This window comes from Meles meles, chromosome 3 (genome assembly GCF_922984935.1).
Source record: "Meles meles chromosome 3, mMelMel3.1 paternal haplotype, whole genome shotgun sequence".
Classification (NCBI taxonomy): Eukaryota; Metazoa; Chordata; class Mammalia; order Carnivora; family Mustelidae; genus Meles; species Meles meles.
In genome coordinates, this window is record NC_060068.1 from 33,349,154 (window position 1) to 33,421,242 (window position 72,089).

General features: G+C 40.0%; 2 protein-coding genes across 4 annotated transcripts in view; one reads left to right on the forward strand and one right to left on the reverse strand.

Annotated features, from left to right (window-relative positions):
- The first annotated feature begins 7,153 nt into the window (after positions 1 to 7,153).
- Positions 7,154 to 30,049, forward strand: LOC123938984 (T-cell-specific guanine nucleotide triphosphate-binding protein 2-like). 2 transcript variants are annotated; one of them, XM_046000814.1, is made up of 3 exons: positions 7,154 to 7,339; positions 22,517 to 22,606; positions 28,424 to 30,049. In XM_046000814.1, the coding sequence occupies exons 2-3, from the start codon at positions 22,567 to 22,569 to the stop codon at positions 29,701 to 29,703; spliced, it is 1,320 nt and encodes a 439-aa protein (XP_045856770.1). In that variant the 5' UTR covers positions 7,154 to 7,339; positions 22,517 to 22,566; the 3' UTR covers positions 29,704 to 30,049. The 2 variants fall into 2 exon arrangements, with proteins under 2 accessions (XP_045856770.1, XP_045856771.1); XM_046000815.1 differs by lacking the exon at positions 22,517 to 22,606.
- Positions 30,050 to 65,861: 35,812 nt separating this feature from the next.
- LOC123939079 (T-cell-specific guanine nucleotide triphosphate-binding protein 2-like) overlaps positions 65,862 to 72,089 on the reverse strand; it is a 9,259-nt gene continuing 3,031 nt past the window's right edge. Inside the window, exons 2-3 of one of the 2 annotated variants that reach the window (XM_046000965.1) lie at positions 68,871 to 68,925; positions 65,862 to 67,583 (exon numbers count right to left, since the gene is read on the reverse strand). In XM_046000965.1, coding sequence (XP_045856921.1) covers positions 66,247 to 67,563 — 1,317 coding nt within the window. In that variant the 5' untranslated portion in view covers positions 67,564 to 67,583; positions 68,871 to 68,925 and the 3' untranslated portion in view covers positions 65,862 to 66,246. The remainder of the gene's footprint in view (positions 67,584 to 68,870; positions 68,926 to 72,089) is intronic. The other variant, XM_046000966.1, reaches the window with a different exon arrangement.

Below are 72,089 nucleotides of genomic sequence, written 5' to 3' on the forward strand. Positions count from 1 at the left end.
AGTGGGGAATCTTGTAGTGTTCCTGATTTGAAAGGGGAGGCTGCCAGCTTTTCCCCATTGAGGATGACATTCGCTGGGGATTTTTCATTGTTAGATTTTATGAAGTTGAGGAATGTTCCCTCTATCCCTATACTTTGAATCGTTTTAATCAGGAACAGATGCTGTATCTTGTCAAATACTTTTCTTTGCATCAGTTAAGAGACCATGTGGTTCTTCTCTCTTCTCTTATTGATTTGTTCTATCACATTGATTGATTTGCAAATGTTGAACCATCCTTGCAACCCAGTGATAAATCCCACCTGGTCATAGTGGATAATCTTTTTAATGTACTGTTAGATCCTATTAACTAGGATCTTGTTGAGAATCTTAGCATCCATATTCATCAGGGATGAAATTCTCCTTTTTGGTAGGGTCTTTGCCTGGTTTGGGGATCAGGGTAATGCAGGCTTCATAAAAAGAGTCTGGAAGCTTTCCTTCTGCTTCAATTTTTTGAAACAGCATCAGGATAATAGGTATTATTTCCTCTTTGAATGTTTGGTAGAATTCCCCAGGGAATCCATCAGGTCCCAGGCTCTTGTTTTTTGGGAGGGTTTTGATCACTGCTTCAATCTCGTTATTAGATACCAGTCTACTCAGGTTGTCAATTTCTTCCTGATTCAGTTTTAGAAGTTTATAGTTTTCCAGGAATGCATCCATTTCATCTAGGTTGCTTAGCTTATTGGCATATAACTGTTGGTAATAATTTCTGATGATTGTTCCTGTTGATAGTTGTCAACTATCATTCAACTATCATTCATAATTTTGTTAATTTTGGTCTTCTCTTTTCTTTTGGGTTAGTTTGGCTAATGCTTTATTGATCTTATTGATTCTTTCAAAATACCAGCTTCTTGTTTCATTGATGAGTTTTACTGAATCTCTAGTTTCTATCTCATTGATCTCTGCTCTAGTCTTGATTATTTCCCTTCCTGTGTGTGGGGTTGTTGATTCTCAGTTCTCTAAGGTGTAGAGATAGCTGGTATATTCTGGATTTTTCAATTTTTTTGACGGAGGCTTGGATGGCTATGTATTTCCCCCTTAGGACTGCCTTTGCTGTATCCCATAGGATTTGGACCGAAGTGTCTTCATTCTCATTGGTTTCCCTGAATTGTTTAAGTTCTTTGATCTCCTGGTTGAGCCAAGCATTCTTAAGCATGGTGGTCTTTGGCTTCCAGGAGTTTGAATTCCTTCTGAACTTTTTCTTGTTGTTGAGTTCCAGTTTCAAAGCATTGTGATCTGAGAATATGCAGAGAATAATCTCAGTCTTTTGGTATCAGCTGAGTCCTTATTTGTGACCAAAGATGTGGTCTATTCTGGAGAAGGCTCCATGTGCACTCAAGAAGAATGAGTATTCTGTTGTTTTAGGGTGGAATGTTCTGTATATATCTATGAGGTCCATCTGGTCCAATGTGTCATTCAATGCTCTTGCTTCTTTATTGATTTTCTGTTTGGATGGTCTGTCTATTACTGAGAAAGGCGTTTTAAGATCTCCTACTATTAATGTATTCACATCAATATGACTCTTAATCTTGATTAATAGTTTTCTTATGTAATTAGCTGCTCCCCTATTGGAGGTGTAGATATTTACAATTGTTAGATCATCTTGGTGGATAGACCCTTTATGTAGTGTCCTTCTTTATCTCTGATTACAGTCTTTAGCTTAAAATCGAATTTATCTGATATGAGAATCGCTATCCCAGCTTTCTTTTGAGGCCCACTTGCATGAAAGATGGTTCTCTATCTCTTCACTTTCAGTATGGATGAATCTTTAGGTTCCTCATGGGTCTCTTGTAGATAGCATATGGATGGGTCATTACACCCACTCTGCAACCCTGTGTCATTTTATGGGAGTGTTTAGACCATTCACATTGAGAGTGATTATTGAAAGATACGTTTTTATTGATATCATGTTGCCTGTGAAGTACTTGTTTCTACAGATTGTCTGTAAATTTCTATTCTATGTCACTCTTGGGTTCTTTCTTCTTTTATAGAACCCCCCTTAATATTTCTTGGAGTGCCGGCTTGGTGGTTATATACTCTTTTAAACCTTGCCAGTCTTGGTAGGTCTTTATGTCACCATCCATTCTGAATGCCAACCTTCCTGGATAAAATATCTTGGATGCATGTTTTTCTCATTTAGTGCCCTGAATATGTCTCGCCAGCCCTTTCTGTCTTGCAGAAAGGTTTCTGTGGACAGGTCTGGCCTTATTCTGATGGACCTTACTCTGTACATAATGAATCTCTTCCCCCTAGCCACCCTCAGGAGCTCTTTTCTAAAATTATGATTCATCATTCTCACAATCAAGTGTCTCAACGTCTTTCTAGATTCATTGATTTTTGGGGGGTGGTCTTTCTACCTCTAGGACATGAATGCTGGTTCCATTCCCCAGATTGGGAATTTTCTCATCACAAATATGTTCAACTATACCTTCTAGTTTTCTTTCTTTCTCCTTCCCCTCAGGTATCCCAATAATTCTGACATTGGAATGTTTCATGGTGTCATATATTTCCCTAATTCTGTTTTCATGTTTTCTAAGCTGATTGCTCCATGCCTCCTCCTGATCCTTTTTCTCTATCAGTTTGTCCTCTAGATCACTCATTCTATCTTCTGCCTTAGCTTCCCTAGCTGCTAGAGAATTTAGATTAGATAGCACATTGTTAACATCTTCCCTGGTGGCTTTCACTTCTGCCCTAATCAATACCATTTTGTCATTTGTGGTTTTCTCCAACCTAGCCATTGCCTGGATAATTGTTAGCTTGAATTCCCTTTCCAACATACTGCTTATGTCCATATCCAATAGCTCTGATGGAGAGGGCACAGTCTTTGAATTTTTCCTTTGTTGGGCATTCCTCCTCCTGGTCATTTTGGTGAGAGATGGCTGAGGGGATCTGTAGCTGAATGTATCAACCATGGTCCAGGCAAGTTGAACCCTGGAATGCTTCTGAGAAATCGAGGGTCCCCACCAAAAAGAGAAAAAAAAAAGAGAGAGAGAGAGAGAGAGAGAGAGGATCCAGCACGAATGTGTCCCAAATGTAAGATTTATAAAGTATACAAAGAAAAACAGACAAAAAAAAAGACTGACAAAAATAAATGACAATAAAAAAAGAACCAGCCAAAGTGAACCCCAAGTATAAGTATAAGATTTATATACTACCAGAACAGGGGCATCTGGGTGACTCAGAGGGTTAAAACCTCTGCCTTTGGCTCAGGTCATGATCCCAGGGTCCTGGGATCAAGCCCCACATTGGGCTCTCTGCTCCGCAGGGAGCCTGCTTCCTCCCCCCCCCCCCTCTGCCTCTCTGCCTACTTGTGATATCTGTCTGTCAAATAAATAAATAAAATCTTTTAAAAAAAGATTTATATACTACCAGAACAAAAATAAATACACAGAAACACTGACAGAAGAAAAAGATGGGAGGGTGGTTATAAATTCTCAGTGTAGGCAAGGAAGGTTATTTTGATTTTCCTGGGTGTATCTTGATATCTTTGTTAAAGGACTCAACTTTCCTAAGATAAAGGGGGATTAAAACTGGTTTATAGTGGGGGTAATATTGACTGGGGAAAGAGGATTACCTTGAAACTTATCTCTATATGAATATTTAAAAAATAGAAAAGAAAAAAAAAAACACGTATATGTATCCAAAAAGTTCAAATTAAAAGATTTTTATGGAATTTGTTGTTGAACCTCTCATTGTGATGGTAAATAGCCTAAAATATTATAAAAAAATAAAAAGAACAAGAATACTAGGGATTAATTAAAAATAAAAGTTGTATCTATGAAGTATATAGGTTTTAGGGCAATACCAGGAGCTTAATATCTTCTTTTCCCCTGATTTTGGGGTTTTACAGTTTTATGGGGATCCTGTGGTGGTTGTCCTCTTTTTTGTTGTTGTTTTTTTGTTTTTGTTTTTGTTTTTTGGTCTGGATTTCTAGGGGAGGGGCCTGCTGCATGGTTTTTCAGGCAGTCTTGCTAGAGTTGAATCCTCCTGCCCCCTATCAAGGGGCTAGGCTCTGAGGAAACCAGTTATTCAGGCTTTTGTTTACTGGAGGGTTTTTTTTTTTCTCCCTTTGCTGGTTTTTGGTGGTTTTTCCAAGGTTTAGAGGAAATCAAACTGCATCCAGACCTCTGTCTCAGAGAGAAGCCTCAGTCTGTTCCCCTCTGGAAGCTCCAGATCACATAAACTCCCCCTCTGCCTCCAGCAGAGCACATCCCCAGTCACAGTCTCAGGGGTCACAAGAGCTCCCCCTGATACCCCCATGTTGCCAAAACCACAAGAAGTATTAGTCCAGAGAGCTGGCTTCCAGCGGCTGCCTCTCCTGAGGCTGTCTGGGCAGGTCCAGACCTCTGGAGAGATCCCAACCAGAGATAGGGCACTGAGATTTCCTGTCATCAGGGGCTGGGGGTGCTCAGACTCTCCCTGGTCCTAGAGAGCACCAGCTAGTGCCTGCACGGACCTCTCTCAGGAGAGGGTGTGGAGCATGACTCAGACCTGTGTTGTGCAGTGTGCGTGCAGAGTGGAAAAGGCGTGGTTCTAGAAAGCGCTGGCTGGCAACCACACCAGGACTCTCTCACATGCACTGCCATCCAGACTCACATGCGCGGGTGGCTCAGGGACCAAGACCTTGATGCTTCACTGCACGCTCTCGGGCAGGGCGCTGGCGGAGGTCATCCAGGGTCTATGGGCTTAAGCCCGTGCCCGTAACTGCCCGATTCCACCAATTTCTGCTTAAGATCTTTTGTTCTTTTTGAGTGCTTTTAACCAGACTCCAAGTTAATGCTGGTTCCCAATCACAGGGCACTCTTGTCTTGAGGTATTGCTTTCCAGTGGGTTGCTTCTGGCGTCTTCCTCCCCCTTTTGTTTACCTTCCAATATCAGTCCAACATTCCCACTCCACTTTATCTGTCCACTGGTGTCCTCTGCCCCTGTAGAGATCCAGAAGTGTATAATCCTAGGGGGAGACAAGATGGCGGGAAAGTAGGAGGAGGTGCCGTTTCAACCTGTACCCTAAAGTGAGCTGATTACCTATCAAAGAACTCTGATCACCCATGAAATCAGCCTGAGATTAGAATTATACACTTCTGGATCTTTATGGGGGCAGAAGACGCCACTGGGCAGGTAAAGCAGAGTGGGAACGTCGGACTGATATCCGAAGATAAACAAATGGGGGAGGGAGCCACCGGAGCGACTGACTGGAAAGTAATACCCCAATACAAGAGTGCCCTGCATCTGAGGACCAGCATGAGCTTGGAGTCTGGTTGAAAGCACTCAAAAAGAGCAAAGGATTATAGGGGAAAATTGTGGGAATTGGGGCTGTTAGGGTCAGGGGCTTAAGTCCCCAGACCCAGGACAGCCACCCCTGGCACTGAGCCAGAGAGTGCGTCGTCGGAGAAACCAGGTCTTGGTCCCTGAGCCAGGAGCGCGTCTGAGAGTGCATGGAGTTTGGCTCCCGTGAGGGGCTGGGAGCCTCACCAGCTGGCAGAAGCACAACCTTTTTGCAGTCCACACTGCGCTATCAGAGCCTGAGTAGCACCCCACACTCTCCCCTGAGAGAGGTGCGCACAGGTGCCAGACCGGTGCTCTCTGACCTGAAAGTCTAGGCACTCCCAGCCTAGGCCAGTGGGAAAATCTCAGTGTGAGATCGCTGCTTGGAACCTCTCTGGCAGTCTGGAGCTGCCCAGACAGCCGCCGCTGCCGTGGTTTGGGGTACAAGCAGGAGTTCCTGTGTCCCCAGGGACTGCGTCTTGGTATGGGCTCTGCAGCGGCCAAGGGGATCTTATGTGCTCCGCAGCACCCAGAGGGAAACAGACTGAGGATTCTCTCTTAGAGGGAGGTCTGAGTGCAGTTTGCTTTCCTCTAAACCTCCAAAAACCATCAAAAGCTGTCAAGGCAAGAGAAAACAAAGGAACAAACAAACTTAAAAACCTCCAGAGAACAAAAGTCTGAAAAACCGGTTTCCTCAGAGCCCACCCCCTTGAGCAGGGCAGGAGGACTTAACTCAGGGAACACTGACTGAAAACCCATGCAGTAGGCCCCTCTCCCAGAAAGCCAACCAGAAAACAAAACAAAACAAAACGACAACAAGAGAACAACCACCACTACTTCATAGATACAACTTTTATTTTTAATTCGTTCCCACTATTCTGGTTCATTTTTTTTATAGATCATTTTTTAACCTATTTACCATCACAGTGAGATGTCCAGTACATCAAATTCCATAATAACATTTTAACCTGAACTTTTGATACAGAAGTGTATAATCCTACATCTCAGGCTGATTTCATGTATGTTCAGAGTGATCTGGTAGATAATCAGCTCACTTCAGGGGCCCAGTTGAAACAGGGTCCCCTACTTCTCCACCATCTTGTCCCACTCCTGGATGTAACTTTAGAGTCAAAATGATTCTCTTGTAAACAGCTTATGGGTAGATCCTGTCTTTTTATCCCATCTGCAACCCTGTGCCATTTCATTGGAGCATTTAGGCTGTTCTCATTGAGAGTGATTATTGGAAGATATGATTTTATTGCCATCATGTTGCCTGTGAAGTCCTTCTTTCTATAGATTGTCACTGTAATTTCTGGTCTATATTACTCTTGGTGTTTTTCTTTTTTTATAGAACCCCCTTAATATTTTTTGCAGGGCTGGCTTGGTGGTCACATATTCTTTTAGTTTCTGCCAGTCTTGGAAATTCCTTATCTCTCTAGCCATTTTGAATGACAGCCTTGCTAGATAAAGTATCCTTGGCTGCATGTTCTTCTCATTTAGTATCCTGAATGTGTCTTTCCGCTGTTTCTGGCTTGCCAGGTCTCTGTGGACAGGTGTGACATTATTCTTATATTCCTCCCTCTGTGTATAAGCCGGGGATCCTGTGCTCTCTTCTCACTCACAATGCCAAAAATACACAATAACAATAAGCATGGTGGCTTTCACTTTCCATTCTCAGATATGGCTCTGTTTCTCAGAAAAGGAGCCCTCAGAACTTAAGTTTCATTTTCTGTTCTTGGAAATGCAGAGCTCTACACTGATGGCTGCTTCTCAACTACTGGCCAGATTCCTTTGAGGGTGGAGCAGTGGACAGAGATTATTTAAATCCTGCCTGTTCCTCACGGGCATTGTACATATTTAATCTCTGCAGTGACCACAGCAGCACACAGGGCCTGTTCCAGTGCAAGGCCAGTCTGTGCAACAGAGTGTTTCTGTTGTGGGCTACAGGGAGCACTTCAACCAGGCTCAGCACTTCGTGTGTTGTCAGGGGACACACTCAGAGCTCAACTCTGACACTGGAAGTCTCCTTCAGGAGCTGGTAAGCAAGAAACCACTGTGGATTGAGTACAGATCAAAAAATAGAATTACAGATCTATAGGTCTGAGGTTAGGATAGTCTGCAAAATTGATTTGGGGTGCTGTGGACATGGAATTCTGAGGGGCAGGATGTTTGGTAGATGCCTGTAAGTCAGAGTTTTTAACTACTTGGGACATTTTCAGAGGGTGGTTGGAGAACAAACCTTATTACTGTGAACTGCAGAAGGATCATGTGAATGTCTGGGGTGTCAATGGAAAGGGCTTTTCCCCCAAGAACTTCTAGATCAGACACCCCCCATCTCATACCTAAATACTTTCCCTGGGGAGACAATGCATGCATTATCTGTTAAAACAAAGTTCAAGTGAACAAATTTTAAAGAGCTATTGGATTTATTAAATGATTCATGAATCTAGCAAATAAGAAGGAGGTTCACTGAGCTGTAGGAATGGAAATGTTTTTAAAGGAAAAGAAGAAGGAAAAAGAAAGAAATTATTAACTAAGAATCACTTGTTTTAGTCGAGATTGCCCTCCTAAGGGGAAGGGGAAGGGTCTATCAGCAAATTTCCCATCGTTGATCAGGAAATTTGTACACTGACTGGTTAAATTATACATGCCCAGGGGAGTGAAACTGTAGTTAGGTTAGGTATTTGGTCTTGGTTTAATGAGTCCAGGCCTTAACTTAAGTGGCTTCTATGGCCCTGTGACTATGTGGCCCCTGTGGAACTTCTTTTTCACAATTTCCCTACTTTGATCAGATGCTCAGCTTAACTTAGAGATTGGTGCCAACTTGAGCTACTGTTCATTTGTTCTCACAGCTGTTGTTGATTCTCTCCATGGTATTCACATGTCGTGATGTTCTTCCTTAATCTCCACAAAATTCACTGGTGATGACTTTCAGGTACACAGTTTTGGTATCAGTCATCCCCTACATTCATTTTCTGAAGTTCCAGTCTCAGGGAGATTACTTGCTTGGTGGTTAGCATGTCTGAACATGCATTTAAAAATTTTTAAGAACACAAATGGTACCTGGCAGATTATTATTATTTTTATCAACAGATAGTTTTCAAAGGTTGGAGTGTACTTTGAAGCCATGGTACCCAGGACCCAAACACTCAAAACTGAATAATTCAAAGAAAGACTCCACTGAAGAATCATCTTTTCAAGCTAAGTGGCTTGTTCAGTGCTCATATGTAGTTGTGTTTCAATTTCCCCAAAAGTGTTAATCCGGATGCAGCAGGTGGTGTTGGTCACAGTATAGACAATTCTTACTCAGTTAAAAGATAATCAGAGTCTGTCTTATTGTCAATAAAATCTTTGGCTAGAGAGTCTAAGGATCTTTGCTGGGTAGCTATGCTCTTAGCAATGAATTCTGTATTATATTTGGGAGTTAAGGACAGGTTCCTAATCAAATTGTCCTGTAAATTTAATTGTTAACCAGGAAGCATAGCTCTGTCAAGGGAAGCAAATCCTGGGTCAAGAATGTGTCCTGGTTAGTCTTTTTTAACTCAGTGATGTAAATCCAAGGGAGCCAACCAATGTGATGTCATATTTCACTTGAGAAAATTTAGGGACATGATTAGATTTTTCTCTTAGCCTAAAATAAAAGGTTGTTTTACATTCTTCAGTTTATTCCCCCTTCTGAGCAACTGGCTCAGACATATAGCTAAGGGCATTATTTCTCCAAGACTATGTCAGAGTAAAGAAAAGGAGAAAAAGGAGAAAGGGATTCACATTTAGTTAAAATATGAGGACTTGATCTGCTTTCTCGGGTGAAGGCTGTCTACTTCAATATTGGCTATTTATCTTCCTCAGTTTGACTTAGAGGTCCCTAGCATCTGTGAAGGACAATATGTCAGGTAAAGCCTTCTTTAGCAGTGAAATGCATACCCATGATTCAACACCTTCTAGTTTTGTAGTAATTTCAGTGGTTGGGAGCACTTGGTAAGATTCCTTTTGATCAAGTTCAAAAGCTGTATTTTTTTTGATGAGAGTTCCAGAATACCCAGTCACCAGACTCTAGACAATGACCAACAGTATCCTTTGAATTGAGATCTTGGAAGACATCTTTAACCTATTGATGACAGGCTAGATGGTAAAACACTAAATATTTTCCCATAGTTGGTCATACTAGCACGAGACAACAAGGGATCTCCAGAAGATTGTGTACCAGTAGACATTGGTCTGCCAGTGACTATGTTGTGTGAGGTGAGTTTACATTGTCCAAAGAGGGTACCTCAGAGTGTCAGCAAGTCCAAAGGCAATACCTTAGGGCACGGATGTCTGGTATTTTTTGCTAGTTTAAAAATTTTAAGTTTGAGGATCCCATTAGATCTCACAAAGTTGCCTGACGATTGAGGGTGATAGGGCCAGTGATGATTCCAAGAAGTTTGCAAGGTTTTTGTTAAAGGTGGTATAATTTGTCCAATGAAATGGCTGCCTCAATCACTAGAGATTATGGAAGGTATACCCATCTGGGAAATACGTTCTCTATCAGTTTCTGTGCCACTGTGAAGACATCAGCTTTGTAGCAGGGGAAATTTTCAGCCTAAATGAAAAATACACATATTGATAACCTGAACTAGGTGGCAATTAGATAAAGTTGAACTTCAGGTGTTCAAAAATACCAAAAGAGGAGGTATGAGGCCTCTGGGTTTTCAGGGAAACTGATAGGCAGCAATAAACACTGATGGAAATGCATTTACTTTACACCCAATAAAACACGATTCCTGACTTGGGATTATATTATAAAGCTGCAATGATCAAGATAATTCAATACTTATGGCACTCTCCTTAGATAAATTGTTCAAGCCATATTGTACTGCACAGTAACAGTGAAGGATGTAGATATTGGGGGGGGGGGTGAAGGAACAGGGCCGGCTTTGTCATATTGTCAAGTGATTGACCTTATAAGAGCAAGGGAGTTAGAAGGACTGGGGAACAGGGTGTCAGGGGTATTATCAGATTTGGTAACCCAAACCTGGATGTCAGATCCACACCCAACTCCCTGCAAAGGCATTTAGATCACAAACAGCAAGCCTCTGCAAAAATGTTTGATACTTTGTCAAAAATTTAAATAGAAAATGAAAAATCCTATCATCTATAACATGGGTGTACCATGAAAGCATTATGCTAAGTAAAATAAATCAGACAGACAAATACTGCATGATCTAACTGATGTGTGGAATCTAAAAATAATAAAATAAAATAAGTTCATCGAAAAAAAGACCAGACTTGTGGAGAGGTGGAAGCACAAGTTAAGAAGGAGGAAATTGGAGGAAGTGATCAAAGATACAAGATTTCAGTTATAAGAGAAGTACTAGGGAGGTAATATATAACCTGATGACTATAGATAATGTCCCCATTTGATTTATCAGAACATTGTTAAGGCAATATATCTTAAGAGTTCTCATCACAAGAAGAACTGTTCTCTTTTTTCTTCTCTCTTTTCCTCTTATTGAGATGATGGGTGTTAGCTGAACCTATTGTTGTAACCGCACAGTATACTTCACAGTATATATAAATCAGATCATCATGCTATATGTCTTAAACTCATACAATGATATATACCCATTCTTCTTCAATAAAACTAATAAAACAATTTAAACAGAGTTACCCAATGACCCAGCAATTCCATTGCTAGGTATATACCCAAGAGTGGTGAAAACATACATCTAGGTAAAACCTGCATGCAAATGTTCACAGCAGCATTATTACAATAACCCCTCAGATGGAATTAACACAGTTGTCCACCCACTGTTCAATAGATAAAGAAAAGTGGTCTATCCATATAAGAGATCATTATTGGGCAAGGTAAAAAAATAAAAATAAAGTACAAATAAAAAATTTTAAAAAAAAGTACTGATACCTGCCACAACATGGATGAACCCCAAAACATTATGCTCAGTGAAAGCAGACAGCCCATTGGACTATGCATTCTGTGATTCCATTCATAGGAAATGTCCAGAAAAGGCAAATCCTTGGCTACAGAAAATATATTGCGGGTTTCCTAGATCTGAAGAGCAAATGGTATGAGGGAAAGAGAGATGGCAGTCAAGAGGTACAACATATCTTTTGAAGCACTGGGCGTTATAAACAAACAATGAGTCATGGAACACCATATCAAAAACTAATGATGTACTGTATGGTGACTAAAATAACACAATTTTTAAAAGGATATCTTTTGCATAAGGAAAATACTCTAAATTTGATTATGATGTGTGTACAACTTTGTGAATATATTCAAAGCTACTGAAAACTTTAAAGGCATGAATCATAGAATGTGTAAATTATGTTTCAATATTCATTGAAAAGAAAACCAGTAGAGGTGCTCATTTAGGAGATGTGCACATGCTAGGGGTTCAGAGGAGACCACTGAGGAATGTTCTGCAGCTGTTTTGCCAGTAGTCTGCTCCTAAGCAAGTTATAGACAGAGGGGACTTGAACAAAAGAACATCATGAGGGTCATTCAGTCAGGAGCCAGGCAGGTATAGGTACTTCTCCACCCAGACTGTTAAGTAGGATGTCCCACTGGGGAAGTCTGTAGGGTAGAAGTAAGCCTTTGCCAACTTTCCGTACCCTTCAATCCTGAGGACCCACATATCCTCACTGCATATATCTTCAAGAATAATTTATTTTTAACAACAGTGAAAATTGCATTTTCTACTGCATGAGGGCTTCCCTTCCAGACCTATCAGTGGGTTCTCCTGATGTTGCTGGAGATCGACCTCACATCCAACTCCTCAGATTTCGGCCTCAGAAGGACCTCAGTCCAGTGGTGCAGCTTCTTGATCATCTCCACCTACCCCCGCCTGCTTGTCTTTCCACAGCTGGGTCCTGATTGTATCACTGTCCCCCAGACTATGATGCTTTCATCCAACATGAGCCCTGAATTCACACACAATGAGGAAACTGCCAAGACTCCCAACTGAGTTTGCAGACAACTCAGCCCCAGGGCATTGTGAACATTTTCACATTGGAAACCGAGTCCCAGTGTTTTATCCTGTGAAGCAGGGAAGCTAGGCTACCACTTCACAGGACTTTACTGAAAGTTTTATTGTATGGTCCAGGTGAAGCTCTGGGCAGGCCCACCAGCAACCCCTTGGTGAATTCTCTCTGGTCTTCATAGGACCTCTGAGGAAGACTTTCCTCTCATTCTTCTTACTCCCTCCAACTCTTACCACAGTGCATGAAGATTCTGATCTGTGAGTCTGTCTGGGCTGGATCTTCTGCACGCCTGTTCTTGATTAATCTTCCTCAAGCTCTATTAGTTAAGCATTATTATTTCTGGTTACAAATGAAGACATAGTCTCACAGACAAGAAACAAGCTTTGAATTACAAAGCAATGATGGTAGATGATGGAGATCCAAGCAATGATGGAGATCCAAGACTTAAACCCACAGTTTGATTCTCTGTTTCTATCTAGACAGGAGGGGACAAGGGATCCTAGTTAATGCTGAATCTCCAGCCCCAGTGATGACTGGATGCTGATGCTACTTCTGGGGACCTGCGTCTACTTATAGTTATCAACTACCATTTACCCCTCCCTAGATGCACCCCAAATTAGTAAATTTTGGGAAAGAATGGAAATCACAGTACCATCTCTGTTCCCACGCTCACTCCACATTAAAGAAAATACACTGATTGGCAAGTGTGAGGGAAAATCCTACGAAGTGTCCCCACTTCTCAGGACTTTTTCAGGGAACTTGACCCTTCCTTGGGAGATAGAGATGCCTAAAGAAATGATCAGAGGATGCAGGGATTTCAGAGGGAAAGAAGCTCATGAAATATGATGTAATCACATCTCATCTGCTTTGAGACCAGAATCCACTGAGGCCTTTGCCCACAAAGACTGAAGTGTTCTCCACCAGGATCCCCTGTGACAAACTTGAAGTCCAATAGGTCAGCAAGAATGGTGTCTCCTCCTGCATGGAGTGGAGGTGCCCTGAGCCCAGTGAGGGAGTGAATGACATGGTGGTGAGGAAGAACATGTACGGATAATGCTGAATAAAAGATAAAAGATGGAGTCCTAGCCTGGGTTAGGCTGGAGGAATATTCTGGAATAAGAATACTTAAGAGTAGCCCTCCCTTATCCTTGTGCTCAAAGCTTTCTTTATGACCTCTCTTGACCATTCTTAGTAATACCCTGGGTTCTTGTTTATGGGGTACATAGAGTTTCTAGGAGACCTGAACTGCCATCATGACTCTACGGAGACAATCTCCTGGATGAGTTCCAGGCTCACTGATTTGGTTGTATGAAGGGGTTTCTTCTGTCCCTGAGCATACTGTGTATTCTTTTTTTTTATTCCTTTATTTGTTTATTTACAGCATAACAGTGTTCATTGTTTTGGCATCACACCCAGTGCTCCATGCAGTACGTGCCCTCCCTATTACCCACCACCTGGTTCCTCAACCTCCCACCCCACCCCACCCCACCCCACCCCACCCCCACCGCCCCTTCAAAACCCTCTGGTTGTTTTTCAGAGTCCATAGTCTCCCATGGTTCATCTCCCCTTCCAGTTTCCCTCAACTCCCTCTCCTCTCCATCTCCCCATGTCCTCCATGTTATTTGTTATGCTCCACAAATAAGTGAGACCATATGATACTTGACTCTCTCTGCTTGACTTATTTCGCTCAGCATAATTTCTTCCAGTCCCGTCCATGTTGCTACAAAAGTTGGGTATTCATCCTTTCTAATGGAGGCATAATACTCCATGGTGTATATGGACCACATCTTCCTTATCCATTCATCTGTTGAAGGGCATCTTGGTTCTTTCCACAGTTTGGCGACCGTGGCCATTGCTGCTATAAACATTGGGGTACAGATGGCCCTTCTTTTCACTACATCTGTATCTTTGGGGTAAATACCCAGCAGTGCAATTGCAGGGTCATAGGGAAGCTCTATTCTTAATTTCTTGAGGAGTCTCCACACTGTTCTCCAAAGTGGCTGCACTAACTTGCAATCCCAACAGTGGAAGAGGGTTCCCCTTTCTCCACATCCTCTCCAACACACGTTGTTTCCTGTCTTGCTAATTTTGGCCATTCTAATTGGTGTCAGGTGGTATCTCAATGTTGTTTTAATTTGAATCTCCCTGATAGCTAGTGATGATGAACATTTTTTCATGTGTCTGACAGCCATTTGTATGTCTTCATTGGAGAAGTGTCTGTTCATATCTTCTGCCCATTTTTCGATATGATTATCTGTTTTGTGTGTGTTGAGTTTGAGAAGTTCTTTATAGATCCTGGATATCAACCTTTTGTCTGTATTGTCATTTGCAAATATCTTCTCCCATTCCGTGGGTTGGCTCTTTGTTTTGTTGACTGTTTCCTTTGCTGTGCAGAAGCTTTTGATCTTGATGAAGTCCCAAAAGTTCATTTTTGCTTTTGTTTCCTTGGCCTTTGGAGACATATCTTGAAAGAAGTTGCTGTGGCTGATATCGAAGAGGTTACTGCCTATGGTCTCCTCTAGGATTCTGAAAGATTCCTGTCTCACGTTGAGGTCTTTTATCCATTTCGAGTTTATCTTTGTGTAGGGTGTAAGAGAATGGTCGAGTTTCATTCTTCTACATATCGCTGTCCAGTTTTCCCAGCACCATTTATTGAAGAGACTGTCTTTTTTCCATTGAATATTTTTTCCTGTTTTGTCGAAGATTATTTCACCATAGAGTTGAGGGTCCATATCTGGGCTCTCCACTCTATTCCACTGGTCTATGTGTCTGTTTTTATGCGAGTACCACGCTGTCTTGGTGATCACAGCTTTGTAGTGAAGCTTGAAATCAGGTAACGTCATGCCGCCAGTTTTGTTTTTGTTTTTCAAAATTTCCTTACCAATTCGGAGTCTCTTCTGATTCCATACAAATTTTAGGATTATTTGCTCCAGCTCTTTGAAAAATATCGGTGGAATTTTGATCGGAATGGCATTAAAAGTATAGATTGCTCTAGACAGTATAGACATTTTAACAATGTTTATTCTTCCAATCCAAGAGCATGGAACAGTCTTCCATCTTTTTGTGTCTTCTTCAATTTCTTTCATGAGTGTTCTGTAGTTCCTCGAGTACAGGTCCTTTACCTCTTTGGTTAGGTTTATTCCCAGGTATCTTATGGTTCTTGGTGCTCTAGTAAATGGAATCGATTCTCTAATTTCCCTTTCTCTATTTTCATTGTTAGTGTATAAGAAAGCCACTGATTTCTGTACATTGACTTTGTATCCTGCCACATTACTGAATTGCTGTATGAGTTCTAGTAGTTTGGGGGTGGAGTCTTTGGGGTTTTCCATATAAAGAATCATGTCATCTGCGAAGAGAGAGAGTTTGACTTCTTCCTTGCCAATTTGGATACCTTTTATTTCTCTTTGTTGTCTGATTGCCGTTGCTAGAACTTCTAATACTATGTTGAACAAGAGTGGTGAGAGTGGGCATCCTTGTCGTGCTCCTGATCTCAACGGGAAGGCTGCAAGCTTTTTCCCATTGAGGATGATATTTGCTGTGGGTCTTTCATAGATCGATTTTATGAAGTTCAGGAATGTTCCCTCTATCCCTATACTTTGAAGCGTTTTCATCAGGAACAGATGCTGGATTTTGTCAAATGCTTTTTCTGCATCAATTGAGAGGACCATGTGGTTCTTCTCTCTTCTCTTATTGATTTGTTCTATCACATTGATTGATTTGCGAATGTTGAACCAACCTTGCAACCCAGGGATGAATCCCACCTGGTCATGGTGGATCATCTTTTGAATGTGCTGCTGGATCCTGTTTGCTAGGATCTTGTTGAGAATCTTTGCATCCATATTCATCAGTGATATTGTTTGAAATTCTCCTTTTTGGTAGGGTCTTTGCCTGGTTTGGGGATCAGGCTGATGCTGGCTTCATAAAAAGAGTCTGGAAGTTTTCCTTCTGCTTCAATTTTTTGGAACAGCTTCAGGAGAATTGGTGTTATTTCTTCTTTGAAAGTTTGGTAGAATTCCCCAGGGAATCCGTCAGGTCCTGGGCTCTTGTTTTTTGGGAGGTTTTTGATCACTGCTTCAATCTCGTTACTAGATATTGGTCTATTCAGGTTGTCAATTTCTTCCTGATTCAATTTTGGGAGTTTGTAGTTTTCCAGGAATGCATCCATTTCATCTAGGTTGCTTAGCTTATTGGCATATAACTGTTGGTAATAATTTCTGATGATTGTTTCTATTTCCTTGGTGTTAGTTGTGATCTCTCCCTTTTCATTCATCATTTTATTAATTTGGGCTTTCTCTGTTTTCTTTTGGATTAGTGTGGCCAATGGTTTATCGATCTTATTGATTCTTTCAAAAAACCAGCTTCTAGTTTCATTGATACGTTCTACTGTATCTCTGGTTTCAACCTCATTGATCTCTGCTCTAATCTTGATTATTTCCCTTCTTGCGTGTGGAGTTGGTTTGATGTGTTGTTGATTCTCCAGTTCTTTAAGGTGTAGAGACAGCTGGTGTATTCTGGATTTTTCAATGTTTTTGAGGGAGGCTTGGATGGCTATGTATTTCCCCCTTAGAGCCGCCTTTGCTGTATCCCATAGGTTTTGGACCGAGGTGTCTTCATTCTCATTGGTTTTCATGAATTGTTTAAGTTCGTCTTTGATCTCCTGGTTGATCCAAGCATTCTTAAGCAAGGTGGTCTTTAGCTTCCAGGTGTTTGAGTTCCTTCTGAACTTTTCCTTGTGATTGAGCTCCAGTTTCAAAGCATTGTGATCGGAGAATATGCAGGGAATAATGTCAGTCTTTTGGTACCGGTTGAGTCCTGCTTTGTGACCCAGTATGTGGTCTATTCTGGAGAAGGTTCCATGTGCACTTGAGAAGAATGAATATTCTGTTGTTTTAGGGTGGAATGTTTTGTATACGTCGATGAGGTCCATCTGGTCCAATGTTTCATTCAATGCTCTTATTTCTTTATTAATTTTCTGCTTCGATGATCTGTCTATTTCTGAGAGAGGCGTATTAAGATCTCCTACTATTATTGTATTCCTATCAATATGACTCTTTATCTTGATTAATAGTTTTCTTATGTAATTGGGTGCCCCCATATTGGGGGCATAGATATTCACAATTGTTAGATCGTCTTGGCGGATAGTCCCTTTAAGAATTATGTAGTGTCCTTCTGTATCTCTGACTACAGTCTTTAGTTTAAAATCTAATTTATCTGATAGGAGAATCGCTACTCCAGCCTTCTTTTGAAGCCCATTGGCATGAAAGATGCTTCTCCATCCCTTCACTTTCAGTCTGGGTGTATCCTTAGGTTCAAAATGGGTCTCTTGTAGACAACATATGGATGGGTCCTGTCGTTTTATCCAATCTGCAACCCTGTGTCGTTTTATGGGCGCATTTAGGCCATTCACGTTGAGAGTGATTATTGAGAGATAGGTTTTTATTGACTTCGTGTTGCCTTTGAAGTCTTTCTGTCTATAGATTCTTTCTGTATTTCTGTTCAATGATATTCTTAGGATTTTTCCTCTCTTAAAGGACCCCCCTTAATATTTCCTGCAGTGTCGGCTTGGTGGTTGCCTAGTCTTTTAAGCCTTGCCGGTCTTGGAAACTCTTTATCTCTCCATCCATTTTAAATGTCAGTCTTGCTGGATAGAGTATTCTTGGTTGCATGTTCTTCTCATTTAGTACTCTGAATATATTTTGCCAGCCCTTCCTGGCTTTCCAGGCCTCTGTGGAAAGGTCTGACGTTATTCTAATGGGCTTTCCTCTGTATGTAAGAAGCTTCTTTGTCCTAGCTGCTTTTAAGAGGGTCTCTCTTGAAACAAAATTCCCCATTCTAACGATAAGGTGCCGTGAAGACTTTTGAGAATCAAAAATCTTGGGAGGAAATCTTTCTGCCTCTAGTACATGAACGTTGTTTCCATTTGTGAGATTGGGAAAATTTTCATAGACAACTTCTTCCACTATATCTTCTAGACTTCTTTCTTTTTCTTCCCCTTCAGGGATTCCAATAATTCTGACGTTGGAACGTTTCATGGCATCGTTTATTTCCCTGATTCTGTTTTCGTGGCTTCTGAGCTGTTTGTTCCAGGCTTCCTCCTGATCCTTTCTCTCTATCTCTTTGTCCTCCAGATCACTAATTCTATCTTCTGTCTCAGTTACCCTAGCTTTTAGAGAATTTAGATTGGATTGGAACTCATTGAGAGCATTTTGAACATCATCCCTGGTGGCTTTCAGTTCTGCCCTAACATTGTGAACATCATCCCTGGTGGCTTTCAGTTCTGCCCTAATCAATTCTGTTTGGTCATCCATGGCTTTCTCCAGCCTAGCTATTGCCTGGATAATTGTTAGTCTGAATTCCTTTTCTGACATATTGTCTATGTCAATAGCCATTAGCTCTGTTGCAGAAGGCCCATCCTCTGTATTTTTCTTCTGTTGGGTATTCCTCCTCCTAGTCATTTTGGTAAGAGATGACTAAACAGATGCAGCTGGAGTTATCGATTGTGGTGCAGTCAATGTGCACCCTGGAACGCTTCTGTGCAATCAGGGTTCCCCACCCAAATGAGAGAAAAAAGCAAAGAAAAAGAAATAGAGAAGAAGAAAGAAAAAAAAGGGGGAAATAAAAAAGGAAAAAAAAAGAGAGAGAGAGATAGGAAAAAAAGGGAAGATACAAGAGAAGGCTCAGCCCAAATGGGCCACAAGGTAAGATTTGTGGAGTATACAAACAAAAACAGACAGACAAAAAGAGTGATAAAAGTATATGACAAGAGAAAAAAATATGTATATATAAGCAAAAAAAAAAAAAAAGGGAAGAACCTCATCAGAAAACACCCCAAGTATAAGGTTTATATATTATCAGGACAAACACAAATTCACAGAAACACTGACAGAAGGAAAAATTGGGAGAATGGTTATAGATTCTCAGTGTGGGTGAGGAAGTTTATTTTGATTCTTCCTGAAGGTATCTTGATGTTTTTGTTAAGGGACTCAACTTTCCTAAGTTACAGGGGGATTAGAAACTGGTTTGCCTATAGGGGTAGCATTGATTGGGGAAAGGGGATTACCTTGAAGTTTAACTCTATATGTATAGTAGAAAATAAAAATTAAACAAGAATAAACTAGACTAAACTAAGTTAAAATTAAAAAAGAATTAAAAAAATAGAAAAACAAAAGAAAAACACGGGTGTATGTATCAAAAAGTTCAGGTTAGAAGGTTATTAAAGAATTTGATGTACTGGACATCTCGGTGTGATGGTAAATAGGTTAAAAAATTATCTGTATGTATAAAAAAAAAAGAACCAGAATATTGGTAAAGAGTTAAAAATAAAAGTTGTATTTATGAAGTAATGGTGATTGTTCTCTTGTAGTCTTTTTTTTTTTTTCTTCCTTCCTGGTTGGTTTTCTGGGGGAGGGGCCTGCCACGTGGGTTTTCAGACAATGATGTTCCCTGAGTTAGGTCCTCCCGCTCCCCTCAAGGGGGTGAGCTCTGAGGAAACTGTTTTTTTCAGCCTTTTGTTCTCTGGGGGTTTTTATGTTCTTTCATCTGCTTTCTCTCGCCTTGACAGCTTTTGATGGTTTTTGGAGGTTTAGAGGAGAGCGAACTGCACCCCGACCTCCCTCTCAGAGAGAAGCCCCAGAATGTTTTGGAAAAGCTGCTGGCTGAGTCGGTTCTGAGTCACTGTCCCTGGGGATGCGCTCCTTGTTGTACCCAAAACCAGGGCAGTGGTGGCTGTCTAGGCAGCTCCAGACCGCCAGAGAGGTTTGGAGCAGAGATCACCCACTGAGGTTTTCCCGCTGTCCCGGGCTGGGAATGTCTGGTTTTTCCGGATGCCAGAGCTCCAGGCTAGCGCCTATGAGCACGTATTCCGAGGGAGGGTGTGGGACGCGCGCGTTTCAGGATTGCTATCTGGCCAGGCTCCCAGCCCCTCACGGGAGCCAGACCCCACTCGTTCTCGGGGGCGCTGGCGTTCAGGAGCACTGGCGGCTCAGGGACCGAGGCCTGATTTCTCTGCCGCACTCTCTCTGGCTCAGCGCCAGGGGAGGCTGTCCTGGGTCGGGGGACTTAGGTCCCTGACCCTAACTGCCCAGGTTCCCACTATTACCCCCCCCCCCCGCGATCCTTTGCTCCTTGTTTTTTTGAGTGCTTTCAACCAGACTCCAAGTTAATGCTGGTCCCCAGATGCAGAGCACTCTCGTGTTGGGGTATTACTTTCCAATTGGTCACCTCTGGTGGCTCCCTCCCCCTTTTGTTTATCTTCGGATATCAGTCCGACACTCCCAGTCTGCTTTACCTGCCACTGGCGTCTTCTGCTCCGGTAGAGATCCAGACGTGTATAATTCTGATCTCAGGCTGATTTCATGGGTGGTCGGAGTTCTTTGGTAGGTAATCAGCTCACTTTAGGGTACAGGTTGAAATGGTGCCTCCTCCTACTTCCCCGGCATCTTGACCCCCCTCACTGTGTATTCTTCTTGCCTATAAGTTTGACCCTAGTATGGGATGGGTAAGGCTGGATGACCTTATTCATGGTCCTGTGGGGCCCAGGCCAGCCAGAATATAAGACCTGGCCTAGAGCCCTTGAATTCTTTTCCTGGTTTGTCTAAATCCCATCACAACATCTCACCTTGATTTCTCATGTGCTAGATCAACTGAAAACAACCCTGTCTCTTCAAAAAGTTAAAGTCCAAGACAGTAATGTCTCATCCCGTATTAGAGGCTTGATATCATGAAAATACACAGGCAGATCTTGCACTTGCAGTAAATAATTCCCTAGACTCTACCTGGTGCCCTCAGTGCCCAGCAGGTATAGGACATATTTATGCTAGATGAATGGAGCATGATATACCATTGTACTCCTTTCACTTAGTTGTTGATGGGTAAATTAATCTTCCTTCCTAAATCTGTCACCTGAAATGCTGAATCCAGCTCATACACACCCTCATACACACATATGTATGTATACATACATACCCAAGGAAGTAGAGGGTGGGGAAGGGTATAACCCCTTCTATCCAGGATGGGAATGGCAGCTTAGCATATACCTACCCCTTTTCAGACCATTTCTGTGACTATGTCTGACCCAAACATGGTTTTTGCACATGTCCACTCACCTGAACCCAGGTTGGACCCCGATCCTGTCCCCTGATACCTGTTCATTTTGTCCCTCCCCTGCACCTAGTACTAGACAACCCTACTCATGAGACTTTTTAAGACAGTACTGTGCCCATGTGACATTGCCAGGTCAGGGTGGGAGATAGGTAACTCTGGGAGAGTTTGCAGAGTCTTCCAGGAGTGGTCCATGTGCAGATATTGCTGTGTGTTAGCCTCCAAGACATGGACACAGAGGTTGAGGAGAGGCTGTCAAAAATCATCCCAGGGAGCAAGTGGCCCCCCAAGCTCCCAACTTGCAGATCCTTCTCATGTTACATCTATGATCTCCTCTATCTGAACACGGTTTGAGGGTCCCTGAGTAAAGAAACATAGGCCTTTAGAGAGGGAGCTTAGAGAGCAGATTCAACTATCGAGGGAAGTTTTTCTTGCAAGAGAACCAGACCCTGCGAGCAGAGCTTTCAGTCTTCTGAAAGAGACCAGTCATAAAAGATGCATTTCACATAGGAATTAAGTACACACTCAACACACAGGCATGCATGCAAATGCATACACCTGAATAATGATTTGACCAACAGTTTGCCTACCCTTCATTTTGATCTACTGCATCTATTCCAATGGGTAACTTTTTTTTTCACTTTTTTAAAATTTCTTTTCAGCGTAACAGTATTCATTGTTTTTGCACCACACCCAGTGCTCCATGCAATACGTGCCCTCCCTATTATCCACCACCTGGTTCCCACCCCCTGCCCCTTCAAAACCCTCAGGTTGTTTTTCAGTGTCCATAGTCTCTCATGGTTCATCTTCCCTTCCAATTTCCTTCAACTCCAATGGGTAATTTTTTGAACTTTTGTTATAATACACCAAACAGATTTCATGACGTAAGGAGCTCAAGTCAGACGCTGTCATCTGTCCTGTTGTTTTCACACTTTACCCAGGCAGAACAGAATCACTCCAGCCCCTTGTTCAGAGCAGTGACCTCAGGAGAATGGTGTCTGCATTTCCCAGGGAGTATAGGTCTCTGGATTGTTCATGTGCCAGGGGCTCCAGGGACACTACACCAGACTCAGCACTTTTTGTTTTAGTAGAAACATAAAAAATCTCTGACATCAGAAATCTCCTTTCTCTCCAGGGCTGGTGAGTGAGCAAATAGCGTACTTGCAATGATGACATACTGACTTAATGCTTGGAGGATTGACGTGCAAGTCTGACTCATTGAAGGGTAAGATTTCATCCAGCTGTTCATGCCCTCCAATTTGGAGAAAAGAATACCACAGTCTGAAGATGCTTCTTTTTCTTCTTTTTTTATCAGAAAGTTTTAAGAAAATTTGGAATAAGCAGGATGTTTAATGGGTGTCTCCATTGGAAACTATCCCATCCTTTTTTTTTTTTTTTCAGCTAACAGTATTCATTGTTTTTGTACCACACCCAGTGCTCCATGCAATATGTGCCCTCCCTATTACACACCACCTGTTTCCCCAAACTCCCACCCCCTCCCCCTTCAAAACCCTCAGGTTGTTTTTCAGAGTCCGTACTCTCTCATGGTTAATGTCCCCTTCCAGTTTCCCTGAACTCCCTTCTCTTCTCGATCTCCCCATGTCCTCCATGTTCTTTGTTATGCTCCACAAATAAGTGAAACCATATGATACTTGACTCTCTCTGCTTGACTTATTTCACTCAGCATAATCCCCTCCAGTCCCGTCCATGTTGCTACAAAAGTTCAGTATTCATACTTTCTGATGGAGGCATAATACTCCATCGTGTATATGGGCCACATCTTCCTTATCCATTCATCCGTTGAAGGGCATCTTGGTTCATTCCACAGTTTGGCGACCGTGGCCATTGCTGCTATAAACATTGGGGTACAGAAGGCTCTTCTTTTCACTACGTCTGTGTCTTTGGGGTAAATACCCAGCAGTGCAATTGCAGGGTCATAGGGAATCTCTATTTTTAATTTCTTGAGGAATCTCCACACTGTTCTCCAAAGTGGCTGCACCAACTTGCATTCCCACCAACAGTGGAAGAGGGTTCCCCTTTCTCCACATCCTCTCCAACACACGTTGTTTCCTGTCTTGCTAATTTTGGCCATTCTAACTGGTGTCAGGTGATATCTCAATGTGGTTTTAATTTGAATCTCCCTGATAGCTAGTGATGATGAACATTTTTTCATGTGTCTGATAGCCATTTGTATGTCTTCATTGGAGAAGTGTCTGTTCATATCTTCTGCCCATTTTTCGATATGATTATCTGTTTTGTGTGTGTTGAGTTTGAGAAGTTCTTTATAGATCCTGGATATCAACCTTTTGTCTGTACTGTCATTTGCAAATATCTTCTCCCATTCTGTGGGTTGCCTTTTTGTTTTGTTGACTGTTTCCATTGCTGTGCAGAAGCTTTTGATCTTGATGAAGTCCCAAAAGTTCATTTTTGCTTTTGTTTCCTTGGCCTTTGGAGACATATCTTGAAAGAAATTGCTGTGACTGATATTGAAGAGGTTACTGCCTATGTTCCCCTCTAGGATTCTGTGGATTCCTGTCTCACGTTGAGGTCTTTTATCCATTTCGAGTTTATCTTTGTGTATGGTGTAAGAGAATGGTCGAGTTTCATTCTTCTACATATCGTTGTCCAGTTTTCCCAGCACCATTTATTGAAGAGACTGTCTTTTTTCCATTGTATATTTTTTCCTGTTTTGTTGAAGATTATTTGACCATAGAGCTGATAGTCCATATCTGGGCTCTCTACTCTGTTCCACTGGTCTATGTGTCTGTTTTTATGCCAGTACCATGCTGTCTTGGTGATCACAGCTTTGTAGTAAAGCTTGAAATCGGGTAACATGATGCCGCCAGTATTGTTTTTGTTTTTCAACATTTCCTTAGCAATTCAGGGACTCTTCTGATTCCATACAAATTTTAGAATTATTTGCTCCAACTCTTTGAAGAATACCAGTGGAATTGTGATCGGAATGGCATTAACAGTATAGATTACTCTAGGCAGTATAGACATTTTAACAATGTGTAGGCTTCTGATCCAAGAGCATGAAATGGTCTTCCATCTTTTTGTGTCTTCCTTAATTTCTTTCATGAGTGTTCTGTAGTTCCTTGAGTACAGATCCTTTACCTCTTTGGTTAGGTTTATTACCAGGTATCTTATGGTTCTTGGTGCTATAATAAATGGAATTGATTCTCTCATTTCCCTTTCTGTATTTTCATTGTTAGTGTATAAGAAAGCCACTGATTTCTGTACATTGACTTTGTATCCTGCCACGTTACTGAATTGCTGTATGAGTTCTAGTAGTTTGGGGGTGGAGTCTTTGGGGTTTTCCATATAAAGAATCATGTCATCTGCAAAGAGAGAGAGTTTGACTTCTTCATTGCCAATTGGATACCTTTTATTTCTCTTTGTTTTCTCATTGCCGTTGCTAGGACTTCTAATACTATGTTGAACAAGAGTGGTGAGGGTGGGCATCCTTGTCGTGTTCCTGATCTCAACGGGAAGGCTGCAAGCTTTTTCCCATTGAGGATGATATTTGCTGTGGGTCTTTCATAGATCGATTTTATGAAGTTCAGGAATGTTCCCTCTATCCCTATACTTTGAAGCGTTTTCATCAGGAACAGATGCTGGATTTTGTCAAATGCTTTTTACTGCATCATTTGAGAGGACCATGTAGTTCTTCTGTCTTCTCTTATTGATTTCTTCTATCACATTGATTGATTTGTGAATGTTGAACCATCCTTGTAACCCAGGGATGAATCCCACCTGGTCATGGTGGATAATCTTTTGAATGTGCTGCTGGATCCTGTTTGCTAGGATCTTGTTGAGAATCTTTGCATCCATATTCATCAGTGATATTGGTCTGAAATTCTCCTTTTTGGTAGGGTCTTTACCTGGTTTGGGGATCAGGGTGATGCTGGCTTCATAAAAAGAGTCTGGACGTTTTCCTTCTGCTTCAAGTTTTTGAAACAGCTTCAGGAGATTTGGTGTTATTTCTTCTTTGAAAGTTTGGTAGAATTCCCCAGGGAATCCATCAGGTCCTGGGCTCTTGTTTTTTGGGAGGTTTTTGATCACTGCTTCAATCTTGTTACTAGATATCGGTCTATTCAGGTTGTCAATTTCTTCCTGGTTCAATTTTGGGAGTTTGTAGCTTTCCAGGAATGCATCCATTTCATCTAGGTTGCTTAGTGTATTGGCATATAACTGTTGGTAATAATTTCTGATGATTGTTTCTATTTCCTTGGTGTAAGTTGTGATCTCTCCTTTTTCATTCATAATTTCATGAATTTGGGCTTTTTCTCTTTTCTTTTGGATTACTGTGGCCAATGGTTTATTGATCTTATTGATTCTTTCAAAAAACTAGCTTCTAGTTTCATTGATACGTTCTACTGTATCTCTGGTTTCAACCTCATTGATCTCTGCTCTAATCTTGATTATTTCCCTTCTTGCATGTGAAATTGGTTTGATTTGTTATTGATTCTCCAGTTCTTTAAGGTGTAGAGAGAGCTGGTGTATTCTGATCTCAGGCCAATTTCATGGGTGATTGGAGTTCTTTGGTAGGTTATCAGCTCACTTAAGGGTACAGGTTGAAAAGGCCCCTCCTCCTACTTCCCCGCCATCTTGTCTTCCCAAAACTATCCCATCTTTAAAGGCAATCTCGCCTTTCATACAATAGAGCTACTTCAAAACTCAATGAGTTTTAATAATTTGTAGCATTGTAGAATAATTCTTTTGTTGGGAATTTATTCCCATCCATCCAGGCTATAACAAAACACCACAGACTGGGTTGCTTATGAACAGAAGTATACTTCTCATACTTCTCAAGTATAGGAATACCCAGATCAAGGCATCTTTGTTTCAGCATTTGGTGAGAGCTCACTTCCAAGGTGGACATGGCAGAATGGGCAGCTAGGTCTCCGAAGTCTCTAAATCTTGAGTCTCTGAAGCACTAATCCATTCATGATCATTCTGCCCTCATGCTAAGATACCATTCACAAATCTGCTGATTAATACCAGGGCTTTGAGCTTGTGAAATTAAGTGGAGGACACAAACAAACAGCTCCCAGCAGTCATAGAGATAAAAATCTGTCTGGGGAGATTCAGAGTCAAGAGTACTAACCATTACAGTATGGAGCTGCCATCGTCTGTGGAAGTTCAATTGACTTCCCACTCTCACCCGAGAATATAGCAACTTGTCCTGTTTCAGTATTCTTGAAATATAATTTTCTCTTTTGGGGATTCCCCATTTAACAAGTTATATCATCGGGGCACCTGAGTGGCTCAGTGGGTTGAGGCCTCTGCCTTCGGCTCAGGTCATGATCTCAGGGTCTTGGAATTGAGCCCCGCATCGGGCTCTCTGCTCAGCGGGGAGCCTGCTCCCCCCTCTCTCTCTGCCTGCGTCTCTGCCTGCTTGTGATCTCTTTCTGTCAAATAAATAAATAAAAATTTAAAAAACAAGTAATATCATCTTCATAAGTAAGCTGATAAATAAAGTCTTTAACACACATTTATTTTATATATTTTTGGGGAATCATGATTCTCCCTCTTCTGAAAATTTTCCTTGCAGGACTTGCAAGATGGGGATAAGCATTGAGCACATCCTTACTGGTAAAAGTATATGGTAGTCCCATAAGACACAACTGTGTAGGTATAAATATTTTTAAAATCACAATTTCCTCTCTCGTAGTAAATGATAAAAATTCCTTGAATTGCCATGATTTAATCAGATATCTATACTTCAAGTCTGTGCAGAATTGAATAGCGAAGATTAGAGCTCATATCTATTTCCTCTGCCACTTCCTGTTACATGATCTAAATATCACCCAAATTCTCTCATGAGGTGAGACAAATGGACATTAAGCTGCCATGAGGCAATTATTACCATAAGGACTAAGAGCTTGGCTATCCCTCTTATGGCACATACATCCTGGTGGGCTTTTCTCTGGCCCCTGCCTCTCCCAAAAGATAAGTCCTGACCATATTTGTTGCAAGGGATGGGAGGCGAATTATGTCTACAACTCTTCTGTGCTTCCCAATGCATTGGCCTGACTGATTCTTTCTGCAGAATGGAAGTGTGTTGGGCTCTGTATTGAAATTTTAGGAAAAGCAGAATGTCTGCAATAGTTTCTCATTGTTGTGTAATAAATTAACACAGATTTAACAGCTTAAGACACAACCCCAGATTTATTGGCTTCTAGTTCCAGAGAGAGTTATCCAAAATGAAATCTTAAAGGAGCTAAAATCAAGATGTCAGTGGGTGATGGGTATTAAGAAGTGTACTTGTTGTGATGAGAATAGAGTATTATATGTAATGATGAATCACTAAATTCTACTCTGGAAACTAATATTACACTTTATGTTCACTAACCCTAATTTAAATTAAAAACTTGAAAGTAAGCCCAATGCGGGACTCGATCCCAGGACCCTGAGATCATGACCCGAGCTGAAGGCAGCGGCTAAAACAAATAAAATCAAGGTGTCAGCAAGGTTGCTTCCTTCTGTAGGCTCCGAGAGACAATCTATTTCTTTGTCTTCTCCAGCTTTGGAACCTGCCTGAATTCCTTATCTTGTGACCCTTCTTATATCTTTCTGGATCTTCACTTCTATCTCTGCCTCCATCACACCATCTCCTTTTCTTCATTTGGCCTTGCTTCCTTCTTATAAGGTTCACTGTGATTATATTGAGCCCGTTTGGATTAGCCAAGAAAATCTTTTCATCTAAAGATCCTGAACTTCTTCATACCAGCAAAATGCCTTTTGCTATGCAAGGTCACACATTCACAGACTCCGAGGTTCAGGATGTGAAAACTTTGAGTACTGTTACTCTCTATTCCACAGATCCTGACTCTTGTGACATAGGAAACATAATAGTAGACAAGTAGCTTCTACTGTAGCATGAAAACAAAATTCATCAGGAAAAGTAAATCAGAGTAACATTAATAAATGTGAGAGAATGGGAATGGGCTGTTGTGACCTGTGTGTTTCCTCACCTGACATTGTGTCTGTTCTGCTGCTCCATTTGTCTTCCTAATTCAATTTCCTTTTCCCACAGACGTTCCACAGTTAGCCAGCATGGATCAGTTCCTATATGACTTCCTGGGAGGAAAGAATTGTCAGCAGTTGGCCACCAACTTTATCCCTCACTACACCACATTAATCAGTAAGGTAGGGGGAATCCTCTCTCAAGAAAACCTTGATAGAATTCAAGCAACCCTTAAAGAGGCCAAGCTAAAAGATGTGGCTGACATAATTGAGGAATCACTTGTGGCAGCAGAGAATGCTCCACTGGATGTGGCTGTGATTGGAGAATCTGGCACTGGGAAGTCCAGTTTCATCAATGCCCTGCGAGGACTTAGTTATGAAGAGGAGGGTTCTGCAAGGGTTGGCGTTGTGGAGACTACCAAGAAGAGAACACCCTATCAACATCCCAGATATCCCAATGTGACCTTCTGGGACCTGCCTGGAACGGGAACCCCCAATTTCCAACCACATGAATATCTAGAAAGGGTGGAATTTGCTACCTATGACTTCTTCATCATGATTTCTTCCTCTCGGTTTAGCCTCAATGATGCTTTGCTGGCCAAAAGTATCAAAGAGATAGGCAAGAAGTTCTACTTTGTTAGAACCAAGGTGGACAATGATTTATATAATGAAGAGAAACGCAAACCCACATCTTTCAAAAGGGAGAGAGTGCTTCAGCAGATACGAGACAACTGCCTGGCTAACCTCAGCCACACTGGAGTGCCTGAGCCATGCATCTTCTTGGTCTCCAACTTTGATCTGGATGACTTTGATTTCCCAGCACTGGAAGAGACCCTGCTGAAGGAGCTCCCTGTTCATAAGCGCTACACCTTTGCGCTTCTGTTGCCCAATTTGTCCGATGCTTCCATTGAGATGAAGAGAGCTTTGCTCAAGGAGAAGATCTGGCTGGATGCCCTAAAATCATCTGCTTTGAGCTTCATCCCCTTCATGGCCTGCTTTAATGGCTTTGATTTTCCCCAGCAGGAAAAGTGCTTGAAACATTACCAGAGCCATTTTGGTTTGGATGAGAAGTCACTCAAAGGGACTGCAGAGAAGCTGAACATGTCTTTGGAGGATATCAAGAGTTTCACCAAATCCTTGAATTTCCGGTTCCTTATGCAGGATGACAACATAGCAGATAAGGCCATGAACTGTGCTGAAAGCTATTGTTCAATAAATGGAGGCCTGCCATCCACCATCTTCCAGTTTTTTAAAATCTACTTTCTACGTTTGAAATTTATCGATACAGTGGCTGATGATGCTAAAATTCTCTTGAATAAGACTTTAGAGAGCTTAAGCCTCAGAAAATGACACAGAGATGGCTCAGAATGCCAAAAAAAAAAAAAAAAAAACAAAAAAATGGGCCTCAGGCCTTGTGTTTTGTAAGTGGGATCCTCTTCGACCCACCAACAAGGCCAGATCTTTCCTAAAGTGGAGAGAAAGTCTCTTCATTGGACAAAAGCATTGCTCCATATTGATACTCCACTGCCATCAAAAAGGGATTTAACAATGACCTATCTCTTTCTTCATTCTTTCAGCTATTTTTCTGAAATCATGTTATAAAATGCATTCTATGGTTTTCATTAATTTCTATGTGTTATGAAGTAGTTTACATTTGCTCCATTTACTCAGATAATAAACATTTGGTAACAATCAAGATAACTGTTGTTCACTGGCTTTTCATGAATGATTTTCTCCAGTCATCAGATCAATGCCCTTCTCACCAGAGTAAGGGCAATCCACAACTATAGGCACATATCTAAGTGAATAATTTAGTGTGTACTGGAACACTATAGCAGGAAGGAAGGAAATTGAAAGAGGACTGGAAAATGTTCCAGGATGTCATATTTTCAGATACTACAGGGGAACAGAGGGAAGGGAACAAAGTCAGGATTTATCTTTCTAAGACTTTACAACATTAGATGAGATGAGAGACCTGTGAACAGGAAACAGTGAGGGATAGGAGGTATGAGAGAGTGAAGTTGAGTTAGGAATGAGACTGGAAAGCAAAGATGAATTCAATTAGACAAGCTGGAGGAATAATGTGCTTCACTTTCACCCAAATTTCCACATCAGACTTGTGAAATGGGACCAGAAAAATCAACAATACCTGCTTCAAGGCTCAAAGATAAGAACCCTGCTCTTATTATAACTGAGATTTTTCCACATCTTCCCCATCACTGGTGTAAGATAGATATTTTATGGTGTAACAGGTATACATGGAGGAGGTTGCCCTCAGATGCCTTATTACTCTGAAGGCTCACCCCAGAGAACTGAGAGCACAGATGTAAAGAGGAGAGCACTACTAGCCCACAATGTCCTAACTACTGCTTGCTCCCCCACTGCTCAGTAGAGGTCTGCAGGAGGGCAGAAATGAGTCAGAAAGGGAGAAAGTGAATGATTGTGCTACTTCATGCATAATGCATATGTGAAATATTCAAAGGGAAGGCACTCTTGACCCTCCTGTATGGCCACATTGCATTTAACAATTTTTGTTCCTTAGATTTTCATACATGTTCCCAGTGCAGAATCAACACTAGCAAGATCTAGGCTGCTTACTTTCTTGCCACCAAATCCCATGTATTCTTATAAAGAGCATGGACAGTAAGCAAATACTCCATCTTTCTCATCTCATCAACGAGATGTGGCTGATACTGGTCTTATACAACCTTCCCCTCCTCCAGAAGTCATGACCTTTTCAAGATCCCTGGGCCTTTTATTTCCAACTTAGTGGTCTTTTTTTTTTAAGATTTTATTTATTTATTTATTTGATAGACAGTGGTGAAGTCGTGATGACAAGTAGGTGAAGAGGCAGGCAGAGAGTGAGGAAGGAAAGCAGGCACCCTGCTTCACAGAAAGCCCAACACAGGGTCCAATCCTAGGACCCTGGACCACGACCTGAGCTGAAGGCAGAAGCTTTAACCCACTGAGCCACCGAGGCACCCCCCAATTTAGCTGTGTCAAATTAAGACAGAAAAAGACAAATTCAAAGGGTCCATATGGGTCCTTTGGGGAAGACACTTGTGAAAAGATGAGAGCTACAAATACATACATCTGTGGGGTTTATTTTAAAGTACACTTTTTTTTTCAGATGAGACAAGAAAATGAATCTTTCACTGTAGGAAAGAACTCAGAAGTCAGAGAATAAGTTTTAGTGCTTTGGTTTTATCAGACTCATCCTAAGGTTAATAAGAGTGTTCATGTGCCTGGCTGGCATATATAAAAGACCTAAAGATTCCCCTGGCAGTACAAAGTGTGAAAGAGGGAACTATTGAGAGGGTAGAGGGGTGTTAGGGTCTGGGAGGAGGAGGAGATAGAGCTGTGAGGTGTCTGCAATCCAAGGCACGTGAGCCTAGTCAATCAATGGTAGCATTCAATTTTGGGTCTTTCTCATGTCACCCTGCAAGACTCAGTCAGTGTCTGTCTGAGGGGGCTCCTGAAGCTTCTCTAGAAGGCACCATGATGACTGGCCATCCCTTTGGCATCTGGGTTGAGCCCTGTCATTCAGAAGCCCTCAATAAGCTCTCACTGTGACAACTTTTTTGTTCCCCCATGACGTCCCCTTGAAGACAAAACTCCCTCTCTTGACCTAAATTTGAAGGTAGTAACTCAGATCACTAGAGATTTGGTGTTCTTAAGAAAGGGGAAACACCTCACCCTTAATCCTCCATGCTTCTGTCTGAAGATATCTTGTAGTCTTCTTACCAGCTGGGTTAGTGGTAATACAGTCTGTGTCCTAACTTCTGTCTAGCTCAAGGTCTGTGAGATGACATACTGTTTCTCTGAAGTAGGACATTTTTGGAGCAGGTGATGTGAAATTCCAGCTCCCAGGTCAGCTGGACTTCTCTCTCCTATTGCAGCAGCCCCAAGTCAACCCAGCAAGGGACAAATGACACATTTTGGGGAACATCATCAAGAAAAAGGGAGGTAAACTTTAATGATCTTTGTTGAGATGCCTTTTCTCCTGCATAATTGTAATGACAGAACTTTAATTGAAAGCTAATTGTGGACCAAGTTACTTCTATCATGTTTGACACCCATAGCAAGATGAGTTTATCACCTACTTTTTTCAAATGCAGCCCAGATTTTTTAGTCATTTGCCAAAAATCACAAAAGTGGGTAATGAAGAAAGTGGGATTGGTCTGGACTCTCTTTTTATCACTTGCTCTTTGTGGCTTTTTCTTTTGGTGTCCAAACCAAAGCCTCAGTTGCGCCTCTATCCACATTTGAAGCTTCCCATCTGGATCACAACATACCCGATACGTTGACTTCAGATCAGATGCTGCACAGGTTAGCTGCTTCCCCCAGAACAATAAGACTTTATAAATGAAAACAATGGCAACAAAACCAACTGTGTGTTAATCTGAGAAAGGTTGCTACTCTACACAATGAATAATAGAAAGCTTAAATAAAAAAAATAAATAAAAAAGAAAGAAACAAACAAACAAAAAAGAATCGAAAGCTTACCAACAGGCAGTAAGGTGAGATGTTATGGTCAAGGGCTTTGGCACACAATCCAGTTGCCTTCATTCATTTACTTTCTCAATTGTTTATTCAGCATTAATTAAATAGTCACAGCACGTGAAGATCTAGAGCTCCTTGAGCAGCCCTCGGCTCATTTCCAAATGAGTACTACGGATATTGCCTGGAATAAAAAGAACCAAGTCCCTGTTGAGGGGACTTCATAGGGGAGCATTGAGCTTTATTTCATAGAGGAGAAATAGAAGAAACAGTGGAGAAAGTAAAAGGTGACATAGAGTCAGGTTGTACTGGTGCTAAGAAGAAGAATAAAGAAGCATATGTTGAAAAGGAGGATATTTCAAATTGGTGCTTAGTGAAGGCCTCTCTGAAGACCTGGAAGTTGAGCAGAGACACAAAGTGTGCATATATGTAGGAAGAGGTCCCAGGTGGAGGGAACAATAAGTGCTAAGGTCATGAAAATGCAAGGAGCTTGCCGTGTCCATTGACTACCTGTTGGGCCCCTGGAGTGCAGTAGTGTGAACCATGGGTGAGTGGTAGGAAAGGAAGTCTTTCAAGTAATCAGGGACCAAGTGATGTAGGACACTTGAGTGCCTGGTATTTACTTCAGAATTTATTCTAACTATAATAGAAACCACCACAGGAAGGGCATGCTAATTTAATCTTTGGAAGGAGTTGGCAAGTAGATTATTGTGGTGGTCAATGGGCCAGATCCAATGCACCTAAAGGTGCTTATTTAGTTGTTCATATGAGACGTGGTGGATTGGTCAAGAATGAGAGAAGGTATGAGAAGAGACTGCATTCCTGATGTATTTTGAAGACAGACCTTGTGGTTTTGTTGACTTGCTGGAAGAAGATAACAGAGGAAGGATAAAGAATCACATGCTGTGTTTGTCTTGAGGAACAGCATGAGGAGAAGTGCCATGCAAGGAGATGTGGAAGCCTCTAGTAGAATAGCCCTGGGGGTAAGGATTAAGCAGAGCAGTCAAGAATCAAGAGCTCAGACATAGAATTGTGAGACTTGAGGGGTCTGATTAAACTCGGAGTGGAATGTGGGTACAGGTGGATGTCTGTCTGAGGGTGAGCAAAGAGTGTGGTTGTGCAACTTTCTAGCTTTCTGACCTATGGCAAATCATTCCAAAACATTTCCCTTTACCATCAGAATGGGGACTGACTCACTCACTCAAGGAACTTGTGAGGCTACAAGTCCTAAATGAAGGCAATTAACATTTACACAAAAGAAGTATGGTACAGTGAAAGTGCTCCATGGAGGCACTGGGATTAGTAGGAGGTTCAATATAGATAAATTAACTTGGGAGAGAGAAATTGTCATCACAAATCTTCTCTCCAGGGAACATATGGGTTAATTTGTTCATCTCCACGCCCCCCGGACATACACACACACCATATTGGTATACACTTTTTTCAGCAACATTCTTTTTTTTTTTTTTAATTCCTTTATTTGTTTATTTACAGCATAACAATGTTCATTGTTTTGGCATCACACCCAGTGCTCCATGCAGTATGTGCCCTCCCTATTACCCACCACCTGGTTCCTCAACCTCCCACCCCCCCCCCCTCGCCCCTTCAAAACCCTCTGGTTGTTTTTCAGAGTCCATAGTCTCTCATGGTTCATCTCCCCTTCCAATTTCCCTCAACTCCCTCTCCTCTCCATCTCCCCATGTCCTCCATGTTATTTGTTATGCTCCACAAATAAGTGAGACCATATGATACTTGACTCTCTCTGCTTGACTTATTTCGCTCAGCATAATTTCTTCCAGTCCTGTCCATGTTGCTACAAAAGTTGGGTATTCATCCTTTCTAATGGAGGCATAATACTCCATTGTGTATATGTACCACATCTTCCTTATCCATTCATCCGCTGAAGGGCATCTTGGTTCTTTCCACAGTTTGGCGACCGTAGCCATTGCTGCTATAAACATTGGGGTACAGATGGCCCTTCTTTTCACTACATCTGTATCTTTGGGGTAAATACCCAGCAGTGCAATTGCAGGGTCATAGGGAATTCAGCAACATTCTTGAAAGAAATTTCTTTCTCCATTGAATTGCCTTAGCAAGTTGTCAAAAATGGTTTAATCATATTCAGGTCAATTTTTGTCTTCTCTATTCTGTTCTGTTGTTGTGCATATCTATCCTTCCTTCAATGCCACAATGTCCAAATTATGGCAATTTTCTGGTAAGTTTTGGAATAGGGTGAGAATAGAGTGTGAGCCTTAAAACTGTATCCTTTCTTTCATAATTGATTTGTCTCTTTTTTTCCATTGTCTTTCCTGCATAAGTTTAGAGTTAGCCTGTCTATATCTATGAACAAATGTTGGTGGGATTTTGATTGAGATTGTTTTGAATCTATAGGCTAATTAGAAGAAATTGGCATCATCACATTATTGAGCTCTCAGTCTATGAACACACTCTGTATTTCCATGTATTTGAATCTTTTCTTACGTCTTTCATCAGTGTTTTGTGGTTTTTAGTGTATAACTCCTGCTCATATTTTGTTGTTTATACCTAAGTATTGTATATATTTAGTGCCATTTATAATTTTGAATTCCAATTTTCCATTGCAGGAACACAGGAATACTTTGGAATGTGGCCTTGTATTTTGTGACATTTCCACTCACTTATTAGTTTAGGAGGTTTTATGGAATTTGGGGGATTTTTTGATGCAAAATATAAGTATCCTGTGAACAGAGGCAGTTCTATTTCTTCCTTTCTAATAAGTATACATTTTTTTTAAAAAAATTATTATCTTATTGCACAAGCAAGGATTTTGAGTAGCATATACTATAGATTGGTGAGAGAGGATACATTTTTTAAAGATTTAATTAATTTATTTATTTGATAGAGAGCACAAGGAAGGGGAGCAGCAGGCAGAGGGAGAGGGAGAAGTGGGTTCCCCACTGAGCAGAGAGCCCAACCTGGGGCTTGGTTCCAGGACTGTGGGACCATGACCTGGGCCAACTGCAGATGCCCAACCAACTGAGCCACCCAAGTGCCCTGAAAGAGGATATTTTTGTCTTGTTCTCGATGTTAGAAGAAAGCATTTTGTCTTTTATCATGAGGAATGGTATCCATCGGATTTTCATTTTTCATTTTGTTTTGTTTGTTAATATGAATAGTGTCCATTAGGTTAAAGGAGTTCTATTCTTAGTTTGGTGAATTTTTTTTTTAGTAGAAAATGGATGGTAAATATTACTGAAATGTTTTCTGCATCTATTGAAATTCGCAATATTTCTCTTACTATATCTGCTAATGCCAGGAATTAGAGTGACTGAATTTTTCCAGTGTTTGAAGAGCTTTGCATTCCTGGAGGGAACCTCACTTGCTGGTGAGGTATCATTCTTTTCATATATTGATGTAATTGCATTGTTAACATTATTGAGTATTACTGTGCTTATATCCATAGAGATTGCTTCTTTAGTCTTTTTGACTTTCTTCTTGTGTTTTTGGATGATTTTTAATTAGTAGACATAGGACTATTTATTTTGTTTCTTTTGTTTGTGAGGTTTGGTAGCTCATGTCTTTTAAGTAATTCGTTCATTTTTTCTCACTTGTTGAATTTGTAAGCCTAAAGTTCTTATATTCCTTGTTATCCTTTTAATGTCCGTGAGAAGTATTGATGTCCCTTTTTTCATTATTTATATATCAATATAAATTATCAAATTTTTGTCTTCTTTGTTTTGTTCAGTCTGATTAAAAGTTTATCATATTTATTGATCATTTCAAGCTGCTGACTTTTTGTTTCTTTGCTTTTCTCCAATTTGTTACTTCATTAACATCTGTTATAATCTTTATTATTTCCTTCCTTCTTTTTGTTTTCAGTTTCACTTGCTCTTTTCTCTTCAGATGTGAGGTGGAAATATAGATTTCTCATTTTATGTCTTTATTCTTTTCTAATATTGACATTTAATGCTATAAATTTCCTTCTAATGACTGCTCAAGCTTCATGATAAACTTTGATATGTGACATTTATTTTCAATTAATCAATATATGTTTTAATTTCCTGTGACTTTCCCTTTGATCCTTGTATACTTAGAACTTGGGGACATCTTTGTTTCATGTTTTTAATTGAGATATAATTGACATACAACTTTATATTTGTTCCAGGTGTACCACAAAATGATGCAATATTTATATATATATTGCAAAATGATGACAAGCATACTTGTCATCCCTTCCCTTACATAATTATAAATTTTTTCTTCTAATGAAGATTTTAAAAATCTATTCTGTTAGCAACTTTCAAATATTCAATACACTATAAACTATACTGTATTCACTGTACTGCAATTACATCCCCACAACTTACTTATTTTATATTGTTTTTTTGTACCATCTACCCCCCTAACCAATTTTACCCCTCACTCAGCAGCAGCCACCAATCTGTTTTCCATATCAAGGAACTTCATTTTTTTGTTGTTGTTTTGCTTTTTTAGATTCCATACATAGTGAGATCATATGGTATTTGTTTTTCTCTGTCATGCAGCTAATACCGAGTTTCCCATCACACAGAACTGTAAATACCAGCACTAGGGGAAAATAGCTTATAGAATTAATGTTTTTATTCTAATGAATTCATGATTCATTAGTATTTCAATTTTAATTTTTTTCTCTTTCCTTTACAACTAATTTCTTATTTTATCAACTCTTTTTTTTATTTTTTATTTATTTATTATTTTTTTAAATATTTCATTTATTTGACAGACAAAGATCACAAGCAGGCAAAGAGGCAGGCAGAGAGAGAGGAGGAAGCAGGTTCCCTGCCGAGCAGAGAGCCCAATGCGGGGCTCGATCCCAGGACCCTGGGATCATGACCTGAGCCGAAGGCAGAGGCTTTAACCCACTGAGCCACCCAGGCGCCCCTATCAACTCTTTTTGAAAAGTCTTTTTAAAATTTTCATGTTTACAGTTACATGCTATCATTGCATTTAATTTCGTTTATATATATAAAATATATTGTGCGTGTGTATATATATAAATATATATGTTTTTCTTTACAATTTTAGAATGTAGTTTCTTCTAACAATATACCAAAATATACCTAGCGTATTTCGCTGTTCCATACACCTATCTAATTATATTCTCTCTCTCTTTTCTTTTTAGTTTTGGACCTTTTCTAATTTGTTTAGTGTATATTTCTGTGGAGTTGTTGTTGCTGTTTTAGTGTTTCTTTTCTCATTCATCTATTCTTCTCTGGACAGAATGACAAAATGGTAAAACTTACTTCAAAAAGAAAACAAGAGGCAGTACTGACTGCCATGCCAGGGCTCTAATCAGCATGAATATAAGTAAGATGTCAGAACTAGAGTTCAGAATAACAGTTATAGGGAATAACAGTTATAAAGATTCTAATCAGGTGTGAATAAAGCACAGAAGACACCAGAGAATCCCTTTCTGGAGAAATAAAAGAAATTACAGTCTAATCAGTTGAAATTTTAAAAAGGTATTAATGAGATGCAATAAAAAATGGAGGTCCTTACTGCTAATATAAATGAGATAAAAGGGAATATATGTGATATTGAAGAAAAATGATGGGAAATAAAGACGCTGAGAAAAAGAGGTAAACTACTGGATTATGAGGGGAGAATTTGAGAAATACGTGGTAAAATAAAGCAAGATGATATTAGAATAATAGGAATCCCAGGAGAGGAAAGAAAGAGGGGGCAGAAGGTATCTTTGAGCAAATTATAGCTGAGAACTTCCCTACTCTGGGAAGGAAACAGGTGTTCATCTCCAGGAGGCACAGAGAACCGCTCCTCAAAATCAATAAAAGTAGATCCACACTTCAACATATAATAATCACTTGCAAATATCAGAGACAAAGAGAAAATCATGAAAGCACTTGGGACAAGAGGTCCTTAAACTTAAAGGGTAGAAACATTAGAGTGGCAGAAGACCTATCTACAGAGATGTGGCAGGCTAGAAAGGACTGACATGATATATTCAATGTGCTAAATGAGAAAAAAATGCAGCTAAGAATAGTTTATCCATCAAAGCTATCATTCAAAATAGAGGGAGAAACAAAGAGCTTCCAGGAAAAAAAGAAGAAAAAATCATGATCATTAAACCCGCCCTGCAGGAAATATAGGGTTGCCTGGGTGGCTCAGTGGGTTAAAGTCTCTGCCTTCGGCTCAGGTCATGATCACAGGGTCCTGGGATCGAACCCCATATTGGGCTCTCTGCTCGACAGGGAGCCTGCTTCCTCTTCTCTCTCTCTCTCTCTCTCTCTGCCTGTCTCTCTGCCTACTTGCAATCTCTGTCTGTCAAATAAGTAAATAAAAGCTTTAAAGAAAAAACAGCCCTGCAGGAAATATTAAGGGGATCCTTAGAGTGAAGAGAGAGCCCCAAAGTAACAAAGACCAGAAAGGAACAGAGGCAATATGCAGAAAAAAGTGACTTTGCTGGTAATAAAATGGCACTAAATTCTTTTCTCTCAATAGTTCCTCTGACTATAAATGGGCTAAATGACCCAATCAAAAGGCACAGGGTATCATATTGAATAAAAAACCATGACCCATAAATATGCTGTCTATGAGAGAATCATTTTAGACCCAAGTCACCTCAATATTGAAAAGGAGGGGTGGAGTACCATATATCATGCTAATGGACATCAAAAGAAAGCTGGGGTAACAATCCTTATGTCAGTCAAATGAGATCTTATTTTTATTTATTTGTTTATTATATTCAGTTAGCCAGCATGTAGTTGTGTATAACACCCAGTGCTCATCACATGTGCCTTCCTTAATACTCATCACTTTGTTACCAACCCCCCCACCCCACCCCTCTGTAACCCTCAGTTTACTTCCAGGAGTCCAGAAAAACTAGATTTTAAACCAAAGACCATAATAAGAGATGATGAAGGACACAATATCATAATTAAAGGGTCTATCCAATAAGAAGATCTAACAATTGTAAATATTTATGCCCCTAACATGGGAACTGCCAAGTATATAAGCCAATTAATAAAAAAAAATAAAGAAACACATTAATGATAATATAATCATAGTAGGGAGCTTTAACACTCCACTGACGTCAATGGGTAGATCATCCAAAAAGACAATCAACAAGGAAACTGTGGCTTTGAATGACACACCAGACCAAATGGACTTAAAGATATATTCAAAAGATTGCATCCAAAAATGAGAATGCACATTATTTTCAAATTTACATGGAACACTCTCCAAGCATAGATCACGTTTCAGGCCACAAACAAGTCTCACCAAATTCAAAAAGATAGAAGTCATGCTATGCATCTGTTCTGACAACACTATGAAATACTATAAGGCAACAATCTAGAAAGAACACAAATACACGCAGGCTAAATAACAAGCTGCTAAACAATGGCTGGGTTAACCAAAAAATCAAAGATGAAATTTAAAAATGCATGAAGAAAAATGAAAATAAACACACAACAGTCCCAAAATCTTTGGGATGAAACCAAAACTATTCTAAAAGGGAAGATTATAGCAATTCAGGCCTATGTAAAGAACCAAAAAAACTCAAATAAACAACCTAACGTTACACTTAAAAGAGCTAGAAAAAGAAAAACAAACAAACCCAACACTAATACAAGGAAGGAAATAACAAAGATTAGGGTAGAGATAAGCAATAGAAACTACAAAACCAACAGAACAAAACTATGAAACCAGGAGCTGTTGCTTTGAAAAGATTAACAAAATTGATAAATGTTTAGCCACTCATCAAAAAAAAAAAAAATTTAAGAGAGAGATAGAGAGAAAGAGAAGATATAGAGAAGAGAGGACTCAAATAGACAAAATCAGAAATTAAAGAGGCGAAATAACAACTGACACCATCAAAATACAAAGGAATATAAGATAAGATTATGAAAAAGCATATGTCAACAAATTGGACAACTTAGAAGAAACGGATAAATTTCTAGAACCATATAACCTTGCAAAAAAAAAATTGAACAACCAATTCCTGGTAATGAAATTGAACCAGTAATAAAAAATTCCCAACAAAGTGCAGGACCAGATGGCTTCACAGGTGAATTCTGTTAAACATTTAATGAGGAGTTAATATCTATTTTTCTGAAAGGATTCCAAAAAAATAAAAGTGGAAAGAAAAGTTCCAAATTCATTCCAAGAAGCCAGCATTACCTTGATCAAAACCAAAGAAAGAGAGAAAGAAAGAAAGAGGAAAGGAAGGGGAAAAAATACAGGCCAATATCCATGATGAATATAGATGCAAATATCCTCAAAAAATATTAGCAAACTGAATCTAAACAGGCATTGAAAAATCATTTACCACAATCAACGGAGATCTATTCTGGGGATGCAAACATGGTTCAATATTTGCAAATCAATCAATGTGGTCTATCACATACACAGGAGAAAGGATAAAAACTATGGGATCATTTCAATAGGTACAGAAAAAGCACTTCACAAAATACATCTATTCGTGATAAACGCCTTCAACAATGTAGATTTATAGGGAACATACCTCAACATAATGAAGGCCATCTAGGAAAAACCATACCTAACATCATACTCATTGTTGACAAATGGAGAGTTTTCCCCGAAGAGCAGAAACAAAACAAGGATGCCCACTGTCATCACTTTTATCCAGCTTAGTACTGGAGTACTAGCCATAGCAATCAGATCAGGAAGAGGAATAAAAGGTATCCAAATTCATAAAGAAGAAGTAAAACTTTTGCTGTGTGTGGATGACGTGATACTATACACAGAAAACCCAAAAGGAGTCCACATAAAAACTGGTAAAACTGGTCATGAATTCAATAAAGGCACAAGATACAAAATTAATAGACAGAAATCTGTCACATTTCTGTATACTGATAATGAAATGGTAGAAAGAGAAATTATGAAAATGATCCTATTTACAATTGCACCAAACAGAATAAAATAACTAGAAATAAACCTAACCAAAGATGTAAAAGGTCTGCACTCTGAAAACTATAAAAAACTGAAAAGATATTGAAGATGGCACCAAAAAATGGAAAGATATACCCCATTCATTGGTAGGAAAATTTAACAAGGCAATTTACAGATCCAATGCAAACCTTCTCAAAATCCCAGTGAACCGTCCTAAAATTAAAACCCTAAAACAATCTTAAAATCCTAAAAATGGAACCACAAAAGACCTTGAATAGCAAAGCAATTGAGAGAAGAGCAAAGCTAAAGCTATCACAATTCCAGACTTCAAGAAATACTAGAAGGTGCAGTAATCAAAACACTATGGTACGGGAACAAAAATAGACACATAGATAAACAGAACAGAGTGGAAATCCCAGAAGTAAACCCAGGATTCTATAGCCAATCTTTGACAAAACAGTAAGAATATGCAATGGGAAAAAGACAATCCCTTCAACAAATAGTCCTGGGAAAACTGAACAGCTACAAGCAAAAGAAAGAAACTGGCCCACTCACATCAAAATAAACTCAAAATGGATTACAGACCTAAATGTGAAACCTGAAACCCATAAAAAACCTAGAAGAGAGCACAGGCAGTAAAGTCTCTGATATAAACTATAGCAACATTTTTCTAGATATGTCTCCTGAGGGAGGGAAAACAAAAGCAAAAATAAACAATTGGGACCACATCGAAGTAGAAATTTTGCAGTTAAAGAAACCATCAACAGAACAGAAAGACAACTGACAAAATAAAAGCTATTTGCTAATGACAGATCTGATGACGGCTTAGTATCCAAACATATAATGAACTCAACTCAACTCCCAAAAACAAACCCAAATAATTTGATTTAAAAATGAGCAGAAGAAATGAACAGACATTTCTTCAGAGACATATAGATGTCCAAAAGCATATAAAAAATGCTCAATATCATTAATCATCAGAGAATAGAAATCCAAGCTAAAATGAAATATCACCTTATAACGTTCAGAACAAAACAAAGCAAAAGAAAACAAAAAAGCAATAAGCAGCAAGTGTTGCTGAGGATATGGAGAAAAGAAACTCACATGCATTGTTGGTGCAAATGCAAACTGGCGTAGTCACTGTCAAAAACAGGATGGCATTTCTTCAAAAAATTAGACATAGCACTACCAGATGATCAAATAAGTCCACTGACGGGTATTTACACAAAGAAAATAAAACACTAATTCAAAACACCTTAATATTTTTTGAATCATTATTTACATTAGCTAACAACCCATGTATCTATGCAGAGAAGATTTGGTATACATGGGAGGAAAAAAAAGTGGCAGAGGAATAGGGGACCCTATTTTAACCAATCCCGTGAATTAAGCTGGATATCTACCGAACTATTCTGAACACCCACAAAACCAGCCTGAGATGTAAGAAGATATATCTGGATCTCTATAAACAAAATATCTCCAGTGGATGGTCTTGAGGTATGAAGCAGGGAACCATGATTATGGGGGCAGATATCAGAAGATAAAGGGAAGGGGGAGGGAGCCTGCATAAACATGTCCTAGATAACACTGGAGCACAAAAGCCTCCCATGCTGGGGACAAGTTACAGACTCACAGACTGGTAGTGGAAGGGGAAGGACTTTAGGGAAGCCCCCAAACAGGAACCTGGAACTGTAAGTGAACAGGTATAAACAGGGGGCAGCTTGTAGTTTTAGGGGCCCAAAGGGCAAAGACATGCCCAGACCTGGGAGCAACAGCTGGGAGTGTTGCTGTAGGGCACACAACCCAGGAGACTGAGGGTTTTTGCAGCACTGAAAGAATGAAGAGAGTGTGGTGTGGAGAGGTCATTGAAGAGCAGACTGTGATCTCTCTCTTCTGAGACATGTTTGGATGCAGTTGCTTCTGCTCTGACTCTCAGAAGAGACACAAAAAGTCTCCAGGGAAAGCCGCCAGAGGACCCCCCCCACCCCCGCCAAAAAAACCCAGAATTCACTGAACCCATTTCACCCCTCCTCCACAAGGGGCAGAGCAACTCTGCCCAAACAGGGTTGCCTGAGTAACAGCACAGCAGGTCCCTCCCCTAGAAGACAGGATGGAAGAACAAGAGGACACCAACCCTAAGTTCCCTATAAAAGAGGTGCATCTTGTTTGGATCATGGTTATTACTTTGGACTCTGTACATTCCCTCAAACACCCCCAACAGAATGACTAAGAAGAGGAACTCCCAACAAAGAAAAGAATCATAGACTGTGGCTTCTGCCACAGACTTAATGGATATGTATATAAGCAAGATGTCAGAAATAGACTTCAGAGTAACAATTATGAAGTTGATATCTAGGCTTGAGAAAAATACAGCAACCATATAGAATCTCTAGGGGCAGAAATGAGATCTAATCAGGCCAAACGTAAAAATGCTATGAATGAAATGCAGTCTGAACTGAATACACTGACTGCCAGGGTAAACGAGGCAGAAGGAAAAATTAGTAGACTAGAAGATGACAGAAAAGGAGGAAACCAAGGAGGCCTGGGAAAAACACCTAAAAACCCAAGAGATCAGAATGAGAGACATTCATGATGCCATGAAACATTCCAATCACAGGATTATTCGGATGCCTGAGGGGATGGAGAGAGAGAGAGAGCTAGAAGGTACATTTGAGAAAATCATAGCTGAGAACATTCCTAATCTGGGGAAGGAAACAAGAGGCAGAGAGGACCCCTCACAAAATCAATGAAAACAGACAGATGCCACAATATAAAGTAGCACAATTTGCAAATCTTATATCCAAGGAAACAATCTTGAAAGCTGTGAGGGGGGAAGAGATTTCTAATGTACAGAGAGAGGATAATAAGAATAATGTCAGACCTGTCCACAGAGACGTGGCAAGACAGAAATGACTGGCTGGACATATTCAGGATACTAAATGAGAAGAACATGCAGCCAACGATACTTTATCCGCCATGACTGTCATTCAGAGCGGATGAAGAGAAAAGGAGTTTCCATGACTGGCAGAAACTGAAAGAATATATGACAACAAGCCAGCCCTGCAAAAAATATTAAGGGGGGGTTCTATAAAAGAAGAAAGACCCCAAGAGTAATAGACTAGACATTAATGGAGACAATTTATAGAAAGAAGGACTTCACAGGCAACATGATGGCCATAAATCATATCTTTCAAAAATCACTCTCACTGTGAACAGTCTAAATGCTCCCATGAAATGCACAGGCTTGCAGATGGGATAAAAAGACAGGATCCACCCATATGCTGTCTACAAGAGACTCATTTTGTACTTAAAGTTACATCCAGAGTGAAAGTGAGGGGATGGAGAACCATTTTTCAAGCCAATGACCTCCAAAGAAAGTTGGGGTAGCAATTCCCAGATTAAACAAATTCATTTTAAGCTAAAGACTGTAGTAAGAGATAAAGAAGGGCACTATATTATGCTAAAAGGGTCTATCTAACAAGAAGGTCTAAACATTTTAAATAACTATGCCCCCCAATATGGGAGCAGTCAACTACATAAGCCAACTGTTAACCCAAACAAACATATTGATAATATCCTAATAGTAGGAGACTTCAACACTCCACTCTCAGCAATAGACAGATAATCTAAGCAGATCAACAAAGAAACAAAAGCTTTGAATGACACACCAGACCAGAGGGACTTCATAGATTTATACAGAACATTCCACCCTACAACAACAGAACAATCATTCTTCTCAAGCACACATGGAACTTTATCCAGAAGAGACTGCATACTGGGTCACAAATCAGGTCTCAACCAGTACCAAAAGATTGAGATTATCCCTTGCATATTCTCAGACCACAGTTCTTTGAAATTGGAACTCAACCACAAGAAAAAATTGGGGAGAAATTCAAACACTTAGAAACTAAAGACCATTCTGCTTAAGAATGGTTGGATCAACCAGGAAGTTAAGGAACTTAATTCATGGAAACCAATGAGAAAGAAAATGCATCAGTCCAAAACCTATGGGATACTGCAAAGGTGTTCCTAAGGGGGAAATACATAGCCATCCGAAACTCACTCAAAAGAAAAAAAAAAAAAAAGAAAGAAAAGAAAGAAAGAAAGAAAGAAAAAGAAAAATCCTGAATACATAAGCTAACTTTACAACTTCAAGAACTGGAGAAAAAGTAGCAAATATAGCCTAAGCCAAGCAGGAGAAGAGAAATAATGAAGATTAGAACAGGAATCAATGAATTAGAAACAAGAAATATGGTAGAGCTACTCAATGAATGTAGAAGCTGGTTCTTTGAAAGAATTAATCACACCAATAAGCTACTGGCCAGAGTTACCAAAAGAAATGAGAAGGGACCCAAATTGATAATATTATGAATGAAGGGGGGAAATCATGACTGACACCAAAGACATAGAAATAATTATTAGAAATTATTATCAACAACTATATGCCAATAAATTAAACAGCCTGGAAGAAATGGATGCCTTCCTGGAAACCTATAATCTATCAAGACTGAAATAGGAAGAAATTGGAAACCTGAATAGACCAATAACCAGTAATGAAATTGAAGCAGTGATCAAAAAGCACCCAAAAAACAAGAGTCCATGGCCTGATGGATTCCCTTGGGAATTCTACCAAACATTCAGAGAAGAAATAATACCTATACTCCTGAAGCTGTTTCAAAAAATAGAAAGAGAAGGAGAACTCCAAACTCATTATATGAGGCCAGCATTACCTTGACCCCCAAACCAGGCAAAGACCCCAATCTAAAAGAAGAATTACAGACCAATATCCATGATGAATATGGATGCAAAAATTCTCAACAAGTTCCTAGCCAATAGGATCCATCAGTACATTAAAAGGGTTATCCATCACAACCATGCAGGATTTATTCCTCAGATCCAAAGGTGTTTCAACATTCACAAATCAATCAATGTGATAGAACACATTAATAAGAGAAGAGATAAGAACCATACTATCCTCTCAATTGATGCAGAAAAAGCATTTGACAAAACAGTATCCTTTCCTGACTAAAACTCTTCAGAGTGTAGGGATAGAGGGAACATTCCTTAAATTCATAAAAACCATCTATGAAAAGCCCACGGTGATGATCATTCTCAATGGGAAAAAACTGAGAGCTTTCCCCTTAAGATCAGGGACACAACAAGGATGCCCACTCTTGCCACTATTTTTCAACACAGTACTTGATTTCCTAGAATCAGCAATCAGAAAACAAAAAGAAATAAAAGGCATTCAAATTGTCAAAGAAAAAGTCAAACCCACTCTCTTCACAGATGACAGAATACTTTATGTGGAAAACCTAAAAGACTCCACGCCCAAATAACTAGAACTCATACAGCAATTCAGTAATGTGGCAGGATACAAAATCAATGCACAGAAATCATTTGTTTTTCTATACATTAACAATGTAAACATAGAAAGTGAAATTAAGGAATTGATTCCATTTACAATAGCACCAAAAACCATAGGCTATCTTGGAATAAACCTAATTAAAGAGGTAAAAGAACTATACTCTAGAAACTACAGAACCATTATGAAGGAAATTGAAGAAGACACAAAAAGATGGAAAAACATTCCATGCTCATGAACTGGATGAACAAATACTGTGAAAATATCTCTGCTACCTAAAGCAATCTATACATTTAATGGAATCCCTATCAAAATACCATCTTGTTTTTTTTCAAAGAAATGGAACATATAATCCTAAAATTTATATGGAACCAGAAAAGACCCTGAATAACCAGAAGAATGTTGAAAAAGAAAACCAAATTTTTCCACAATTCCAGACTTCAAGCTCTATTACAGAGCTGTCATCATCAAGACAATATGGTACGGTACAAAAACAGACACATAGATCAGTGGAACAGAGTAGAGAGCCCAGAAATGGACCCTGAATTCTATTGTCAACTATTCTTCTACAAAGTAGGAAAAAATGTCCAATGGGAAAAAAGTCTCTTCAACAAATGGTGTTGAGAAAATTGGGCAGCCACATGCAGAAAAATGAAACTGGACCATTTCTTTACACCCCACACAGAAATAGACTCAAAATGGATTAAGGACCTCAATGTAAGACAGGAATCCCTCAAATTCCTTGAGGAAAACAAAGGCAGCAACCTCTTCGACCTCAGCCACAGCAACTTCTTCCTAGAAACATCACCAAAAGCAAGCGATGCAAGGGTAAAAATAAACTATTGGGACTTTATCAAGATCAAAAGCTTTTGCACAGCAAAGTAAACAGTCAACAAAATCAAAAGACAACCTACAGAATGGGAGAAGATATTTGCAAATGACATATCAGATAAAGGGCTAGTATCCAAAATCTATAAAGAAGTTATCAAACTCAACACCCAAAGAAAAAATAATCCAATCAAGAAATGGGCAGAGGACATGAACAGACATTTCCGCAAAGAAGACATCCAAATGGCCAACAGACACATGAAAAAGTGTTCAACATCAATTGGCATCAGGGAAATAGAAATCAAAACCACAATGAGATACCACCTTACACCAGTAAGAATGGCAAAAATTAACAAAACAGGAAACAACGAATGTTGGTGAGGATGTGGAGAAAGGAGAACCCTGTTACACTGCTGGTGGGAATGCAAGCTGGTACAGCCACTTGGGAAAAGAGTATGGAGGTTCCTCAAGATGTTAAAAATAGAGCTACAATATGACTCAGCATTTGTCCTGCTAGGTATTTATCCCAAGGATAAGGATGTAGTGAAATGAAGGGGCACATGCACACCAATGTTCATAGCAACAATGTCCACAATAGCCACACTGGAAGGAGAAAAGATGCCCATCATGAGATGAATGGATAAAGACGTCGTCCATATATACAATGGAATATTATTCAGCCATCAGCAAGGATGAATACCCCTCATTTGCACTGACATGGGTGGAACTGGACGGGATTATGCTAAGTGAAATAAGTCAAGCAAGGAAAATCCATATTGTATGGTTTCATTCATATGTGGAACATGAACAATAGCATAGAGGACCATAGGGGAAGGGAGGGAGATCTGAAGGTGAAGAAATCTGAGAGGGAGATGAACTCTGAGAGACTATGGACCCCAGGAAACATACTGAGGGTTTTGAAGGGGAGGAGGATGAGAGAGGGGTAACAGGGTGATGGGTATTAAGGAGGGCACATGTTGTGATGAGCACTTGGTGTTATACTTAGCTAATGAATCATTCAACACTACATCAAAACTAATGATGTACTATACAGTGGCTAACTGAACATAAAAAAATAAATAAAATCTATGAAATAATATTAAAATAAAATAAAATAAATAAAATCAGTCTCTTTTATACAGCTTTTGGATGGGTCTTGCTTTTTTTATCCAATCTGATCATATGTGTCTATTGATCAGAGCATTTAGTGTATTTTCATTCATAGTTACTATTGAAAGATATGAATTTAGTTCCATTGTGTTGCTTGCAGTGTCCCTGTTTCTGTAGATTGTCTCTGCTTCTTTCTAGTATATGTTATTCTTGGGGTCTCTCTTCACTTACAGTATCCCCCTTATATTTTTTGCAGAGTTGCCTTGGTGGTCACATAATCTTTCAGTTTCTGTCTGCCCTTGAAGCTCTTTATCTTTCCTCCATTCTGAATGACAGCCTTGCTTGATAAAGTATTCTTAGCTGCATGTTCTTCTCATTTAATACCCAGAATATATAATGCCTGCCCTTGTGGCCTGCCAGATTTCTGTGAATATGTCTGATGTTATTCTGATGTTCCTTCCTCTATACATAAGGAAACTTCTCTCTGAGCTGCTCTCAGGATAGTTTCTTTTTCTCCAAATTTGCAAGCTTCACTATTATATGTTGGGGTGTTGATCTGTTTTTATTGATTTTGGCAGGGGTCCTCTCTACCTCTTGGACATGAATGCTTGTTTCCTTCCCCACATTAGGGAACTTCTCAGCTATGATCTGCTCAAACGTACCTTCTAGCCACACCCCTCTCTCCACCCCCTCAGGCACCCCAGTAATTCTGAAATGTTTTTTTCAGGGCATCATTAAATTCTCAAAGGCTTTCTTCATGGGCTCTGAGTTGTCTTTCCTTCTTTTCTTTACCTTCCTTCCTTTCCATCATCCTGTCCTCTAGATCACTTATTCTCTCTGCTGTCTCATTGACCCAGCTCTTAGAGCATCCGATTTAGACTGCATCTCAGTTACAGTATTTTTACAATTGGCCTGAGTATGTCTCATTTCCATCCTTAGATATTTTCTTCTGTCATTTCTGCTTTTTTGAAGCCCGGCTATTAACTTTATAATTGCTACCTGAATTCCATCTCTGACATTTTACTTATATCCATATTGATTTGCACTATGGCAGAGCCCCACCCTTGCCAGGGGGCTGGTGTCACTGTAAGCTGGTCCTCTGTGTGGCTGGTTCCCTGGAGGCTTTCTGTGCCTCTTTAAAGGATCAGAGTAAAAATGGCCATGTCTGGATCTCTGGCCCAGAGCCAAAAGTTCAAGTTCCCACCTCTTCAATAAGCCCTCTGAGACAAACAGCTTTCGCTTTTGTGTGTGCCAAATTTTAAAGTCTCTTGCCGTGCATGCCCATTGTAATCTTCCTGAGGGAAGTCCAAGGGACCCAGGAGGGTCACTGCCCTTTGTGTGCTTTGGGTCTGTGAGCAGTTGTAGGCTTATGCATGTACCCTGCTCCTCTGCTCTGGGGCCATGGTTAGGTGTAGCCCTTCTGTCCTTTCCAGGGCCACTTCTGCCCTGAGAGCTGTTGCCTGGCACTTCTGCCCTGAGAGCTGTTGTGCAGCTCTTTTGCCCTTCCCAAGGGATAGTAAAAGGCTTATGTGTTCTATTCCTTTAGGGTGCTCAAGCAGAAAGCAATCAACTGCTTGACCCAGCTTGCAGTTTATGGCCACCTGAGCTGAGAGTCACCTCCTGGGCTTGTTGATTGTAATCAGTGTCCCCACTCCAGTGTTTTGGCACTATACCTATTTAATCAACCTGTTCATTCTGTGTCTCCTGGGATCCTGAGGCCACAATGACCCACCTAGAACTTTTCTCTTTTCATGTCCTGAACCCCTTTCAGAAAGGGATGTCTCTCCCTGGAGCAGAATTCCAAGGGTTATGATCTAGTTCTCCAATGGAATATCATTTTTCCAGTAGCCAGCTTACTGAGTCTCCCTCTGCCCTCTGTTTTCTGATATCTCCCTGCAGATTCACATCTCCGCACCTCCTACCTTGCAAAAAAAGAATCACTTTTTTACTTGTAGAGTTCCAGATATATTTTCTTACATCTTCAGGCTGAATTTGTGAGTGTTCAGAATGGTTTGATAGATATCCAGTTAGATTCAATGGACCACATGAAATGAAGTCCCCTACTCTTCTGCAGTCCTGCTGAGATCTTGCCATTTTTAGCATGTGGAGGGTAGCATGGGGGCATTATAATAAGTGAATTGAGTCAGTCAGACAAAACTAAATACCATGTGATTTCATTCATGTGAAATTTAAGAATTAAGACAAAACAAAACAAAAGCAAACAAGAGACAAAACAAAACAAACAAACAAAAAAACCCTGCAAATATAAAGAGCAATTGCTGGCTAGCAAAGGCAAGGGGGAATGAGTGAAATAGGTGATGGGATTAAAAATTATATCTCCTGGGATGAGCTCTGAGTTGACTGGAAGTGTTGAATCCCTATAATTGTATACCTGAAAATAATATGACATTGTATGTCAAGTATATTGGAATTTTTTTCTCCTTTAATTTTTAATTTAAATTCTTAAACAACTCTTGTTTCCTCCGATTTTAATTTTAGGCATTCTGACCAGGGTAAGGTGGTATTTCATTGAGGTTTTTGTTTGTATTTCCCTGACACTGGGTGATTTTGAGCATTTTTTCATGTGTCTGTTGGAGAAATGTCTGTTCATATCTTCTGCTCATTTCTTGACTGGATTTTTTGTTTCATTGGCTGTTGAGTTTGATAAGTTCTTCATAGCCTTAGGATACTATCCTTTATCTGGTAAGTCATTAGCAAATATCTTCTCCTGTTCTGTAGGTTGCCTTATAGATTTGTTGACTGTTTCCTTTGCTGAGCAAAAGGTTTTTATCCTGATGAAGTCCCAATAGTTCATTTTTGCTTTTGTTTCCCTTGCCTTTGGAGAGTGGACTAGCAATAAGTTGCAGCAGCTGAGGTCAAGGAGGTTTCTGACTGTGTTCTGATTCTGATGGATTCTGATGGATTCCTGTCTTATATATAGGTCTTTTATCCATTTTGAGTTAATTTTGTGTATGGTATCAGAAAGTGGTCCAGTTTCATTCTTCGACATATGGCTATCCAATTTTCCCAACACAGTTTGTTGAAGAAACTGACTTTTTCCCATTGGATTTTGTTCCTGTTTTGTTGAAGATTAGTTGACCATAGAGTTGAGGGCCCTTTTTTGGGTTCTTTATTCTGTTTCATTGATCTATGTGTCTCTTTTTGTGCCAGTACTATGCTATCTTAATGATTATAGCTTTGTAATATAGTTTGAAGTCTAGAATTTTGATGCCACCACTTTGCTTTCTTTCTCGACATTCCTTTGGCTATTCAGTCTTTTTGGGTTCCATAAAAATTATAGGATTATTTGTCCCAGCTCCTTGAAAAATGCTGATGATATTTTAATAGGGATTGCATTGAATGTGTAGATTGCTTTGTGCAGCATAGACATTTTAACAATATTTGTACTTCGATATATATGAACATAGAATTTTTTTTTTCATTTCTTCATGTCTTTCTCAATTTTTTTCATGAGTCTTGTATAGTTTTCAGAGTACAGATCCATTACCTCTTTGGTTAGGTTTATTCCTAGGTATCTTATGGTTTTTAGTGCACTTGTAAAAGGGATTGATTTTTGATTTCTCTTTCTTCTGTCTTATTGTTAGTGTATAGAAATGTAAGTAACTTTTGTGCATTTATTTGTAATCCTGAAACTTTGCTGAATTCCTATATCAGTTCTAGCAAGTTTTTGACCGAGTCTTTTGAGTTTTCTGCATGATGTTGTCTGCAAAGAGTGAATGTTTGACTTCCTCTTTGTCAATTTAGGTGTCTTTAATTTTTTGTTGTCTAATTGCTGAGGGCAGGACTTCCAGTACTAATTTGAACGACAGTGGTAATAGTTTACATCCTTGTCATGTTCCTGACTTTAGGGGAAAAGCTGAAATTTTCCCCATTTAGGACAATATTCACTGTGGGTCTTTCATATATGGCTTTTATGATGTTGAGATATGTTTCCTCTATCACCACATAGAGGAAGGTTTTTAATCAAGAAAGGATGGTCTGTTTTGTCAAATGCTTTTACTGCATCTATTGAGAAGATCACATCATTACTGTTTTTTCTGTTATTAATGTGGGGTATCACATTGATTTAACATTGGAATGTTGAACTACCTTTGCTGCCCAGGAATAAATCCTGCTTGGTCATGGTGAATAATCCTTTTAATGTACACTTGGATCCTATGGGCTAGTATCTTGGTGAGAATTTTTACATTTTTGTTCCTCAGGGATATTGGTCTATAATTCTTTTTGGTGGGGTCTTTGTCTGCTTTTGGGATCAAAGTAATGCTGGCCTCATAGAATGGGTTAGGAAATTTTCCTTCCATTTCTATTTTTTGAAACAGCTTCTGAAAGTTAGGTATTAGTTCTTCTTTAAATGTTTGGTAGAACTCTCCTGGCAGTAATCTAGTCCCGGACTCTCATTTGTTAGGAGATCTTTTAAAAAGATTTTTATTTATTTATTTGTCAGAGAGAGAGAGAGAGAGATGGAGAGAGAGAGCACACAAGCAGAGGAAGCAGTTAGCAGAGAGAGAATCAGGCTCCCCACTGATGAAGGAGCCCTAGGTGGGACTCAATCCTAAGACCCCACATTATGAACTGAGCCAAAGGCAGACTCTTAACTAACTGAGCCACCCAGTGTCACTTGTTGGGAGATTTTAGATTACTACTTCAATTTCCTTGCTGGTTATGGGTCTGTTCAGGTTTTCTATTTATTCCTGTTTCAGTTTTAGCAATTTATATATTTCTAGGAATGCATCCATTTCCTCCATCTTGCCTAATTTGTTGGCATACAATTGTTCATAATATTCTCAGCATTCTTTGTATTTCTTCAGTCTTGGTTGTGATCTCTCATCTTTTATTCATGATTTTACTTATTTGGGTCTTTTATCTTTTCTTTTAAAGATTAAGTCTGGCCAGGGGCTTATCAATATATTAATGCTTGCAAAGAACCAGCTCCTAGTGCTGTTGATCTGTTCTACTGTTCTTTGGTTTCTATTTCATTGATTTCTGCTCTAATCTTTATTAATTTTCTTCTCCTGATGGGTTTAGGCTTTATTTGCTATTCTTTCTCCCACTCCTTTAGGTCTAAGTTTAGCTTATAAGTATTAGAGAACTTTCTTGTATCTTGAGAAAGGCTTGTATTGCTATATACTTTCTTCTTAAGACCACATTTGCTGCATCTTAAAGGTACTGAATAGTTGTGCTTTCATTTTCTTCATTTACATGAATTTTTTAAAATTCTTCTTTAATATCCTGGTTGACTCATTCCTTCTTTAGTAGGATCCTCTTTAGCCTCCACATATTTGAGTTCTTTCCAAATTTCCTCTTGTGATTGAGTTCAATTTTCAAAGCACTGTGGTCTGAAAATACACAGGGAATGATCCCAATCTTTGGTATGGATTGAGACCAGATTTGTGAACCAGCATGTGATCTATTCTGGAAACTGTTCAATGTGCACTCAAGAAGAATGTGTATTTTGTTGCTTTAGGATGAAATGCTCTGAATGTATCCATGAAGTCCATTGGGTGCCCTTTTTATTCAAAGCCCTTTTTACCTTATTGATCTTCTGCCTGAATCACCTGTCCATAGCAGTCAGTAGGGTGTTAACGTCCTCTACTATTATTGTATTATTATCAATGAGTGACTTAATTTCTTTGTGATTGGTTTAGACCTGAAGATACCTCCAGATTTAAAGTGAGGGGGTGGAAAATATTTTACCATGCTAAGGGACATCAAAAGAAAGCTGGGGTGGCAGTCCTTATATCAGATCAATTAGATTTTAAGCCAAAGACTACAATAAGAGATGAGGAAGAACACCCTCCAAGGGTCTGTACAACAAGAAGATCTAACAATTTTAAATATCTATGCCCCTAACATGGGAGCAGCCAACTATATAAACCAATTAATAACAAAATCAAAGAAACACATTGACAAGAATAGTAGGAGACATTAACACCCCCCTCACTGAAAAGGACAGATCATCCAAGCAAAAGATCAACAAGGAAATAAAGGCCTTAAATGACACACTGGACCGATGGACATCACAGATATATTCAGAATATTCCATCCCAAAGCAACAGAATACACATTCTTCTCTAGTGCACATGGAACATTCTCCAGAATAGATCACATCCTGGTTCATAAATCAGGTCTCAACAAGTATCAAAGGATTGGGATCATTCCCTGCATATTTTCAGACCACAATGCTCTGAAGCTATAACTCAATCACAAGAGGAAAGCTGGAAAGAACCCAAATACATGGAGACTAAACAGCATCCTTCTAAAGAATGAATGGGTCAACCAGGAAATTAAAGAAGAAATGAAAAAATTCATGGAAGCAAGTGATAATGAAAACACAACAGTTCAAAATCTGTAGGACACAGCAAAGGCAGTCCTGAGAGGAAAATATATAGTGATACAAGCCTTTCTCAAGAAACAAGAAAGGTCTCAAATACACAACCTAACCCTACACCTAAAGGAGCTGGAGAAAGAACAACAAAGAAAGCCTAAAACCAGCAGAAGAAGAGAAATAATAAAGATCAGAGCAGAAATCAATGAAACAGGAACAAACAAAACCACCAATAGAAAAAATCAATGAAACTAGGAGCTGGTTCTTTGAAAGAATCAGTAAGATTGATAAACCCCTGGCCAGACTCATCAAAAAGAAAAGAGAAAGGACCCAAATAAATAAAATCACGAGTGAAAGAGGGGAGATCAGAACCAACACCAAAGAAATATAAACAATTATAAGAACATATTATGAGCAACACTACACCAACAAATTTGACAATCTGGAAAAAAATGGATGCATTCCTAGAGAGGTATAAACTACCACAACTGAACCAGGAAGAAATAGAAAACCTGAACAGACCCATAACCAGTCAGGATATTGAAGCAGTCATCAAAAATCTCCCAACAAACCAGAGCCCAGGGCCAGGCGGCTTCCCAGGGGGATTCTACCAAACATTAAAAGAAGAATTAATTCCTGGTCTCCTAAAACTGTTCCAAAAATTAGAAATGGAAGGAAAACTTCCAAACTCATTTTATGAGGCCAGCATCACCTTGATCCCAAAACCAGACAAGGGTCCCATCAAAAAGAGAATTACAGACCAATATCCTTGATGAACACAGATGCAAAAATTCTCACCAAAATACCAGCCAATAGGATCCAACAGTGCATTAAAAGGATTATTCACCACGACCAAGTGGGATTTATTCCAGGGCTACAAGGTTGGTTCAACATCCGCAAATCAATCAATGTGATACAACACATTAATAAAAGAAAGAACAAGAACCATATGATACTCTCAATAGATGCTGAAAAAGCATTTGACAAAGTGCAGCATCCTTTCCTAATCAAAACTCTGCAAAGTGTAGGGATAGAGGGTACATACCTCAATATCATCAAAGCCATCTATGAAAAACCTACCACGAATATCATTCTCAATGGAGAAAAACCAAGAGCTTTTCCACTAAGATCAGGAACACAGCAAGGATGTCCATTATCACCACTGCTATTCAACAAAGTACTAGAAGTCCTAACCTCAGTAATCAGAAAACAAAAAGAAATTAACAGCATACAAATCGGCCAAGAAGAAGTCAAACTATCACTCCTTGCAGATGATACTATATGTTAAAAACCGAAAAGACTGCACTCCAAATCTGCTAGTTTTTGTGCATTGATTTTATATACTGACAAATTCAGTAAATTGTCAGTATATAAAATCAATGCACAAAAATCAGTTGCATTTCTCTACACCAACAACAAGACAGAAGAAAGAGAAATTAAGGAGATTGCACCCAAAACCATAAGATACCTAGGAATAAACCTAACCAAAAAGGCAAGGAATCTATACTCTGAAAACTATAAAGTACTCATGAAGAAATTGAGGAAGACACAAAGATATGGAAAAATGTACCATGCTCATCGACTGGAAGAACAAATATTGTGAAATGTCTATGCTACCTAAAGCAATCTATACATATAATGCAATCCCTATAAAAATCCCATCCATTTTTTTCAAAGAAATGGAACAAATAATCCTAAAATTTATATGGAACCAGAAAAGACCTTGAATAGCCAGAGGAATATTGAAAAAGAAAGCCAAAGTTGGTGGCATCACAATTCCAGACTTCAAGCTCTATTACAAAGCTGTCAGCATCAAGACAGTATGGTACTGTCACAAAAACAGACACATAGATTAATGGAACAGAATAGACAGCCCAGAAATAGACCCTCAGCTCTATGGTTAACAATCTTTGACATAGCAGGAAAGAATGTCCAATGAAAAAAGGCAGCCTCTTCAACAAATGGTGTTGGGAAAATTGGGCAGCCACATGAAGAAAAATGAAACTGGACTGTTTTCTTACACCACACACGAAAATAGACTCAAAATGGATGAAGGACCTCAGTGTGAGAAAGGAATCCAACAAAATCCTTGAGGAAAACACAGGCAGCAACCTCTTCAACCTCAGCTACAGCAACTTCTTCCTAGGAACATCACCAAAGGCAAGGGCAGCAAGGGCAAAAATGAGCTATTGGGACTTCATCAAGATCAAAAGCTTTTGCACAGCAAAGGAAACAGTCAACAAAATCAAAATACAACTGACAGAATGGGAGAAGATATTTGCAAACGACATATCAGATAAGGGCCAGTATCCAAAATCTATAAAGAACTTATCAAACTCAACACCCAAAGAACAAACAATCCAATCAAGAAATGGACAGAGGACATGAACATACATTTCTGCAAAGAAGACATCCAGATGGCCAACAGACACATGAAAAAGTGCTCGACATCAACTGGCATCAGGGAAATAGAAATCAAAACCACAATAAGATACCACCTCATACCAGTCAGAATGGCCAAAATTAACAAGTCCTGAAATGACAGATGCTGGTGAGGATGCAGACAAAGGGCTGGTGGAAATGGAAACTGGTGCAACCACTCTGGAAAACAGCATGGAGATTCCTCCAAAAGTTGAAAATAGAGCCACCCTATGACCCAGCAATTGCACTACTGGGTAATTACCCTACAGATACAAATGTAGTGATCCGAAGGGGCACGTGCACCTGAATGTTTATAGCAGCAATGTCCACAATAGCAAAACTATGGAAAGAACCTAGATGTCCATCAACAGAAGAATGGATAAAGAAGATGTGGCATATATGTACAATGGAATACTATGCAGCCATTGAAAGAAATGAAATCTTGCCATTTGCGACAACGTGGATGGAACTAGAGGGTATTATGCTTAGCGAAATAAGTCAATCACAGAAAGACAACTATCATATGATCTCCCTGATATGAGGAAGTTGAGAGGCAATGTGGGGGGTTTGGGGGGTAGGAAAAGAATAAATGAAGCAAGATGGGATAGGGAGGGAGACAACCATAAGAGACTCTTAATCTCACAAAACTGAAGGTTGCCGGGTTCAGGGGAGTAGAGAGGGGGTGGTTGGGTTATGGACATTGGGGACGGTATGTGCTATGGGGTGTGCTGTGCAGTGTGTAAACCTGGCGAGTCACAAACCTGTACCCATGGGGCTAATAATACATTATATGTTAATAAAAAAATAAAAATTATTTTAAAAAATCTGGTTTGTCTGACAGAAGTTGGTTACTCCAGCCTTATTTTGATGTCTATTAGCATGATAAATAGTTCTCTACCTCCTCACTTTCATTCTGAAAGTGTCTTTGGATCTAAAATGACTATACTGTAAGCAACATATTGAATGGTCTTCTTCCTTTATCCGTTGTCATACCCTAAGTCTTTTGATTGGAGCATTGAGTCCATTTACATCCAGAGTAATTATTGAAGGACTTGTATTTACTGCTATCATATTACCTGTAAAGTCATTATTATTGTTGATCATCTCTTTTCCTTTCTGGTCTTTGTTACTTTGGGGATCTCTCTCCACTCCAATGATTCCTTTTAATATTGTCTGCAGGGCTAGCTTAGTCATCAAAAATTCCTTTAGCTTTTGTTTGTCCTGGAAATTCTTTCCTTCTTTTTAAAAATATTTTATTTATTTATTTTACAGCAGATATCACAAGTAGGCGGGGGGGGGGAGTGGTGAGCTATCTCCCTGTGAGCAGAGAACTCGATATGGGACTCGATCCCAGCACCCTGGGATCATGACCTGAGCTGAAGGCGGAGGCTTTAACCCACTGAGCCACACAGGTGCCCATGTCCTGGAAATTCTTTAGCTCTCCTTCTATTCTGAATGACAGATTTGATGGATAAAGTAATCTTACTGCATATTTTTTCTCTTTTGTACATTGAATATATCATGCCAGTCCTTTCTGGCTTGCCAGGTGTCAATGGACAGATCATCTGCCAGACTTATGTTTCTACCATTGTCGTCTATGGACCTCTTCTCCTGAATTGCTTTCAGGATTTTCTCTTTATCTTTGAAATTTGCAAGCTTCACTATTATATGTCAAGATTTGACCTAATTTTATTGATTTTGAGGGGGCTTATTGTGCCTCCTGGACTTTGAATGTCTGTTTCCTTCCTCAGTTTAGGGAAGTTCTGAGCTATAATTTGTTGAAATAAAACTTTTGTTCCTTTCTCCCACTTTTCATCTTCTGGAACCCCAGTGATATAGATATTATTTCACTTATGGAAACACTGATTTCTCTAAGTCTGTCTTTGTGATCTAATAGTTCCCTTTCTCTTTTCTTGTCAGCTTTCTTATTTTCATCATCTTATTTTCTATATCACTGATTCACTCTTCTACTCCATTCATCCTTGTTTTTTATGGCTCTACCTGGGATTGAATATAGGCAACTGCATTTTTAAATTTGGCCTGAATAAGTTGTAGGGTTTTTTTTTTTTATTTCTACACTAAACATTTCTCCATTGTCTTCTATGCTTTTTTCAAACCCAGCTAGTATCTTTGTAATCATTGTATTAAATTCTAGTTCTGACATCTTTACTTATATCCATATTGATTAAATCTCTTGCAATGAATACTACATCTTGTTCTTTCTTTTGGGATGAATTTCTATATATCCTCATTTTGTCCAGAAAAGAAATTCAGAAAGAAAAGGAAACAAACAAACAACCAAACACAAGAATAACAACAATGAAAACAGAAAACAAAACAAAACAAAACCAAAAAAGAACAAAACCAAATAAACATTAGACCCTGAGTGTGTTTTGGTCTCCTTGTTCAAAGAAACTAGATCCCAAAATAAGAAAGAAAGAAAAACATCACAGATAGATGATAGATAGATAGATAGATATAAACATAAAGATAGATTGATATTTATATAATAAAAACAATGAAAGGAAACAAAAATTTTTTTAAAAATATATAATGTATATATATAAATTAAGAAAGACTCAAAGAAGAATTGAAAAAAATTAACAATAACTGACAAAAGTAATACTAAAAGACTAAAGAATAAAAAAATACAAAAATGCTATATACTGTTTTCCCCAAGAGCTGAAGTTTTGCAGCCCTCTATGATCAGTAAACTTGGTGGGAGCCAATTGCTTGTGCTGGCCTTCTTGGGATTGGGCCTGTCATGATGATTCTCAGGTGGACCTGTCTTATTGCAAATGTGGCTCTTTGTGCTGAAGCAGTGCTCAGTGTAAGTGGTTCTGGATTTCAACATGTGTGGCTGTTTTGCTCTCTAAAGTATTTCTACACTGATCTATGGGTGATTTCAGCATTGATCTATGAATATGGTGGCACCCAACTCTCTAGCTCCAAAGCTAAAAGTTCACACTCCCCACTGTTTAGTGAGCCCTCACAGAAAAGCAATCACTCTTGTCTCCCGAGTTTCCATCAGAACTCTGTGTTCACCCTGTCTGTCACCAAGATTCTTTGTTTTTGTTTCTGTTTTTTGTTTTGTTTTTAATTTCAGGCATATGACTGAGTTTCAAAACTCTAAATTTTACGGACTCCTGTGGCTGGGACCCATGCTGCTCCTCCCAGGGGAGGGAGTGGGTCTCATCACACTTCTGCTTTTCATTGGGCCCCTCATAGGAAAGTGGTGGCATGACCTTGGAGTGGTTCCTAGTTTGTCGCAACATAGAGCAGGAAGCTAGACCCTAGACTGACTCCTTTCAGTCAGTTTCCCAACCCTATGCCTAGAAACTCTGCCCCATTCAGGCATTCTCCCACCTTCTTCTTGTGACCCCGGGGATCCTGAAACCATACTGCCACACCTGTGATTCTGCCTTGATTTACTGCCTGAGCACCTTTAAGCCAGGGACCTCCTTCATTGTAGCAGACTTAAAACATTCTGATTTTGCTCTCTTTTGCTTATAATACTTTGCAGCAGCCTCCTTAAGCAGGGTCCATCCTCTCTGACATATCCTCAGTAATGTCACTCCAGCTTCAAGTCTCCACACCTCCTAACTTTCAAAAGGTATTCACTTTTCTACAAATAAACTCACAGCATTTCTTTTCTCAGATCTTTGATTGATTTCTCAGGTGTTCAGAATGATTTGATAACTATCTGGCTATATTCAAGGGATGAGACAACTTAAGATCCCCCTATTCCTCTGCCATCTTAACTCTAATTATACTGGAACTTTTAAAATTATGAATAAATTAAGAAATTTTTAAAAAATCTTCTGCTTTGGGGCACCTGGGTGGCTCAGTGGGTTAAGCCGCTGCCTTTGGCTCAGGTCATGATCTCAGGGTCCTGGGATCAAGTCCCGCATCGGGCTCTCTGCTCAGCAGGGAGCCTGCTTCCCCCTCTCTCTCTCTGCCTGCCTCTCTGTCTACTTGTGATCTCTCTCTCTGTCAAATAAATAAATAAATAAATAAATAAAAGACTCTTCTGCTTTGTTAGACCACCCATTTGCTTAGATTAATTTGTTTTGACTTGCTTTTTGTTCCTACAAGATTTGGGTCTTTTTTTAACTATACAGTTATATACCTATGTAAATACCTATGCATATTTCTAGTGAAAATAATTTGCACTAAGTGAAATCTAGTTCTTGCCATTGCCTCTTTACACAGTATGATCACTTCCCCTGTAGGTAATTACATGTTGTTCCTAAAGTTTTCTCATGTTTAATTGAAGAAGATATGGAAGTATACATTTATATTTTGAACTGCCTTAGGTCATCAGTAACAAACTACACACATAATTCCCCATCTTACTTTTTGCACTGAACAATAGTATATCCTGAAGATGAGTGCCTAACAATATAAAGGGAATTACTCACTCTTTTGTATAGTTGTCAAGTCATCTGTTTTGTAACTAACATTTCTACTGAAGAATATTTCAACTTAGTGTTCTCCCATTTCAAATACTGCTACAAATAATAAAATATGTGTTTTTTGTATTTTTTCCAGTTTTTTGTCCTCCCCCCAGCTGATTTAGGTAAAAATGACAGATTAAATCATATATATTTAAAGTACACAAGGTGATGATGTGATATAATTGTGCATTTTGTGAAATGATTACTACGATCACGTTAATTAATACATTAATCACCTCACATATTTTCCTTTTGTGCTTGTGTGGTAGAAACACTTGGGACCTACACTGTTAACAAATTTCAAATATACACAACAGTATTATTAACTATAGTAACATTCACCTTATAACTGAAAGCTTGTCCTCTTTCAGTAGCACTACACATTTTCCCCACTTTCCAACCACTAATCTACTCTCAATTGTTATGGTCCAGATTCTTCAAAGAGGGATCACTGTGGCAAAGTGTAAATGTGTGTGTAATTCCCCTAGAGATGGTGTAATTCACCATATTATAGGCTATATCATATGTGCAACCACCAGCATTGCATGACAACCAGTTTTCTACAGTTTCACCAAACTTTGCAATTTCCCCTAATCTAATAGGGGATAAATGATAGCTCAGTGTAGATGCCATTTCTAATTTGCATTTCCCTTATTAGATGAGGGATTGGATATGTTTAAGGACCTTTTGATTTTTTTTTTTTAATTTCCAAGTAGTAATCATAATCCTCTTGTCTCTTATTCCCTGACCTCTGAAGCTTGGGCACAAAATATACTGTTACCAAGCAAGGAGTGTCTAAACCCACAATATGCAGACCCTTTGACTATTTTGCCATCTTATGTACTTGTCTCTCTCATAAACACCCCAGATAAAGACTTTTTCTTAGCTGATGTTTCTCTTTCATCTCCTGTGACACATGTTCATCTCACTACCTTTTATGTTTATTAAATACAATGGTAAGCCTAAAAAGGAGAAGAAGGTTATCAGTGAACATTAATTGGTGATCTATTAAAAATCAGAACGTTATTGCATTCACGAATGAAGGCATATGTTTTGGAGAGGAAAATGGTGGCAAACTAGGAGGACCCTAGGTTCACCTTGTCCCACAAACACAACTAGATACCTATCAAATCATCTTAAATACCGCAGAAATAGACCATAACGACTACAAAACAAACTCCATGACTAAAGGAGTGAAGGGGCCACATCGAAGAAGGTAGGAACTGCAGAGCCAGGTACAGGGGAGAAAAGAAACATGCATGCTGTGGAGGGGAGAGAGGCATGGTCACAGAAAAGGACAAGAGGGAATGGAGCACACAGGTAACACAAAAGGAAAACATTTCCCAAAGCAATTGGCCTGGGAAACAAGAGGGTCTAAATGTCATGAGTTCTTGAAACTGGTAGGTCTTAAAGCCTGGAATGGTAAAGGTCAGTGGGCTCAGCTGGATTAGAGCCCAGAGGGCACAGCACTGCTCCCGGTGAAAACACAGGCAAACAACCCCAGGACAGACAGCCTGGAAAACAGTGATCTAAATAGTGCCTGCGGCACATAGTGGGGAGATGTTTCGATCTTCTCAGACTAGTCGCTGAGAAGCAGCATCATGGAGACACCTCCCTAGAACAAAGGAAGTGGCCAGTGTCATTTCCCTTCCCCACCCCTCAGATAAACACAGAGCCACCTGCAGGAAACAGCAGAGTGCCAACACTGGCTGCTTAAGTTGCATACACCAAAATCCACCCTTCTGGAAATGCCAGAAGGCAGTGGAAATGCCCGTCTTAGGCTTCCATCAGTCCCAAGGTGACAGACTCCTCCCCCAGAAGACCAGCCCAAACCCCTGTCCACACCACATCTCCCACCAACCAGAGAGTTCTTCAGGCCTTCAGTTCTCATAGAGGTGGTGTCAGGTCTTGTTTCACAAGAAATCAAGATCCCACTTGGTTAAAACTCAGAATTCAGCAAAAGGACCAAACACTGCCTACTGCAGACAAATAGAGCCTTTACAGACAACTGGCCTGAAGGATAGAGCAGCCAAAGCACAACAGCTGGGTACATGCAGCATACACCCAAGACACTCTCTAAACCTGCACCACTTCTTTACACCATATACAAAAATAAATAGAAAAATGGATTGAAAAATTCAATGTGAGACCTGAAACCATAAAAATCCTAGAAGAGAACACAGGCAGTAACTTCTCTGATATTGGAGTTAGCAACTTCTTTCTAGAAGAATCTCCTGAGACAAGGGAAACAAAAGCAAAAATAAACTATTGGGATTACATCAAAAGAAAAAGCTTCTGCAGAGTGAAGGAACAGCCAACAAACTAAAAGGCAACTTCTGGAATGGGACAAGATATTTGCAAATGACATACCTGATAAAGGGTTTGTATCCAAAATATATAAAGAACTTAAACAATTCAACATACAAATAATAAATACCATTAAAAATGGGCAGAATATGGGGCGCCTGGGTGGCTCAGTGGTTTAAGCTGCTGCCTTCGGCTCAGGTCATGATCTCAGGGTCTTGGGATCAAGTCCCACATCTGGCTCTCTGCTCAGCAGGGAGCCTGCTTCCCTCTCACTCTCTCTGTCTGCCTCTCTGCCTACTTATGATCTCTCTCTGTCAAATAAATAAATAAAATCTTTAAAAAAAAATGGGCAGAATACACGAACAGACATTTTTCTAAAGAAGACATGTAGCTGGCCAAAAGACCCATGAAAAGATGCTCAATGTCACTCATTATCAAGGAAATGCAAATCAGAACTACAATGATATATCAACTTGCACTCGTCAGAATGGCTAAAATCAACAATACAAGAAACAGCACGCATCGGTGAGGACGTGGAGAATGGAAACCCTCTTGCACCATTGGTAGAAATGTAAAATGGTACAGCCACTCTGGAAAACAGTATGGAGGTTCCTCAGAAAGTTAAAAATAGAAGTACCCAATGATACAGCACTACTAGTTATGTGCACAAAGATTAGAAAAATACTAATTAAAAGGGATACATGCATCTCAGTGCTTATCTGCAATAGTCAAATAATAGAAACAACCCACGTGTCCATTGACTGATCAATGCATTAAGAAGATATGATATATAGATACAGATAAAGACATAGATATAGATAAAATGAAATATTGCTCAGCCATAAAACAATGAAACCTTGCCATTTATAATGACATAGATGAGGGGAGAGTTATGTTAAGTGAAATAAGTTGCTCAAAGAAGATAAATATCGTACAAATTCACTCACATGTGGAACTTAAGAAAAAAAACAAATAAGCAAAGGGGAAAAAAGAGACAGAGAAAGGCAAACCAAGAAACAGACACTTAACTATAGAGAACAAACTAACGGTTACCAGAAGGGAGGTGACTGGGGGGATGGATTAAATAGGAGATGGGAATTAAGGAATGTACTTTTCGTGTTGAGCACTGGGTGTTACTTTGGAGGTGTTGAATCACTATACTGTACATTTGAAACTAATATTACATTGCATGTTCCATAATTGGAATTTAAATAAAAATTTTAAGAAGAGAATTTACGACAAAAAAAAAAAAAAAGAAGAGAATTTACGGATTCATAACAGAATGTCAGGAACACCAAAAATGCACTATGCATGCGTTTATTTCAAAATTCATTTTCAGAACCCACTCTGTGCACAGCCAGTTTTAATAGTATGTCAGTAGAAAGAGCGGTGCTGTGTACGAAGTAACCATCACACAAAGAGTTATTCTCTCCACTAATCAGAAAATTCCAGATTACTGTCCTTCACTTTTCCCAAAATAATCATACAAAGGAAGGATTCTTTAGAGCTCATTGCTCTCACTGTCAAAGAATAGCCATTACCTTAGTGGTTTACTCAAGGGTGTATTATGGAAATGTCTGTGATACCCTTGAAGCAGTGGGTCAGAAGGCTTAAAGGAAGCCCTAAGTCGACTTTCCAGGCACCAGTGCCATAGCAGCACTGAGAATAGTTCAGGAGCTGGCTGTCTCACTTTTCCCATTTTCGTTCCCAACATCCTGAGGTAAACAGGCTTGCCCAGAGTCCTCAAAGTCCTTAGAAATCTGTTTTTTAAGAAGAACTTTTGCATCACTTGCCACAGTCTCAAGGACAATATTTTGAAGGTAGAAAATCTTGTTAAAGCAAATACCAGAGGCAATGGGTCCTCCAAGAACAGGGAAGAATTTTTCCACATATCTCCACAGTTTTTCTCCTAAGGATTTCTCATCCTTCTCAACTGAGAGCAAATGGGGAAACTTAAGATTTTCCTTGAGTTTCTCCACCGATACGTTCAAGTCCTTGGCTATGATTTTCAGGGATGAGTCATCCAGCCCAAAGTAAACCCTGTAGAGGGTTAAAGTGTCCTTTAAAGTCTCTATATCTTTATCACTGATGTAACCCATCATAGGGACAAAGGCCGATGCTCCAGCCTTTATGGCCTCCAGCCAGACCTTCTGTCTCAGGGAGTCCCTCTTTTGGTCAATGGTGGCCTCAGTAATATTCGGCAGGTGTTGCATAAAGATGTGGCGCTTATGCTCTGGGAGGTCCCTCAGAAGGGTACTCTCCAGCCTGGGGAAATCATAGTCAGCCAACTCAAAGCTCGAGATTAAGAAGACCTGAGGATCCCTCACATTGGCCTCTTTAAGTTTCTTCTCACAATCATCGCGGATCTGTTTCAGGGTTTCTTGTTCATTAAATTTGTTGGGTTGACTCCTTTTTACGTTACTTAAATCACTGTCTATTTTAGTTCGAACAAAGTAGAAATTCTTCTTCATTTTTTCAATTGCTGTAGACAGTTGTGCATCATTCCTTTTGAAGCGGGTAGCGGAGATGATGATAAAGAAGTCATACTCCCTAAATTTCATTTTCTCCAGATACTCATGAGGCTGAAATTTAGTGGTCCCTATGCCAGGCAGGTCCCATAATGTCACATTGGGAAACTTTGGGTGTTCATATTTCGTTCTCTCCATGGTTGTCTCTACCGGCCCAGTAGCGGCAGCCCCTTCCTCCTCAGCCCCCAAGCCCCGTATGGCATTGATGAAGCTGGACTTCCCTGTCCCAGACTCCCCAGTCACAGCGATGCTCAGTGGGGCATTATCGATATCTCTCAATGCCTTATTGATGACAGAAACCGCACTCTGAAGGTCCCCCGCTTTCAGGCTTGATTGAATTGACTTGCTGGCTTCCTGAGAGATGATTTTGCTTTCCATCTTGAAGTCCTTAAAAAACTTCTCGAAGCTGGAGGCCAAATCACCACCATGAGAGGGTTGGGAAGAGGTGGACTGACCCATGGCTAGAGCAGGGGAAGGCACTATGGGGAGAAGAGAAGAGGGAAGGAAAAATAGTTAGTATAACAAAGGGTGGCTTGGGCTGTGCTCTTAGGGACAGTATAACATCAGTCCTGGCCACAACATTGTCTCCAGCAGCCCTTCCCTTTCTGTCCAGACATTCTGTAGACTTTCTGACCTGGATGTAAAATTTGGCCTTGCTCAGTCTCTTCCCTTATCTTGGAAAGTCCTTCTTCTTTAAGATACTCTTCATTCTTACAGAATAATTTCAAAGCCTGATTCTTTTATCCAAACTTTCCTGTCCACATTACTCTTTGTTTATCTTGCTTTAGTTTTCTAAAAACTGACTCTGGAGTCAGAGTCAGGCTTGGGAATGCATTAGAGTGTCTGGTCCCCAGGCCCTCTCCTTTTTCCTACTAAAGTGTCTGAAGTAGTCTTTTCATCTGTTGCCTCGGGGTTTGCTGGCCAAACTTGACAGACAACAGAGTTTTTAGATCAGGAAGCAAGTCACTTCAAGTCACCACTGATGTTGTGCCAGCACGCAGGCTGGAGAGGTGAGCTTGGGCTAAAACTGAAGGATCAGACACATCTTCCAGGGGCTTCCTGGCAGCCATTGGCTGAAGCCAATGGAGGATGCAAATGCAAGATGGAGGATGGCAAAAGCAAATTTTGGAAGAAATTATTTAGAGCAAGTGTACAAGGTCTGAACTGACACACATATGACTAGGGCATGGAAACATTCTCTTAGAAGAAAAAACTGGGAATCTAGCTTGCAAGGGGTAGCTATTAAGCAACTTAAGAAAGCACTTGTGAATGCTCAGCAGGAACATTCAGATGCAGAAGAGTAGGAATCTTGACCAAGTGGCATGTGCAGGGTCAACCCCTTGCTGTGTGGAGAGCAAACACTATCACCCCTTTGGGCAGCAGGCAGGACAAAAAGCAGAATTGCAAACACTGAGTGTGAAAGAAGCGTACACAATTAGGGCCTCAGGGAGGAGCCAACGAGATGAGACTTCAGCCCTATCAGGTGTGGTCTCATGCCTGCGCATTCTCAGGGGATGTAGGAGCAAATACACAGGGGAGTGAGGAAATCTCTGACTGAGACAAGTCCTGAGGAATAGAACAAATAAAGCAAAAGGAAATCAAACGATGGGGTAGGAAAAGCAAACAGTTGTGGACAGCAAGATCCTATGTGCTGAGCAAATTTCAGGCTCACAAAAGCCATGCCCTCAGCTGATGTTGTATGTGATGTCCTGTTATTTATTATTTTCTGCTGCGACAGCAATGCAGGGAGAGCAGGGGCAGAGTACCTTATGGTATCCCTGAGAGCTTGTATTCCGATTGCTGGCAGTGGGTCCTCTGTGGCTGCGGTAGAAATGGGAGGAAATGTGAGAAATCCATGCCAGTAAACCTTAGGTGAACATCTAGACACACATTTCTTATCTCATCTTATCAACAACATGACTCACGGACTTTATAGTTCTACAGAGCCATGTGTTAAGAAGAAAGGCACAGGGTCATAACAGAGCCACTTAAGCTAGTGCCCCAAGTCAGTTAACCAAGGCTTAATACCTAAAAGCAGTCTCAACCTCCAGGGATGTAATCTTTCAGGAGTCAACAAGGCTATTTCCCGACTAAAAACTATACTGACAGATCCCCATCTCTCCCTTAGGAGGGCAAACTTGGCTAAAACAATGGATTCTTTTCTGCTTTCTCTCTGTGCTTAAAAACTTTTCCCTTTCTGTAGTTTGATAGAGCTCCTTTCTATTTGCTAGGTGGGATACTGGCTGATTCATAAGTCTTTTAAGAAATCCAATTAGGTTGGGCGCCTGGGTGGCTCAGTGGGTTAAGCCTCTGTTTTAGGCTGAGGTCATGATCTCAGGGTCTGTGGACTGAGTCCCCCATCAGGTTCTCTGCTTGGCAGGGAGCCTGCTCCCTCCTTTCTCTCTCTCTCTGCCTCTCTCTCTGCCTACTTGTGATCTCCCTCTGTCAAATAAATAAATAAAAATCTTAAATAAATAAATAAATAAATCCAATTAGGTCTCCAAAGCAAACTTTTGACTCTATCTGGGGAGAAAAAGAAACACAGGGGTGGCACCCCATGAATCCTTTTGAGTTCAGAGTCTTTCTCAATATTTCCAAGGGCCACCAGTAAGTCCGTCTTGGTTTGAGCTCTTTTTTGCAGTACAATTCCTGACTGAATTGCCTCTCAAGTCCAGGTTAATGGATCACTCTGTCACAGACGCGGAAGGCAGTGACAGAGCACGAGCCCTTGGCCCTTGGCTCAGACACAAGTCCACCCTGGAATCCCTGCCCCAGTTCCAGGCCACAGTCTGTATTTACTGGTCTTTCCTGGCTTAGTCTCTTGCCCACTTCCTGTCTGCAGACTTTATTAGTGGAACCTGCTGGTTTAGTCCATGATGGACATTGGTTTTGATGTATAGAGGGCACTCTATTGAACAGTTCCTCATAACTTGTAAACCTAGCCCCTGGATCTGAACTCAGATTCCAAGTTGGGAACTGCTGGTTGCAGTGACAGTTCTCCGTGTGTGTGGATCAGGCTGCAGTTCCCCTTCTTGGAGATGTGTTGGTTCAATCCTTGTCCCAGTCCCTGGCTATTTGGGTACTGATGGTGTGCATAGTTCCATTACCTCAGTACTCTTATTTTCTGTTCATGTGTATATGAGATTAAGCCTTGGTTTAAAGAAAAATAATAAATAAGTAAAATGAGTACATAAATAAATAAATATATGGGATCTTTAAAATCCAGAGTTAAGTGCTCTATCCTCCAGCACATTATTGTATACCTAAGAACTATGATTCTACAAGCTATAAGCATCTACAAGCCCGTTTTGTGTCCTAACAACTTGACTTGATAACGTTCAGGTTGGTAGCCACAGAGCAAGGCCAGACAACAGTGTGAACAGCTCCCTATTTCTCAGGGTCATGAGATCAAGTCCTGCATTGGATTCCATCAAAGCACAGAGTCAACTTGAGAATCTTTCCTCCCTCTGTCCCTCCCCCTGCTTCCACACATGCTCTCCCTCTTTCTCTCTAAAAAATTTAAAAAAAAATCCTTTTATAAAATCCCTTTAAAAAAAGAATTAATATATAAAATATATGAGGAACTGATACAACTCAACACCCAAAAAACAAATAACCCAATTTAAAAATGGCAAAAGACGTGAGCAGACATTTTGTCAGACAAGACATCCAGATGGACAACACACATATGAGAAGATAAACGTCATCACTCATCATCAGGGAAATGCCAGTCAAAATTAAAATGAGATACCACACGCATGTCAGAATGGCTAAAATGAACAACCAAGAAACAAGAAGTGTTGCTGAGGGTGTGCAGATAAAGGAATGCGGTACATAGGTGGTGGGAATGACTGGTGTAGCCACTGTGGATAAGAGTACGGAGGGCCCTCAAAAAGATAAAAATGGAACCACCCTACCATCCAGTGATTGGACTACAGGTACTATTTGGTACTATTTACCCCCAACATAGAGAAACCCTAATTCAAAGGGATGCAAGCACCCCTCTGTTCACTGCAGCATTATTTACAATAGTCAGATTAAGGAAGCTGCCCAAGTGTCCACTGATAGATGAGTGGATAAAGAAGATGTGCTACATATTATTTAGTCATAGAAGGAATGAAATCTCACCATTCGTAATGACATGGATGGAGTTTGAGAGTATCATGTTAAGTGAAATAAGTCAGTCAGACGTAGACCAATACCATATGATTTCACTCATATGTGGAATGTAAGGAAAAAAGCTAATGAGCAAAAGGAAAAAAAGTGACTGAGAGAGACAAACCAAGAAATAGACTGTTAACTATAGAGAACAAACTGTTGGTTACCAGAGGGGAAGTAAGTGGGGATGGATGAAACAGGTGATGGGTGTTAAAGGGTACACTTACTATGATGAGCACTGAGTCATGTACAGAACTGTCGAATCACTCAATTGTGCGCTTCAAGCTAATGTAACACTGTATGTTAACTATACAGGCATTAAAATTAAAAACAATAAATGGGAGAATAATTGTGATGTCTCATGATGTGTGATTACTCCTTTTATGGGTGATCTAAGCATAATAATTAAGAACAAGCATACGGGCATCTGCCTGGGTGGCTCAGTGGGCTAAAGCCTCTGCCTTTGGCTCTGGTCATGATCCCAGGGTCCTGGGATGGAGCCCCACATCGGGCTCTCTTCTCAGCGGGGAGCCTGCTTCCTCCTCTCTCTCTGCCTGCCTCTCTGCCTACTTGTGATCTCTGTCCTTCAAATAAATAAGTAAAATCTTTTTTTTTTTTTTAATTTTTATTTCTTTGACAGAGAGAAATCACAACTAGGCAGAGAGGCAGGCAGAGAGAGAGGAGGAAGCAGGCTCCCTGCCAAGCAGAGAGCCCCATGCGGGGCTCGATCCCAGGACCCTGGGACCATGACCTGAGCTGAAGGCAGAGGCTTTAACCCACTGAGCCACCCAGGCGCCCCAATAAGTAAAATCTTAAAAAGAAAAAAA

Excerpts from the sequence above, each read along its gene's own strand:
- LOC123938984 (XM_046000814.1), top strand. The coding sequence starts at position 22,567 with ATGCTTGGAGGATTGACGTGCAAGTCTGACTCATTGAAGG. Across the intron at positions 22,607-28,423 it reads CAAGTCTGACTCATTGAAGG|ACGTTCCACAGTTAGCCAGC; the intron begins GTAAGATTTCAT and ends CTTTTCCCACAG.